The sequence below is a fragment of the Hyaloscypha bicolor genome, assembly GCF_002865645.1.
Source record: "Hyaloscypha bicolor E unplaced genomic scaffold K444scaffold_57, whole genome shotgun sequence".
NCBI classification, from domain to species: Eukaryota; Fungi; Ascomycota; class Leotiomycetes; order Helotiales; family Hyaloscyphaceae; genus Hyaloscypha; species Hyaloscypha bicolor.
The window spans coordinates 902,314-973,920 of record NW_020194559.1 but is presented as its reverse complement, the minus strand read 5'-3'; the positions used below and the strand labels follow the sequence as shown (position 1 = coordinate 973,920).

Genomic DNA, 71,607 nt, shown 5'->3' with positions numbered 1-71,607 from the left:
GTATACAAGCTTGAGCCTTGTTAAGTAACTATGGTTTATAGTTATAAGACATGGGCTAAAAGCATTAGGGCCGCTCGGCAGAGAATCCTATTCACTATAACGGAGTGGGATAGCCAGAATAATTACTAGAGCGGCTAGTTCATCTTCTGAGACCTCGATACATAGCTTGCCGTCATGAATCCATAGACTTTGGAAATTCCATTTCCATATGTCTTCTTAGTAATAATTGTTTCGGAGAGAAGTCTTGTCGTTATCGATAGCCGCAGAAATAATCTCTTTCACACTGTCTGTTGCATGCGAATCGACATGTTTCAGTAGTAGTAGCTCCTGTTTGTCCTTTACGAGTATCGGCCGCCTGAGACCAGGGTTTATGGGCGGTTAAGGACTATGCGTGCGTTTTGGCTTCCCATTCTCCTGATTAACCGCCTTAACGCGCTTCTTCTAATGCCAGGCGAAAATCCCCTTAGCATCTTCACTTATATCATCTCGCATGTCCTAAGGGTAATATAGAAGATGTCTATCTAGCCAAGGTATTCGGCTTCGAGCTACCACAATATAATTTGGGTATGTGATTGAGAACAAGCCAAAATATTAGTGCATATAGGACTTAAACTATGAATATCACGTTAGTTAAAGCCGTGAAACTCTAGAGACATCCAACAATAAGGGTATGTAGACTTCTTCCTCTTTTTGAATCTTTATAAGAGCTGAGGACATACACGACCAATATCTTTACCCTGCGTAAAACGAAGTTCTTGCCACAAAACTCTTTTAGCCCGTCTCCGAACAGCAGCATTCTGCTCTGGCGAACGTGGGATCTCGCTTGCTGCGGAGGACTGTCGAGGAAGCCCGGCCAAGAATCTGGCAAGCTCCAAAGGCCATATGGTGGTGGGGTGGAGGCAGATGTGCTGGACGTCTGAAAGGAAGTGGCACGAAATGTGAATCTGCTCCAGCATCAGGATTCAGGAATATGTTACGCAGGGTCTCTCATATCGCAGGGAATAATCCCCTCTATGACCCAGCCCGCACCCATTCCACACCGCTCTGCCCTGAGGATTCGCCAGTTCCCTGGAACAATTTGTCATTCCTCATTACCTTCACAACTGGCATTTTCATGAAAGTGGAGTTCTTTTGCAGCTTCTTCAAAGTTAGAAGGTGACATTGTGCTTCCAATCTCTCAACTACATCTTCGGGGTATTCGATTCTTCTCTTCGGATACATAGGGTCTCGAAAGGTGAGGTATGCATCTAAAACGACGATGGTCAATTCCTCGAGTGCGGGGAACATAGCCGGCTGCATATCTTCCGTCTCCTCCCTGTACTCCGAAGGCCCGCACGACTCCCAAAAATGCTCAATAGCCAACGCTCTCACATCCCCAATCGTCCACTGCCCCGTCAGCGTAACTGCGAGCTCAGACAATAGTCTCATGGTTCCACTCTCCAAGAAAAGCACATCACAGCCCGGCCTATACCAGATCCCCTGGCCACCGTTGACTTTCTCCGCAAACCGTTTCCCATTCTCAAATTGCCTTCGCGCGGGTGAGCCACTTGCCAAAATATTTCGGTAGCTTATTGTTCAACTTATCAAAGCCCCGCCTTCGCCTCACCGGGACCATCGGCTTTCCCATCTCAGCCTTACTTGCCAGAAACACTCTTGCTTTACTAAAAGTTTCTTTCTCCAGCTCAAAGAACGCTCTCCGCTAATCCCCACCATCACCACCCTCCCGATCATCCTAACACCCATCCGCTTCCCACTCCTTCTTGAAGCTTTCCACTGCTTGGCGCCAAAGTCCTAGCCCCTGCTCCTCCATTTCACCTGACGCGAAGCATTGCCGGTAGAGAGAGAGTGCAAGTTGGCGCGTGTGTTGTGTGATGTGCAGTAGGACTCTTCCAGATCTGGGTTTGGAGTTTCAAGGGGAGGAAGGGGAACTGGTGGAATTGTGAGGCCATGGTTGGGAGTTATGATTTTGAGTGGGAAGGGTTAGTGATGAACTTGGAGATAAGTTGAGATGAGAGTGCGGGTACGAAGGGATGAGGTTAGCGGTGAGTTGAGACGAGAGTGCGATGTTCACCCGCCCCCTTTCTGCCTGACGCCACTTTGTGCAACGTTGAGAACTCGACGAATCCAAAAGAGAATGTTGGAATGCGTGTCACAGTAGAGGATTCGAGATTCTGTCGACGGAACATTATATAGAGAGTGTTTGTCTACGTAAGGTAACGTTTGTGAATTTTTGGATTAACGTCTGAGGTATCCCTTCGTCCCGTCCCGCATCCGGTAGCGAGACCTCGCATACCGCGCAAGGCTGAGCAGGAAACCGTGTGGGGGCGGCCGCTCTCCTGAATGTGGTCTGTGCGTTTGCCGCCCGACGTCAGCTGCGCGACCCGACGACCACATCTACGACTGTTTGCGGCGATCAGATTTGATGGACACAATTGAATACTCGGGATGAAATTCAGTCTAACGACTTGACTTATGATCCTAAAGCTTGGATCGGTGCCGTATATTCGACCAACCTAGCCATATCCAATAACCTGCACCCTATGAATGGCATTTTCAGCGGATGTAGATATATGGGTGGCAGTCTGTTGCATAGGTAGCGTTCTCGTTCTCGACTGCTTGTTCATTTCTTCATTGCGGGGGGTCTTTCCTTGGTTTCTAGTCTGCTATATACCCTTCCGCGATGCGTTTTCTCGGTGCAGGGCTCGAATAAACCAGTCCCTGCTCTACCGCCTAGCCTGATACTTTTCTACCATCCTCGTCTGTAACAAGCCTCCCAATTCTTGCAAGCTGCCCGCCCTCGTAATCTCCAGCACATTCACCTCAACCCCGAGCCTCTTCCTAATCCAGTTCCTTAGCTCAATACTCACCAGGCTATCAATACCCACATCCGCCATCGGCGCGTGCACATCAAACTCATCCTCGGGCCTCAGCATAAAGCCAAACAGCGTACGGCCCACGTTCCGCGCAATTAAGGCCGTCGCCTCCTCCGAGCGCAAGACGGCCATATTGACAGCGGCGCCTTGCAGGAATCTTGTTAGCTCCTCGTCGGCCGGGTCCGCGCCCGCCTGTCCATGCGTCGTCGGCGCCGACGACCAGCCCGCGTCGGCCTCGAGGTTGCGGTAGACCAGTAGGCGGGGATCCTTGCGGAAGACGACGCGGTTGTTAGGTGACGCGATGGGCAGCGTGGAGCGCAAGCCAAAGCCAATCTGCGAGTGCTGTACAAAGCGCTTTTGCTCCTGCTGCTGCATGGGCCCGGGTCGCATGAGCATCAGCTCGGCGCACTCCAAAAAGTCGCTCTCCTGACTGACGTGAGAGGCGGCGGCCTGGAGCTTTTCGAGCGCCTCGGGGTTCTCGGCCACCCAACCGACGTCGCCCATAACGCCTATGTTGATGGTGGATGCGGGCAGGCCGAGCGAATGCCGGTACGAGACGAAGGCGTCGACGAAGGTGTTGGCAGCAGAGTAATTGGCCTGGCCCCATTGCCCAAACATGGCGCCGAATGAGCTGAAGAGGAAGAAGAAGTCAAGGTTTTCGGAAGAGAGCGCCTTGTGCAGATTCCATGCGCCTTTAACTTTGGGTTGGAAAGGAGCAGACCACTGGTCAAACGACATGTCCAAAAAGCTGTTGTCCTCTAGGACCATGGACGCATGGAGCACACCACATATCGGCATGCCCGCGGCCTTGACGGCCCGCACGACGTCGTCGTAGTTGGCGCAGTCGCCTGACACCCCGATGCTTGTGCAGCCAAGGCAGGCCAGTTCCTGGAAGAAAGCCTCGTGCTCGGGCTTTGCAGCCGAGCGGGACAAGAAGACAAAGTGACGAGCGCCCCGCTCGGCTAGCCAAGTACTGACGGACCGGCCGAGACCACCCAGACCTCCTGTCAGGAGGTACGTGGCATCACTGCGCGCACGGAACGGCTCATGTGCGGCCTCGGACGGCAGCTCAGCGTCGGCACTGGCAGGCATGGTGACGACCATCTTGCCGATGTGCTGCGCCTTTTGCATCAGCCTGATGGGCTCCGATACGTAAGCGGCATCAAAGGTCCGCATCGGCAGCAGGGGCTTGATGTGACCCTCTCGGGCAAACTCCATCATGCGATCCAAGAGCCTGTGACGTCGTGTTAGCCGCATATTTGACCAGCAGAGTGAGAGTGTCTCTCCCGTAACTCACCTAGCTATGACAACTGGCCGTTGGATCCTCATAGCACCCAAGTCAAAGCCGATAAAAGACCGGTTAGACTCGAATGGCTCCATGGCCAGCTTGGCCTGCCCGATAAAGTCACGCCGGCCGATCTCGACAAAGGTGCCACCTTCGGCGACACACTTCCATGACGCGTGCAGCAGCTCGCCCGACAGCGAATTGAGGACCACATCGGCGCCGCGTCCGTCCGTCATGGCCATCAGACCAGGCAGGAAACTTGTGTCGCGCGAGTTGAATATGTGATGACGCGGAATGTCGCAGTGCTCCATGAGATGCCGCACCTTGTCCTCGCTGCCGACCGTACAGTAGATATCGGCGCCCACCATCTTGCACAGCTGTATCGCAGCCAGGCCGACGCCGCCCGCGGCCGCGTGGATCAGGACCGACATGTCCTTGGTCAGCGATGCCGCGTCCAGTAAGCAATACGACGCCGTCGCAAAGACGAGAGGCATGGTCGCACCCTCTTCGAACGACATGTCATCGGGCATTCCGACACAGAGAAGCTGCGAGACATTGAGCGATGTAGCAAACGTGCCGCTCTCGCAAACGACGACGCGGTCTCCGATGCGATGCTTGGTGACGTTGGGTCCCACTGCCGTGACCACGCCACTGCAGTCGTAGCCCATGCCACGGGCGATTTTTTCGGGCTCGGCCACCAGGCCGATGGCGACCAGGACGTCCTTGAAGTTGAGCCCGACTGCGCGAACCTCTACACGCACCTCTTCGGGCCCAAGCTCCTCTTCGGGCAGTCGTTTCCAGTACAATGCGTCTAGCAAGCCTGGCCGCCAAGTGTCGAGCTTGAGGTACGTCTTTTGTTGCTCGCGTTCCGGAACAGAAATGGCCGTCTCGATGCTGCCGCTGGCGCTGCACGGCTGGGGCTTCTTGAGTTCGGCGTCTATGTCGAGATAGTGGTAGCGTCCCGTCAGAACGTGACCTGCCAAATACACCCATTCGGCCTCGCAGGTCGTATCCGTCTCCGTCTCGATGGCCCCCCTGTCCCGGCGCCGAAACTCGTCCAGCACACGCGCCACAGCCTGTGCATCGACCTCGAGGCCACCATGGCTGTCCATACCAGTGCCGCCGTCCTGTATGTGCCCTCCCATTTCAAGCGTGGCAAAGTCCACACCAAGCTCGAGACGCAGAACTCTAGCCACGCCCACAACGGGCGCGTAGCGAGGGTCGGTGCAGCCGGCCTGGCTCCCACCCGTCACCCAAAGAATGCCACACCGGCGCTCCTTGGCATGGGCAACAAAGCCTTGAAAGGCGCGGAGCCCTGCCTCGTTCAGGTCGTGAAAGAAGGGTTTGTCCACATCGAGCAGGGCGACAACATCCTCGTCCGGCCCAAGGTCAAGGTCCGCCGCAGCTTGTGCAAAATGGTGAACGTTGACGCGATAGCCGGCGCCCCGCAACTGGGCGGTGACGGCACGCACTTGCGGCTCAGACGTCTCGCTGACCTGAGCAGGGACCAGCAGCATGACTCTCGCTCGCTTCTGCTCCTTCGAAACAACATCTGTTGGCGCTGCGGGCGTCGTGACAATGTTGAGGCACAGTCGTCCGTCAAAGAAGACGGTCTGAGCCCCGCAAAACCCAGCACTCGTGAGCTCCCTGTCCCACCGCTGTGCATCCATGTACGGCTCTTCCGGACGGTCGTCGTCGGCGCCAAGCCACCATCCCGGCAACACGCCCATGATCATGTTGGGCCACTTGCTGACGGGAGACAGCTCTTGCAGGAACAGCCGCCCGCGAGGATGGACAAGCTTACGGACATTGCGCAGCGTGTCTTGGATACGCGGCGTGGCGTGAAGGACGTTGGTAGCAATGACAAGATCGTAACTCTCCAGGTCGGCCTCGAAGCCCTGCTCAGTCGGGTCCTGCGAAATGTCCAGTACGCGATACTCGATGCCCGGGGATTCGTGGAATCGCTCTTGGGCAGGCGGAAAGAAGCCCGGAGATATGTCGGTGTAGGTGTAGGAGAGATACATGCGTTCGCCGTATGCAGACTGCAGAGCTGGCAAGACTTTGGCCGTGGTGCCGCCCGTGCCGGCGCCAATCTCGAGCACTCGCAGGTTGGGCTTCTTGTGCGCAACCAGGTCGAGGAAGGCCGTCATGTCTGTCAGCTGCATACCGTCGTAGACGTCGTGCAGCAGCTTGCCGTCCATCAGGACACCAAGACCGTCGGTGGTGCCGCGCATGAGGGCTTCGCTGGCCTCGACAATTCTGCCAAGCGCCTCGGCGGCTGCGCGTGTTCCGCAGTCCATGAGCTGCGAGTACAGCATGTCCATCACCTCCTTCCGGCGGTCGCCGTCCTCGCGCAGAATGTGATTCTCTTCAACCCCAAACAGGCCATCGAGTTGCGTGCCGGCGGCGAACTTTGTCGTCCATGCCGAGAAGAGTGCCATGTGGTCCTGGGCCGGCTCAATGTTTCGCACACGCTCGGCCACTTCGATGGCGCACAGCGCAAGGTATCGGTCCAGCATCTCAAAGTCTTGGTCGGGCGGCAAATCTGGGGAGAACAGCCTGTCAACGTCGGCGAAGTTGATGTCCGGCTTCCACTCGAGCTGGACGGCACCGTGGCGGAATCTCGCGCCGCTGCTGCTTGGACCCTCGGCCTCAGTGTCGTTATTGTCCACCACGGTCAAGCGGAACCCTCTGGCTTGAACGACAACCTGTCCGTCAGAGACGGCTGTCATGTCGCCCGTGTAGGCATTCCTCCTACGCTCGGTAGCGCGCACGCGAATGGCCATGTCTTCGGTCGCAGGAGGCCGGCAGTAGAGCTCATCAATGTAGGTGGGCACAGCCATGTGGGCGAGATTCCTCGTCAGGCCGCCGCACAAGGCAAGAACGAGTGCCTGGGCCAGACAGTCCAGGGCGGCGGGATGGACGGGGTAGTACGACTCGGCGAGGCGAACGTCGTTGGTGATGGCCGCCACAAGCTCTGGCGCCGGCGGATGGGCTGTAGTGTTAGCGAGGCCTTGGAACCGGGGCCCGTAGTCCAAACCCGCAGCGCGGAACTTGCGGTACCAGCCTTTCTCAGAAACAACCCTCTGGAGCGGTCGCACGTCTGGCGGCGAACCTGGCTGGAACTCGGAGCCGGCACGAACCTGGCCAAAGGCGTGCTTGACCCACGCGCCAGCGCCAGCGCCACCATCGGGCGCTTTTCGGTGGCTGGAGATGCTGAAGTTGTACCACGCAGCGTCGAGCGAGTTTGTAAGCGCCACCCTGTCCAGCTGCGTGACGAGCTCGACTGCAGAGTCGTGTTTCAAGGCCAAGGCCACCTTGATATGCACACGTTGAACTGAGAAGTCGGGCGCGCCCGTCAGCTGCCGAATCGCCTCGCCCGCCATAGCCACGTAGCCAACACCCGGAAGGATGACGTCGCCGAAGACCTCGTGGTCTCCGATCCATGGCACGCTCTCCAGGCGTAGGACGTTCCGCCAGCTCGGGCTGTGGTCGGTGCTCTCGACGACGCGGGAGCCGAGAAGCTCATGATGGGGGAATTTTCGAAACCGGTAGTCCTTCGAGAGGCGACTCTCGGCCCACAACGGCTCCTCATAGTGCCACGGATACAGCGGAAGGTCGGTCAGAAACTCGCCCTTGTCAATGATGGCGGCGAGATTCAGTGGCACGTGGAGGCTCCACAACTCGCCCATGGCCTGGAGGAAAGCCCTGCTCGCGTCCTGGCCGCGCTTCATGACGTTGACGTAGTCGGCTTGCGAATTCGCTGATTGGAGAATCTGTCGGAGTGGGCCGGCGAGTGTCGAGTGCGGACCGACTTCGACGAACGTCTTGGGCGGCCGAGTAGACGACGAGAGGACGCTGGCGACGGCGGTAGAAAAGCGTACGCGGGAGATGAGATTGTCAATCCAATACTGGGGTCCAAGATCCTGGGCATTGCGGATAACTTTGCCTGTGACACTGGAATGGAAAGGGACTGAAGGCGCTTGCGGCGTGATGCCTCGGGCCTTGAGATCAGCCAGGTAGTGCGGTGCGGCGATGCCCATGTGGTGAGAATGATATGCGCGATCCACCTTCAGCTCGCGGACAAGAACATCCGGGTACGCCTCTTTGACTCGGCGCAAGACACTGTCGAGGACGTCCTTGTCTCCCGTGAGCGTGGTGCTTTCAGGGCTGTTCTCACACCCGACCAAAACACCCTTGGCAAGGTACGGCGTGACCTGCTCCGGCCCCAACCCAACCGCGGCCATGCCGCCCTGCACACCATCAACTGCAAGTGCCTTCTCCACCCACGGCATCGCCCGGCCTCGGTAGTAGGCCACGAGGATGGCCTCGCGGGCCGTCAACGCGCCGCTGGCGTACGCGCCGGCGATCTCGCCACTTGAATGGCCGACGACGGCGTCCGGCGTGAGGCCGCACTGTCGCAGCAGGTCCACCAGGGCAATCTGCAGTGCCGTGGTGCACGGCTGCGCGAACTCTGCCTGGGACAAACGGCTTGTCTTCTTCCCTCGCAAAAGCTCCTCCAGCAGCGACCAACTCGGTCCGTCGTCCTCGAGCGTGTGCAGGTGCCTGTCCAGGGCCTTGATGCTCTCCTCGAAGCTTGGGTAGACCTGGATGAGTTCCTTGCCCATTTGGGCCCATTGGGCGCCCTGGCCACTGAAAACAAAGACAAGCGTTTGCGGTTCGCGAGGAGGGGCAGTTCGCGTTGAAAACTTGGCAGTCCAGTCGTCCAACCCATCGGTTACGGCAAAGGCGCGATGGTCGAAGGCGTCCCGCTTCATGGCGAGGGAGTAGCTCACGTTGCCAAGCCGATTCGGGTGGGCGAGGTGATATGCCTGCTGGCTCTCAATCATCGCCTTGAGTGCATTGGGGTGCTTTGCCGAGAACAGGAGCAATGCGGGCTTCGAAGAGACCGTGGTCTTCTCGGACGCGGATTCCTCGGCCAGACCAGCTCCAAAAGAGGCCGCCGACCCAAGGAGAGCATGGGCATTGGATCCACCGACACCAAAGCTGTTTATGCCAACAACAAAGTCCCGGTCTTTGGGCCACGGCATAGGCTCAGTTGGCACCCTGAGCTTGCACGACTCGAATGGTACTTTCAAAACATTAGTCATTGTTTAACCCACGCAGGATTCTAATCATTCAGAACGTACTGTTGGGATTCGGGGTGTTGAAGTTGAGGTTGGCCGGGATCGTCTTGTTCTCGAGGGCAAGCGTCATTTTCACAAGGCTGGACAGCCCCGAGGCGCCTTCGCCATGTCCGAGGTTGGTTTTGACCTGCCGTGGATTATTCCATATCAGTACTCGGCGGGCACAGCCTGAAGAGGAAAAGGGCCCGGGGGACTCACCGATCCTATATAGATTCCATGCTCGCCAAAGACGTTTGCAACGGCCTGAACCTCAATAGGATCGCCGACAGGGGTGCCCGTTCCGTGACACTCCATCATGGCCGTCCTCGAAAAGTCGCTTATGCCAGCCAGCTCATGACAGCGGCGAATCAGGGCCTCATGAGCGGCCGCAACGGGCGCCGACAGCGTCGAGGACCTTCCCCCGGCGTTGAGGCAGGTAGACCGAATCACAGACCGGACTGGGTCGCCGTCGCGGAGGGCATCGCTCAGCTTCTTCAGATAGACAGCTGACACGGCCTCGCCCCGGGCATAGCCGTCGGCGGCAGCGTCAAAGGTGTGGCAGTAGCCGCTCGGCGACGAAACACCCAGCTCCTGCATTGTGGCTGTCATGCGCGGGGAAAGGATGAGATTGCAACATCCGACAATGGCGGCTTCGCACTCTCCGGCATTAATGGCAGTGCATGCATCGTGGAGAGCGATCATGGAGCTGGAACACGCACTGCGAATGACGGCACTGTATAGAAATTTGGTCAGTCCTCCGGTTTAGCGACTGATGACGCTTCCGCGTCCTGGAAACACGTCGGCAGTCACGTAATGATTGGATTTGTGCGTCCCTCTGCGAGGCTTGACGCCACCGCCGCCGGGCTTTTTCGTGTGAAAAATTCTAGAAAAGTCGGGAGTCATCATACCTGGGACCCATGAAGCCGAATTCATAGTGTATGCGGTTTGCCGCCATGTAGTCACCTGAGCCGGACTGCCGATGGCGACTGAAATTTTCGACATCGCGCTGGTCCAACTCCAACCAGTCCCCCTCGAAACTGCCGACAAAGACGCCGACCTTGCGGCCACGTAGGTCCGTCGACCTTTGCCCGGCCGTCTGCAACGCCTCGTACACGACCTCGAGCAGGAGTCGTTGCTGAGGGTCCATCGAAGCGCACTCGTCCTTTGTCGCCGACCAAAAAGACGTATCCATGTTGGCGAGGTCGACATGGTCGAGGAAATAGCCAAACTTGGAGCTGACGTGGCCGGACTTTCCAGGGCCATACCAGTTGTCGACGTCGTAACGCGTCGTTGGTACCTTGCATCGCCCATTCCGCTTGTTTTGGAGTAGGTCCCAGAAGGCCTGGGCATCGTTGACTGCGCCCGGGAGTCGCAGTCCCATGCCGCAAAGGGCGATGGGCTCAACCAGAGGCTTGGGAGCTCTGCCCTGACCATTGGTGGTGGCGGCGGACCCATGACCGTTCGTGTACTCCGATTGGCCGTTCGCGGTGGACCTGGACGTGGCGGGTGAGTGTCCGTTTGGCTGACTTGAAAATCCCATGGCGTTCATCAAAAGTATGCCGGCAAAGAAAACAATAATGGATCTTGTCCGTAATGATTAGATTTGTGCGTCCCTCTGCGAGGCGTGACGCTTGTTATGGCGGACCTAGTAAAGCTCAGTTATGGGATTCGCGACGGAATTGGTTGATTACCTAAGATTACCGCCAACCCGGTACCATTGTACTCGGCCGGGAATCCGACGCCGTTGTCCTCTCGGCCATTGATCGACGTGGGGGCCAATCTGCGCAGGAACGGCATTCGCCGGGTGAGAAGTCGGATTACCGAGAAAAATCGGGGTTCCTAGACATCTGACCTGCGCCGACAACCGAGCGCATATCGGCTTACCGGGAAATGAGGCGGCGTCGAAGGAGAGAACCGAATCTCCAAATCTACCCGTGTTGCAAATATTTGTGTAGAGTTGAGCAACCTCATGTAGAAAGCCAGTCTTGTCGAGAAAGGCCGGGTACTCGAACAACACAAGGGCCTGCAGCGCACACGGCATCAGGCATCAGCACAACAAGATGGCGATCATGAACGGCAACGGCACCCACGAGCCATGTGGGCAATCTGGACTCTGGATCACGGGGTTGGGTCACCAGTATCCAGCTTACCTTTGTGGGCCTGAACGTCTGGAGGAGTTGGCCACGCGCTTCTACGACGTCGAAAGACCTGGGTAAGACGCACTTGCCACCACACCTGAATGCTGGGTGAAAAAAAGAAAATGACTGACACCTCAGCGTCCTTGGTCAGGCTCAAGAAGTTGCTGCAGGTCAACCGAGCTTCCGGCATCGATCAGAGGCCGTGCATCCAGGACATGGGCTCGAGCTCAGCCTTTCTGCATCGTCCTGAAATGCCGTCCATTACTGATCTGAACGCCATCTGGCACAAGGCAGGCGTTGACCTGGCTGCGCAGGCCTGTCGCAAGGCGCTAAAGGAGTGGGGTGGTGCGCTGTCCGAAATCACTCATGTCGTCGCCTGCACCACGACTTGCTACGGGAACCCAGGCGTCGACTTGCTCGTGGCAGAAAGGCTTGGTCTCGGGCCCGAGGTGGAACGCGTACTCCTCGCGGGTGTGGGATGCGCGGGCGGTCTTGCCATCATGCGCGTTGCCGCTCAACTGGCCTGTGGCGCGACAGCACGCCAAAAACCAGCGCGGATCCTGGCGTTTGCTTGCGAGCTGTGCACCACCAACGCGAGGCAAGAACTAGCTGACGCTGAGGCCAGCACGAGCCCGGAGGATATCAGCATCGCCGCGGCTCTTTTCTCGGATGGTGCGGCGGCATTGGTGCTGAGCAATGAGGCTGGCCTTCTGCAAGACAGCGGACGAGGCCCTCTCTTTCAGCTCATCGATTGGGACAATTCAACCATCCCGAACACAATGGAGCACATGGGCTGGGACCTGTGTCCGACGGGCTATCGGATCGTCTTGACACGCGACGTAGCGACGAAGTCAGCCGGGGCGGTGGCACCCATGTTTTCGAAGCTGTTGCCTTCGTTCCGCGACAAGGCCGGGCTTCCACATGCGACGGCTGCTGACCTTGACTGGGCTTTGCATCCAGGGGGCAAGGCCATCATCAACGGGGTGCAGGAGTCAATGGGCCTGAGCGAGGCGCAGCTGTCTGCAACCAGACACATATACCGGACGCGCGGAAACTCGTCGAGCCCGACGGTCCTGATTGTTTTGGACACGCTGAGGAAGGCTGAAGGAGGCAAGGACGACATTGTCGCAGTGTCTTTTGGACCGGGCATGGCGATAGAAATGGCCTTTCTTCGACGATGCCACCCCGTTGATGACGATTCAGACTAGCCAATATGTCAGATACATGTACCTAGACCGTAGACGCCGGAATGTTAGCGAAAATCTTCCAAGGTTCTGGTATCAAGTGCTGTCACGTAGAAGTGGAGCAACCCTTACGGTTGTTGGAATTGAGGAATGATTGTCTTCCATTTTCTAGGAAGAATGGAGCTCTGCTTATATAGGCTGAGCGTTCCGATGCTTACGTAAAAGCACGTGCGATTCTAAGTCCCGTGCTCGCACAGCTCTTGCGGCTCTGCGACAAGTGCGTTACGTGACAGACTTGCAGACCGCAGTAGGCGTTGGGCGAGCTCGTCGGCGACCATCCCTGTCCATCCGTCATCGGGCTCGGCGAAAATAGCCTCGCAGAGGGACGCACAAATCTAATTGAGTTGGGCAGAAGTCAGGACTGATTGCCTTCAACGTCAAGCATAGTCCTTATTCGACAACGCTACCGTCCACGCCTTACGCCATCACGACTCTGCCACTGTCATATCCCATCTTCGAAGGCCCCCCCCTCCCTTCCTCGCTCTCGGCGGCGGACATCCTCACTGCCATTGAGACTTCTTAGGCCTGCACAGGATCATGGCTCCCACCATCCAAGTGCCAGTGGCGCGTACTTTCAACATCCTCGAGAATATTCTCAAAAAACGCACCGACGCTAATCGAATATTGAAGCAGAGGGAGAAGCAGATGCCGAGCGGGGAAGATTATGATCGCCTGTGACGCAAAATAGTAATTCTTTCTATTAACCCTCTTTAACCTTCATGCTGCATATCCATTTGCACCGCACCTCCATGCCCAGAAGATTAAGGACTCAGAGGTAAAGAAGAAACGAGGCATTCGAGATACTGTATATGCTTTAAATCATCTCCTGGAGAATTTATATATTAATGACTGGGACCTGATTACCGTATTATCTGGCGTATATGACCACCCCCTCGTTCAGGACCACCCCCAAATAAAAGACCATTTCCAGAGTAATTCCTCAAGCAATAGCTTAGTAATATAAGACCATGGTCTTATATTACTAAACTATTGCTTAATTGGCTAGTTTGAGGTAATTCAAGTAATCTTCTAGCAGATTTCTTAGCTAATTCTCAATGTATATAATTTGTGGCACGTAATATCAAGAGCAATTGGTGGTGCGGGTCGGAGTTTAGGAGGGAGAATGGGAGAGAGGAATAAAGGGGTGAGGAATTAGGGGTAAGCACAACACCATACACTAAGCGGTTTTTAGTGGGGTCGACGTATTACTAGACCCTCTTAGGCTTAGGACCATTCCCTGACGAATTATTTAGGTGTGGAACGGGTTATAAGACCATGGTCATATACACCAGATAATACGGTAGTTCTATTAAAAGCTGCTGGGTTCTAATTCGGCATCGGTACGAACCAAATATTGCGGTTTGTAAACACTAAGTAGTGCGCAGAAACCACATGGTGTGCAAAAACCAAGTGATGTGTAGAAACCAAGTAATGTGCAGAAACTAAGAGGTGTGCAAAATCAAAAAGTGTGTAAACACCAATTGGTGTTAGACACCAAATGTGCCAAGGCTTAAGCGAGTCCAGTAACGTAACGGACATGACTTTGAGGCTATCGTTAGAGAGGTTCCCAAAGAGTTCTAAATATAGAATAGCGGGGCTGTTAAGTTATATTTCTGGCTCGCCATTTGCGTGCCTTTATTTGTCTTCATTTTATTTGCTTGGGAGATCTTTATAGAATGTAGCTGTGAAGTTGCATACAAAAACAATAGGAGAGAAGCCGTTCCGCAGATTCAATAGCACAATTGTGGTGGGCAACCGCCTAGTAGAGTGCTGCTTGAAGTACCTTCAGAACTAGGTTTGTACTTTTATCAGGCCCACATCGCCACGCTCCAGATTCGCCGCCAGCCCATCAATAACCTGGCCTGTAAAACCCGCCAGGTCCCTATTCTCCTGGGTCGTGTTCCGATGCAAGACGCGATGGCTCATGCGCTTCAGAATGTCGACCTCCTCGGGCGTCATCCTCTGGAGCGTCTCGGGCGCCGCCCGCGCGGCACCCACGACCTTGTCCACCATGGCTTTCTCCTGCTCAGGCGTGACATCAAACGAGTTGAGAGTAAAGTCGACCGAGTGCACCGCTCGCTGCTGCACGTGCGCGTCCGTCTCGTGCGTGTCGGCGACCCCCTGAATGACAGGCTGGATAGCCTTGAAGGCGGCGTCGAAGCCGTCCTCTGCGTCGGTGGTGATGAGCTGTTCCTGCTTGAGGCGCAGCTGGCGCTGCACCGCCATGACGATGAGGAGCAGGCGGGTGTAGTTCTCGGCGACCTTTGTGCCGTGCCACTTAGCAGCGGCGCGCTCGTCGGCCTGGCCACGGCGCGACGCCTGCACCGACACGGCGGCCGCGAGACCGTTGGTCAAAGCCAGGTGCACGCCCGACGAGAAGTAGGGGTCGACAAAGGCGGCCGCATCGCCGACGATGCGGAAGTACGGGCCCGCGTAGGCCGACGCGCTATACGACCAGTCCGACGCCTGCCTCATGTCCGATACCATCTCGGCGTCCAACAGCATGTCGCTGATCTGCGGCGCCAGCTTGAGATACTCGCGGTAGAATTCTTGGCCGGACAGCCCGAGTTGCTTTTTCTTGGCCAAGAAGAGGTCCTGGCGCGCCACGATGCCGACCGACAAGGTGCCGTTGTGCAGGGGGATGGCCCAGACCCAGCCGCTCGCGTCATCGAGCGTCTCAAAGAAGGGCGAGTTCTCGTTGGGCTGGCCAGGATTGAAGCGCTTGGCGCCCTTCCAGTACGTCCAGTTGGCAAGGTTCTTGAGGCCCTCGTTGAAGCGGCGGTTCTTGAGGTACTTTGTGGACAGGATCCCGTTGCGCCCGCTGGCGTCGATGAGGTAGTCAAACTTGATGGTGCCCTTGGTCCCGTCGTCTTTGCACGACCAGTCGGCCGATACGGGCCGGCCCGGATTGGCCAGGTGCGCGGGCTCCGTCTCACCCTCACCCTCGACGGCTTCGAAACCGTCGTGCGGGTAGGGCTGAAAGTGGATTACGTCCACCTTGGTGCCGTCAAACGTTTTGGCTCCGTTGCGGGCGGCGTGGCGGAACAAGAGATCATCTGACTCGGAGCGGACTACGTTCCACGAGTGGCCGCCCGGGCCGAGCGCGTTCGCGAAGTTGGTGACTGTGGGTTGGTGTTTCCACCTTAGTAAGTCATTTTGTACTGCCTCTCCCTGTGGTAGCATAAAACAAGGCCAGCCGAAGCCGGGGGCAACTAACATGCTTCCCTCTTGTCCGTGATCTTGAATGTGGCCCCGTACTTCTTTTCAAAGCCGTGCCGGTCGAATTCGTCGTCGACATCAATGAGCCGCAAGAGGAACCGCATCGCTGCGAGCATGCTCTCTCCAACGTGATATCTTTTCAATTCCAAAAATTAGCTTTGCCCTTTTGTTTAAAGCACGTAATGATTAGAGGTACCTGGGGAACTTTTCGGCATCGAGAAGCACGACGTCGACGCCCTCGCGTGCGAGCACGCAGGCGGCGTAGGACCCGGCCGGTCCGGCGCCCACTACAAGAACAGAGGTTTGCGAGGGCAAGGACATAGTGATCGTAATGATGTGCAGGGACACAAATCTAATCTGGACGTTGCATGCTACATAGATTTGGTAAATATAAGCCAACGCATCAACGATAGAGATAGAACCCGTTGTCGGGCTCGTCCGTCGCCATCGACCCATCTCTCGGCCGTAAAGTCGGTGGCCGTTTCAAGGCCTCATGTTCCCGACTCGGATTTGCGACCGACTTGCGACCGAACGTGGCCATCTCGGATTTCCGAGCTGACTGCCATAATGATTAGTTCTGAAAGGGGCCGCCGAGTCGAAGGAGGCTGGCTACTGTGCCATGCTACTACTCAAAGTCGATTCTAGCAGTCCATGACTGACACAGATTGAATTCTAGCAATTCCTCAAGTTACTGGTGCACACCCAACCATCTAATCATTACAGAGAGGGCAAGACTCGTCAGCCATCGCCATGAACTCGACCTTGATCATCCTGCCCGTGGCCATCGCCTGGACTCTAGCCTACTTGGTCTATGTCCAGGTTGACCTGTATCGACGGCGACGCAGGAATGGCTGCCAGCCGGCTCCCCACGCCAGTCCTTGGGACCCTCTCCTGGGGCTTCGACACGCCACCGCGCTCCACAGGGCCATGCGCAGCCGTCGCAACCTGGAGCACTTCGACAACATGTTCAAACGTTTCGGCAACACGTTTGAGGTCGGCCTCCTGGGCAACCTGATGCACGTCACCTGCGAACCGGAGAACATCCAGGCCATACTGGCAACCAAATTTAGCGACTGGTGCGTCAGAAATCAGACTCTCCTCTCACGTAATGATTAATCGAGCTTCGCTGACCGTGGAACTCTGTCGACTTCAGGGACATGGGCCCACGGCGTCGCTGGGCGACCTTTGAATTCGTTGGCGTAGGCATCTTTAGCGCCGACGGGCAAGACTGGGTACACGCGCGGGCGGTGTCGCGGCCGCAGCTCACGCGGTCCTATTTCAGCGACACGTCGCCTTGGGAAAAGCACCTGCAGGTCTGGTTCGAAGTCATGCAGGACCAGGACCAGGTGCCTGCCGGCTCGGCTGTAGAGCTGCAGGAGTGGGTGCAGCGCTTCACGCTCGACGTGGGCACCGAGCTGCTGTCTGGGCGTCCGCTCGACGTGCTGCGTCCTCATGGTGCGCACGTGGGCCGCCGCTTTTTGTGGGCGCTTGACAGGGCCAACACCATGATTTCGGAGCGCCTGCGCGCGGGCAAGTTGTCGTTCCTTGTGCACGATACGAAGCTCCAGGAGGCGCGTCGAGTTCTTCATGAGCATGTCGACCCCATCGTGCTCGAGGCCATTGCGAGCCATAAGGAAGGCGGGGACATTGAGGCTGATGGGAAGTACACGATTCCTCGGGCGTTGGCGAGCGAAGGCATGCCTGCTGAGCAGATCCGTGATCATGTTCTAAACATGCGTAAGTTTTTCGATGCATGCGTCGCTAATCCAGGTATCTAGTCATGATGTGATGCTAATAGTTTATAACTCCAGTTTTGGCAGCGGTAGGCTCAGAAGCTGCCCTCATTAGCACCCTCTTCTTCTGCATCGCCAAATACCCTGTCGTGCAGGAACGGTTGCGGGTCGAGATATCCGAGACGCTCGGCGGACGCTTGCCCGCGTACGAAGACATCAAGAACTTGAAGTACCTCAACTGGGTCATCAAGGAGGTGCTCCGGCTGTACCCGCCCGTGCCGCAGAACCTGCGCGTGGCTAACAAGGACACGGTTCTTCCCGTGGGCGGCGGTCCGAACGGACGATCACCTGTCTTTATCCCCAAAGGCCGCGAGTGTTCTTTCTCGTCCTACTCGCTTCATCGACGACACGATCTATGGGGCGACGATGCCCTCGAGTTCAAGCCCGAGCGTTGGGAGAAGGAGAGGCCAACGTGGAATTACATTCCGTTTAGTGGCGGACCTCGGATCTGTCTCGGTCAGTACACATGTCTTCTATAACGCTCAGTGTATAACAAACACAACCGAGGGATGGACTGACCAGATTATGACGCCTAGGCCAGCAGCTTGCGCTCGTCGGGGCGGGATACGTCCTCGTTCGCTTCATGCAGCAGTACTCGGTGTTCAAAGGGCCGGATCCGCCCCAGGAGTGGACCGAGAAGCTCAATATCACCTGCTTCGTGAACCAAGGTGTGTGGGTGAAGCTGGGCTGAATGACCCAAGTACTGGCAAAGGTGCAGGAAAAGGTGAAGGTAAAGGTTGGAGGAGGCTCGGGAGGTCATCTCTGCAGTCTATTAGTCAGTCATTACATGAGCTAGTCCTTACAAAATCGAACCCGGTCCTTTACTTGTCACAAATTTAATCTCATCTTTTTCGCGGTCGCCCTCGGTTGATGGACCAGGCAACGACCTTTTCCCATGCATCACTTGAGTTCTTCTGCCTGCGCGATATAGAGTGTCCCGAAGCGATCCGAAGTCATCTCGGCTCATGGATGATGTGTTACCAAAAGAAACAGTCTTGACAGCAGTCTTGACATCACCACGCTCGCTCTCGCTTACCGCTCTTCGATGGTTACCCCCTGTCCGATGAGTCCGGGTCTCACCCGGATGTTAGTCCCGGTGCCTGGCTAATCGGGAATCCGGACGCGGCCCGACACTCTTCTCCGGAAAGACCTCCCCTCCGTTTGGAACGGTGAACCGTTTGCTCACCCGAATTTTGGTCGGAACTCAATACAAGTCAAGTTCGGTTCTGCACGGTATTGGATCGGTATGTTACTTTCTCGACCCAACTACTTCGCCACGACCGGGTGCTGCCGTCCGCCCATGGATTCGGGCCGAGTTCAGGGCTTGACGGCTTCGGATTTTAGGGACCACGCGGTTCACAGGTCACGACTCGAACAACTCACAACATTTGACTACGGTCCTGGCCGTCGATGTGAAGTTCTCTCAATTTCAGTCAGTCTTTGGTTCAACTTCCGAAGAAAAAGTAGCGTGATTGTCGATGTCCGACAAACGGGATCGAACCTCCCGCCTCTTGCACTAATCATATTGATGCTTCGGTATCAGTTGCTCGCCTGCAGACTGAGGCGCTGCAAGGTGCGGTTTTGTGTTACCTCAAGTCTCTCGGACAAACGGATCAAGTGATCTGGCGTCTGCGAGTATTCCCTACAGGGGTCATTAAATGTAAAACAAAGCCTGGGTAGGGCTTATTGATATAAGTCTGCCTTGGTAGGGCCTGCTAAGCTGCGAGTTTGAACTCACAGTAGTAAAAGCGTAGCTTAGAATATCGGGGCTGAAAAGACTTTATTCTCTTATAATATACTTGTAAACCACCCGAAATCACTCAATATCAAAGTCCTCATCTAACCTTTGTGCCTCTTCTTTATACAAGTCAACTAGAGCACTATGATGACCTGCCAATGCCTTATAAAGTTCAGCTATTACTGTCACGAATATAAAGATCAAGGCCTATAAAGGCGCAGCTGAACTAGTTCAATTACGACGATTCTAAACTAAGGAAGAAAGAAGAGATTTCTAAGGGAGGGTCTCTGACTAAAGACACGTAGAGTACGCTCGCTTAAGGTTCCTGGCGCGCTAAGGCCACGTAGTCACATGACGAGTCCAAGTGAATACCGTACGATCCGTGACACTATAGAGCTCTTCTGGGCGGCAGTCGAGATTCACGGTATTACGAGAGCAGTACTGGACCTGAAGCTTTAAAAGAAGATGTAAAACCTCTTGGGCTAACTAGTCACGTTCTCTAATTAGCCTATTTAGCAGGGTGAGTAATAAGCTAGTTAGTTAGTTATTATCTAAGGTATTTTGCTAGCTAATTAGCTTAGCTAATTTAGCTAATTAGTAGCTAATTAGTTAAAAATATTTTTTTAATAAAATTTATATTATTTCAGGTTTAGAGTAATAGTATTTCTAAATATTTCTATTTAAATTACTTCTTTTCTTTATTAGTTCTTTAACTATTTATAATATTATAAGCTTTTATTTAATAGTCTAGAATTCTTAAAAGAAGTTATTTTTATATAAAAAGAAAATACTTGCTTATATTTAGAGCTTATAATAAAAATACTAAAAAAATCATATATTATTTTAATAAAATAAAACTATTTAGACTTTTATATTTTCTAATATTTTATAATATTTAAAAAATTAGTTAAAGATTTATCTAAATATAAGAAAAGCTTATTTCTTAAATATATAGGCCTTTTAGGATATAATAAATTTAAAGATATTATTTGATTTAATATATTCTTTAAATAAGATATTTATTTTTTAGATTCCGGGAAATAATTAATATAATTTATTTTATTATTTTTTCTGTATTTTTTTCTTTAAAACTTATATATTTTAATTTTTATAATTAAATTAAAAATATATATTTCCCTAAATAATATCTAATATTATTTAAATTAAATAAATTTAAATCGAGTATATAAAATTATTAAAACTATTTATATAAAAGAATTATTAGTTTTCTTATATTAAGATATTATAATATTTTAAGCTAAAGTAATTAAGCTTTAAATATTAGAATATTTATTAAAATCTTTAGCTTTTACTTTTTATAAAATATTATATAATATCTTTTATATTTTATTTTTTTAAATTATAATTGCTTTTAAAGTCCTTAGTTAATTAGAAAAGCAATTTAAGCTAGTTTTTAATAATTTTAAAGCTTTTTATTTAGTAATAATAATATAATTCTTTTAAAAAATCTCTTAATTATTAAAATTATTAAAATTATTAAAATCTTTTAAATTATTAATATAGATATTTAGAGCCTCTTTTAATTTAAAAACTTGTCTAATTATTAAATATATTAAATATTATAATAAATACATATATATATATAATATAATATTAATTATAGAAAGCTAAAGGCTCAAATATATTTAATAAACTAAATAAATATAAGTTATATAAAACTAATATATAATATTAAATTCTAATATATTTTCTTATCTAGAATAAGCTTTTATTACTTATTTAAAATATTACTAATATTAAAATTACTTTATATAGCTTTTCTAGCTTTTTTTATTTTTATATTTTTATTTTAATAAAATTTTCTTTCTAATTTGTTTTATTTTATTTAAATAAATAAGTTTCTATAATAAAATTAAAAATATATTTTATATAATATTTCTTATAATTAAAGAATTCTAATAATCTAATTAAATATATTATATTTTCTCTTTTATAATTAATTATATATATAATTATTTATATAGTTATTTTTTTTAGAAGTTATATATATAATTATAAAATATAAAATATAAAATATAATTATATAATCTTATATTCTATAAATAACTTAATTAATAAACTAGATTTTTTTAAGTTTAATAAATTTAGGAATTATATATTAATATTATAATATTATAATTCCTATTTCTAAATAATAATAACTTTACTAACTAATATAACTAGTATTTCTATATTTATATAATAATACTATATATTATTAGTAAACTAATAATAATAATACTAATAATACTAATTTTCTTATATTTTAATTTTTAATTATTAAAAATATAATATATTTATAATTTTATTATTCGAATTTCTTTTTTAATTTCTAGTTTAAAATAATAAAATATCTTATTAATCTAAAATTCTATTATATTATAAATAATTAGTAAAATATTTATAACTTATATATTAATAATTTTAAAGATATATTTAAATCAGGAAAAAGTTATTTTATAAAATTTAATATTATTTATTATAATTTATTTAATAAATATATTTATAAATTTCTATTAATAAAATAATATTATATATTTATAGCTTTTATTAATTAGGTCTAAAGCTTATATCTTATTATTTTTATATTATATTCTTTATATATTTCTTTAATAATTAAGAAAATATTAAATAAAGAAATAATTTTTATTATTTTTAAAGGAATTATTATTATAATAGTTTAGAAAATTAATAAATATATATTTATAATATAATAATAAAAAGAATATATAAAACTTATTTTTTTTATTTATATTTATAAAAATATATTTGAATTATTAGATTTAAATAATTCTTTTTCTTTTATTAATATTTATAATAAAATATTTTTTTAAAAGCTATATAATTTATAATAATAAAATTAATATAATATTTAAAGGCTTAAAGTTTAAAGAATCTTATATATTAGAAAATAGTAAGCTATAAAATAAAATAGAAAAAATACTTTAACTTTTAGTATTATTTTACTTAAATAATTCCGGCTTAGCTTTATTTTATATCTATTTCTAATATCCTGTTTTTAGTACATTATACTTTTATACTAGCTATTATATTACTTTTCTCTTTAAAAAAAGTCTAAATATTCTTATTTAGGGAATTATTTAGCTATAATATAGAAAAGAAAAAAGAAGAAATAATAATTATTAATTCTATTTTATCTAATTTTTATAGCTTATTTATAATTAAAATATAATCTTAACTTTACTAAAATAACCTAATTCTTAGTATATTCCGGCTAGTTCTTAGTATTTATTACTTATATTATACTTATACTTATATTAATAATATAATCTAGAAATACTATATAGGCTATAGCTAATATTAGAACTATTATTATTAGGTAATCTTTAAATAGAAATAATAGATTAAATCTATTTATTAAGGCAGGCTTTAATATAATAGTTTACTTGCCTTTTTTCTTAATTAGAATAATAATATTTAGCTTAGTTATATTTCTTCTAAGCTATTTAATTAACTTTTGGGCTTTCTCGAGCTTAATATATATATTTTTAAATTAATTCTATATTTTAGAAACTTATATATTAAGGCCAAATAATATGAGAAATAAATAGATTAGATTAGATTAATAGCTATTAATCTAATCTATTTACGAAAAATATCTATTAATTATATTCTATTTATATATTAATTAGATTTATTATAAATATTTATAAATAATCTAATTAATATATATGTAATATATATATATAATAAGCTAGCCTAATTAAATAATATAACGGCGAGATTAATATAATAATTAAAAGCTTAAAGTTTAAAGAATCTTATATATTAGAAAATACTAAGCTATAAAACAAAATAGAAAGAATATTTTAATCTTTAGTATTATTCCGTCCAAGTAATTCCGGCTTAGCTTTATTTTATACCTATTTCCAATATCCTGTCCTTAGTAAATTATACTCTTATACTAGCTATTATATTATTTCTTTCCTAAAGAGAAGTCTAAATACTCTTATTTAGGGAATTATTTAGCTATAATATAGAAAAGAAAAAAGAGAAAATAATAGCCATTAATCCTATTTCGTCTAATTCTTATAGCTTATTTATAATTAAAGTACAGTTTTAATTTCGCTAGAATAACCTAGTTTCTAGTATATTCTAGCTAGTTCTTAGTATCCGTTACTTGTATTATATCTGTACTCATATTAATAATATAGTCTAGAAATACTATATAGGCTATAGCTAATATTAGAACTATTATTATTAGGTAGTCTTTAAATAGAAATAGTAAATCAAGTCTATTTATTAATATAGGCTTTAATATAATAGCTTGCTTGCCTTTTTTCTTAACTAGGATAGTAATATTTGGCTTAATTATACCGTTTCTAAGCTATTTAATTAACTTCTGGGCCTTCTCGAGCTTAATATATATATTCTCAAGTTATTCTTCTATAATAGAGATTTATTTATTAAGGGCAGCTACTTAAACTACTTTATTATTAAATCCCCGGGCCTTAAGCTATATAATCTTGGTCTTATAGAAGCTTCTAAAGGGTTTTCTGATTTCCTAAATAATATTATATACTAATTCATTAATGTCTATAGGGTATTACTTCTTTAACTCAATATTTAGGATTATTTTCTAGTTCTTAGTTTCAGACTAGTACTTTATATAATAACTAGTACTTAATACTATATATCTTCTGGTTATAATAGGCATTTTAATACTAGTTTGGCTACCTTTATTATAGTTAGAGTTTTCTTTATTACTAGAAGTCTTTTTATTCTTAGTCTTTTTATTATTGAAATCCTTATTATTATCTAATACCTTATATTTCTTAGATAAGCTAGCCTTACTCTTTTTAATCTTTTTAATATTTGGCTCTATAAGATTAATAAGGAAGCCCTTATTAGTACTATCTATTTCGCCTATTAAACTATTAGGCTTATTATTACTAGTAATTAAAACCTCTATTTTATTATTCTTAGAACTTTTTACTAAGATATTCTCTATAGTAATTTCAGGTATATTCTTAAGAGTAATACGGGCCATATTCTATATATTAACCTATTTTTAGATAAGGGAGTTATTATTTTCGTCTATAAAGGTAATTTGGCTAGTAGTTATATTAATAATAATAATAGCTACTAAACTTGAGATATTACTATTACTATTTAAGTTATCTAGGATCTAGTAAATAGCCTTATTTAGTCCGGCTATAGATAATATATTACCGGGATTTCTTATTTATTTCGTCTTTATTAATAGTTCTATTAAGGTAGTAGTAATAGTATAAATAGTTAAGGTTATAAAAATTAAAGTAGTTAAGAAGATTTCCCTCGATTTTTAATAATATTTCAAACTAATATAGGCAAGTATTTACCTTTAGCTTAGCTTTAAGAATTTACTTTTTTTATTTATTTATAATTTGCCTAGATAGTAAAGCATAATTTAGTATAGTAAAGAAAAGTATTTTGCCTAGATTTCTAGAAAAGAGAATAGATACTAATATAATAGAATAAAGGAAATATACTAGGGTTTAGATAAAACCCGGGAAATATCTAGGTTTTTCTTTTCTTTCTCTAGTTATAAAAGCCTTATTATTAAGGTTTATTATTATCTAGATAGTCTTTATTAAACTCGTCTTCTTTAGTATACTAAATTTATTTATTTAGCTAGATAGGAGGTCTTATTTTGCTAGGGTTTTACTTATAGAATTTATATAATTTAAGTACTAAGTTCTTAAAGTTTAATATAAGATATTATTTATTATCTATATCCTATTTCTTTTATTTAACTTTATAGTAAAGCTTATTATAAAATACCTTAGAAGAAAGAATCTTTTTAATTTCCTATTTGAGTTTACTATTAACTTTAATAGAACTAGGCTTTTTATTAGTTTGGCCGGGTAATAGGTTAGTAAGATTCTTATAAAGTCTATTTATATAGAAAATTAGTCAAATCCTATATAATAGAGAAAGGTCTAATTAATATAAATAACTAATTATTTTATTAATCTTGAATAGTCTAGTAAGGAAATAGTCTAATTTATTAGATAGACGGTCTGTTTTTTATATCTTTTTAATTATATAGACTATATTTCCTGGACCGAAATCTAGTTCTTATTATTTCTTATTAGCTTACTTGGCTTAATATTCCTGAGTTATTACTATATATTCTCGGGTATAATTAATAGTAGTATTAATTCTTTTAGCTTACTATTATACTTTTTCCTAATTGAGTTTCTTTCTTAGTATTTTAAACTCTATTATTAGTAATATCTAGTTAAAGCTTAGCCTGGATTCGTATCTATAATTAAATATTAAAGGAAATAAGCCGGTTAATTTATATAGGCAGGCGGTATCTATAGTATTAAATACCGGAAGTAAATTTACTTAATTATTCTAGAAGTAATTAATAAAAAAGCAAAGTCAGATATTAATAATCTAGTTAATAATTTCTGTTTATTTATTAGTTTAGATATATTTTATATTCGAGAGCTTTAGCTTAATTCTAGTTAATCTTAATAGTTTATTTATAAAGTCTAAAATGAACTAGAGTCCTCGGTTACTTATAATAGTAAGGAGAGAACCTCGGAATTACTAGATATAGTAGTAAAACAGGCCGGTAGTAGTTCTAGCTATAGTATTCTTAGTTATTAGTAGGCTTATATATTATTTAGATAATCTATTAACTATAATAAATATATTATTATATTTCTTATTTAGAAAGCTAGAGATATAGAAGTCTATAGACAAATCGTCTTATATTCTTAAAAGAACTAGTAATAGATATAATAGGCCTAGTATTTTATTTCTTGGCTTATATAACCTTTAATATTCGTAATAGTTTACTATAAAGTAATTAATATTTATAGAAAAAGTAGGCTACTAGTAAAGTTTTTAAATTAGGATTTTTATCTTATTTTAATCGGAATATATAATAGTTATTATATTATGGATTTATTATAGGAGCCTAGTTTATAGATTATTATATCTATCTAGTATAATAAGTCTTTTATTATAAAGTATATAATTATTTAATATTTCCTATAGATTCGTATTTTTCCAGGCTTTCTTATATTTATTCTTTAGGGCTAGATCTATTTAATTAGTTTATAGGATTTTAATTATAACTAATAGTTTATTTATTTCTTTTATTTTAGTAAAAGCCTAAGCTATATCTTTTATTTTAGTAAAAGCGAGAATTAGGTCTAATAAGATAACTTATCTAGTTCTTTTAGCCTTTTTAGCCTATTTCTGAGTTAGTATAAGCTCGTTCTTTCGAAATAAGATATTAGTAATAGTATTATTTTTACCTGGCTAATAGATAATCTAGTAATAGAATTATAATAGAAAACCCATTTATTAGATTTATTATTTATTTAAAAGCCTTTTAGTACCGAAATACTCGAGAGCTTTATAGTTAGTAATAATTAGAAAATTAGGTAAGCTAATTAGTTCTGCCTACTATTTCTGAAGTTCTTAGATAATAATAAGAAGTTTCTTATTATAAATTTTATAGTAGCTTTTAGTTCCTTAAAAAGCTTTAGAATAGAACGAGACTAGGTACTATTATTCGTTCTCTAGGCTCTTTTAAGAGAATATACCCGTAGTAGCTAGATCTAAATAGTCGGTTTCCAGGCGGGTTTCCCTATTATATTTGAAATAGAGAAGTATAGGGGCAGAGAGAAGTAGATTCTTAAGCTAATTAAAGGCATCTAGCTAGATTTTATTAAGTATAAACTTTAGTAAAGTATCCCTTTTAGTTAGATAGTTTAGGGGGCAAGAGATATATCTATAGGCTTAAATAAACCTATAGTAGAAATTATAGAAGCCCAAAAACGACTATATTTCTCTTTTTATTATAGGTTAATACTAGTTTCGGATAATAAAGGTTTTAATAGGATCTATTTATATATCCTAATTCGAAATAACAAATCCTAAAAATATTATCTTAGAGACTTCAAATTCGTATTTACGGATATTAACTTATAATCTAGTATCCTAAAGCTTCTATAGGATTATTCTAATATACTATTAATACTTCTTCTTATTCTTGGAAAAGATTAGTATATTATTAATATAGGCTAAGTAAAAGTTATCTAAATAATCTATTAGAATAGTATTAATATATTACTAGAAGGTTATTAGACTATTATAAAGTCCAAATAGTAGAACTACTAGTTTAAAGAATCTATATCTTATCCTAAAAGCTACCTATATTATAAAAACTAGTTCTATATAAATTCGATTAAAAGTATATTAAATATCTAATTTAGTAAATACTAATAATTTAGCTAATTAGTTAAGAGTTTTGGTAATAAGTAATAGGGAATAGTAATTCTTTTTTATTATAGTATTTAGTTATTAATAATTAATATAAAATTATAGGCTATTATCTTTTTTTTTAATAAATAAAACTAGTAATAAGAAAAGGAATTCGGATAGCTTAATAAAATTCTTTTTTAGGTTCTTAACGAGATACTCTCTTATTTTTTCGAGTTTACTAGAGCTTATTTTATAGAGGTAGGCTATCTTTATTAAGGGATCTAGTCTATTAAAATAGAGCTTATAGTTAAAGAATTAAGATTAGAGAAGCTTATTTACTACTTTCTTAAAAAATGCCCTAGCTATATTATATAGCTATATAGGAAGAAATATATAGAGCTTTTAAAGTTCTTTAGGATTAAAAGATAATATATTACCGAAAGTATTAGATTTATTTATATTCAGGAAATATATTAGGTTACTAGTTTGAGTATAGTATCCGGCAGACTATAGTATTAGTTATCTAATTATTACGGGTAGTAGTAGATATCTCTTTAGTTTATAATCCTGTTTCTTAAGTATATAGTTAATCTCGTTAATAGTAACTAATCTAACCAAGTTACCGGAGTTTTTAGTACTTAATTAAAAGACAGCTATTCTAATAAAATAATAGGAATAATCTAGTAGCTCGACTATTTTAAGAGTATTAAGGTCTAGCTTTTCCTTTCTTATTTAGTATTTGGCTTTTCTTATAAGAAGGTCTTATAAAGAAATAAGAAGTATATTTTTTTACTTTTCGGGTCTAATTTTAATAGTTCTTTTTAGAATTCTAGTTAGAATATTTTTAGAATAATTATTTTTTTAATATTTCTTATTAAAATATCAGATTTTCTAAGTAAGGTCTGGCTAATTTATCTTATAGTTCTCTAGCTAATAAAGTTAATTCCATTAATAGTTCGGTAGAATATTATACTTTACTAGCTATTTCTTTTTTAGGATTATATTATAAGAGCCGAGATTAGTAATAAGTAGGTATTATTAAGTTTAAGAATACTAATTAATAGCTAAATCTATAATAGCTAGATATTAAATAGCTTTACTAGATTATTTATTAAAACCTTATAAGGAAATAGGGGTTTTAAGTTTATATAAAAGTATTTATAGTACTTTTATTAAGAAGCAAATATATTTTTAGTTAATTAAAATATATATATTTACTTTAGTATTTACTAAATACTAGAAAATTATAGTTTTGCCTTTTTAATATATTTAATAATTAATAAGGAACTAGTTCTTACTAATTAGCTAAATGAGATCTATAAATATTTAGTAAAGTTCTTATTCTAGGAAATCTATTTCTATATCTAGAGCTAGACTTTTCCCGACTTATTAATATTATATTTCTTATTAAATAGTAAATAAAAGCCAGTATTTTTATTATTTACTCCTAAATTATTAGCTCTCTCTAAATAATTCTCTTTAATAGATATGACCTTATTAAAATCAGGATAAGTACTTTTTATATATCTAGGCTTTCTATAACTATAATAATAAAAACCCTCTGGCTAGTCTAGTCTCTTCTCAAATTCTTAGTAAACTACTTCCTTTAGTTATAAGAATACCGGCTACTAAGGTTAATTTATTAGATATAGGGTTACTATAGCTCCTTGAATTCCGGTAGGCTTTCTAGTCCGAGATAGTATTTAATAGCAAGTAGTTTCTATTAGTTATTTCTTTTAGGATTATTAATTTTTAATTAAAAAAAGCCTATTTTCTTATTTTATATACTACTTAGTAAGGTTCCTGAAAGTATTAAACTTCTTATTACCCAAGTTCTTAAGTAGCTTGAGATTTATTTTATCTATTAAATTATTATATTAGTTATCTAGTAACTTCCCTAATTTTATTATTAAGTAAGTAAACTTTACTCAAAATACTAGAAATAGCTTATTTCTTTATCTCAGATACTAGTATACCTCTTTTGCTTTCTAGTACTTTATCTCTTTACTTTTACTATAAGCTTACTAGAGAATCTTAAAGATCTATTTAATAATTAAGATTTATCTAACTAATTCAGGTTCTAGTTAATTATAAATAAAGTTACGGGTGTCTCCGGTAACTAGTTATACTATATAAGTAATTTTTAATAATTTATTATTAAATTTAGAAGAGTTCTATATTAGTTTATTTCTTATATTAAATATCTAATTATTAATCTAGTAATTATTCTTATTTTTAAATAGGGCAGGATTCTTAATTCTAATAAGCTATAATTAATTATTATAGACTAAAAACGGGAAAGAGCCTTAATATTAGCCCCTAAATAGTTCTCCTAATAGAAATCTATAGTATTCCTAAATATTTACTTATTTAGATCTCTATTTTATTACTTTTTCTTATACTAGTCTTTTCCTTATATAAAGTTAACTAGTAATTACTTCTAGCTTATTAACTTTCTTAGTAAGTTAGTTAATATATAAGTAGAATTTCTAGTAATATTCTGCTTATTTATTAGTAGTAAAACGGTATTTATTAATAAGGTTATCTTATATAAATAATCTCTACTAGGCCTTATCTGTTTTCGGAATATTTATACTAATTTTGAGTTTTAAGTTAGCTAGCTATTCCTTAATATCTTCTTCCGGAATAATATTATAATAGCTTTTCTAGTAATATAAGTTTATAATATTAAAATCCGGCTCTTCTATTTTATTATACTAGAGCCTCTTATCTAATATATCTATAGTAGTAATACTTGGTCCCGGGCTATCTATAGTAGCTTTAGAAGAAATATTAATTATAAAAATAAATACTAAGTAAGTTCTTCTTATTTAATATTAATAAACTATAACTAATTATTATCTTATCTAGTTTTAAGTTAGTAGACTAAAACCGACTATTATCTTTTCTTGTTTTAAATTAGTAAACTATTACTAATTCTTCCTATATTAGGGGAAGAGGCTAGTTCTTTTACTCTTATTAGTATTAAGGGAATATTATCTACTCTAGTTAAGAGTTAGGCTCTGAGATTAACCGGATTATAGAGAATAATATCTTTCTTCTTTTATATTAGTAGAGAACCGACTACTAGAAGGGGAATATTATCTGCTCTAGTTAAGGATTAGGCTCCGAGATTAACTAGGTTATAGAGAATATTATACTTCTAGTTAAGCTCTCTAGTTTTTTATAGTTTAAGGAAGTTATTAAATATTAAAAGCAGTATTTTATTTTTGCTTTCTAAGAATAAATACGGGTTCTTTACTAATAGTATTATATTGCCTCTATAGGCCGAGTTAAGTAAGCTTAGTATTATATAATAGCGGGATTAATATAATAGTTAAAGGCTTAAAGTTTAAAGAATCTCATATATTAGAAAATACTAAGCTATAGAATAAAGTAGAGAGAATACTTTAACTTTTAGTATTATTTTATTCAAGTAATTTTGGCTTAGTTTTATTTTATATCTGTTTCTAATATCCTGTTCTTAGTAAATTATACTCTTATACTAGCTATTATAAATAGTACTTTGGGTACTCTTGCCCTAGCTATCTAATTAGAGGATAGTAAGGCTTAATAAGCGAGCTAAAGCTTAATAATACTTCTAGAATTATATTAACTTAAATACTTATTATTAATAGTAATTCTATTAGTAAATATTATAAATTAAGTAACTAGAATATTTGAAATAAGGAGATTCTTTCTAATTAGAAGAACTATTAAAAAGCTCTTAGAATATTAAAACTTACTATAAGAATATATAATTTTCCTTTATTTTTTAATTCTTATTTTATTTTACTTATATATAAAAACTCAACTATTATTTCTACTAATATACTTTCTATTATAAATATACTTTTTTATATTCTATATATTCGAAAATATCTTAATAATTCTCGATTAACCTTAACTTAGCTTAAAATTACCCTGATTTTAAGTTAAAGCCATTTAATAAATAGCCTTCTTTTTTTAAAGAAAACTATTTAGAGAAGATATTAGATCCTATATAAGAGAATTCCGAAGATATATATATATATACTATAAAGTACTTAGTTCGAGGGTATTTATAAGTTAATTTATTAATATATAATAAACTTTTAACTAACTAATATAATAGTAAAAAATAGAAAAATTAATAAATATATATATTTATAAGTAATTATTATATTTACTTTCGAAGCTCTTATAAGTTTATAAACCTTAAGGCTCTTAAAAAGAGAGAGAATAATAGTAAGTCCCCTAATATTAATTAAAAAGCTATATTTACTAATATATTTAATAAATAAAAGTAAAGCTTTAAGTTAAGTCTTTTAACTAATTATAAATAGTCTTTTTAATAAGTAATCGGATTAAAAAGAAGAAAGCTTTATTATTAATTACTTTAAGAGATTATTATTAAACTTTATTATTAATAATAATATCTCTTTTCGAGTAATTATTACTCCGAGTTTTAAATTATTTTTAAATTATTTAAATTAGTAAGTCTTTATTATATTTCTCTTTATATTATATATACTAATACTTAATAGTTAAATGCCTCTTTTATATTAATAAATACTTATAAATGAGCTTAATTTAAGCTATATTAAAATGAGTTTAAATATTAGAAAAGAATTATAAGAGAATATTAAATCTCAAGGAATCTTTTTTATTACTTTAGATACTTAGATAGCTATAAATTAAAAGGCCTTTCTTGGAATTACTTTATAAGTATATATATTCTTATAATAATTAAGGAAAACTTATACTAATATATTATTAGATATTTTATAAATAAGGATTTTAAATTAAAATCTTATTTATTAGCTATTATTATATAGTACTAGTCACGTGGTGCCACTATATGTGACTTAGTATATAGCTAGTACTTTTAGCCTAATATATAGCCTTTAGCTCAATTTAAGCTCTTTATTACTACTATAATATTACCTTATTATAATAGCTATAAAAAACTTAAATAATATATACTTTGGTATTTATATACTTTCTATCTTATTAGATGTTTTAAAATAATATAATATTAAACATAATATTATTAGATAAGTAATATAAATCTTATTTAATTTAAATAATTACTAATATATATTATAGTATTACTCGAAATAATACTAGCTCGAATAATACCTTATTAAAGGCTTTTATAAAGTATTATAATAAGAAAGATATTAAGTTTTAAGGAAATATTTCTTATATAGCTTATATATTAAATCTAGTAGTTTAAAAGCTCTTATTAAGAATAATTATAATATTTCTTATTTTACTAATTTATACGAGTAAGAAATAGAAGAACTTAAAGATAAAAAAGAAGAAGAAGTAGAATAAGTAATAAGTAAGTTCTCTATTTAATTTATAAGAGATTTATTAATAAATTATAGATTTATTAATTTAGAAAAAGATTAGAAAAACTATTATAGATCTTAAATATAACTAGGAAAACCAATGGCTATTAGAAGCTCAGATTAAAGCTTTTAATATAAAAAATACTCGATTTCCTTAACTTAGTAAGTAATTAATTACTTCTTTAATTATTAATTAATACTAATTACTTATAGATTAAAAAACATAATAGTTTTTAACTTATTATATATTAAAGAACTTTTTATATATATATAAAGCTATTAAAGTAGTAATTAATAGCTCTAATTTAAAGGCTTTTAAAAATAAAAGTCTAATTTTAACTAATATTAAAATTACTTATTTAAATAATATTTTAAATATTTATTAAAGCTATAACTAAGTTATAAGCCGAAAACTATTCTATTATATATTATATTATATCTGAAATATATAAAATATATAATAGATTAGAGACTTTTAAAAAGGAATTTAAAGTAAGTATTTTCTTAACTTATTCTTATATTATTAATAATATTATACTAATTTTTAATAGAATAAAGCCTTTACTAATACTATTAATAAGAATATAGCTAAGCTTAGAAAATATTATCCTAAAACAGGTATTTTAGATAATAAAAGTAAAGCTTTATATCTAGCTCTTATTTTTAATCCTCGAATTAAATAAGAAGAATTAACTAGTATTAGCTTATCTACTAGTATATCTTCGGATATATATAATAGACTAAAGAAAAATTATAATATATAAGTAACTCTTCTTATTATTTTTTAGTAAATTAATTACTAATTTTTTAATTTAAATATAAATATAATTATAATTTATCTCAAGCTATATTTAATTCCTCGGATATTAGTATGGCCGATTCCGACTTTAATAACTTGGATATATATATTACTAATTCGTTCTCTAAGATATAAGACGAATTAGTAACTTATTTACAAAAAAAGAAAGAGAATAAAAAAGTAAGTAAAATTTACTTAAATTATATTAAATAATTACCCGATATTCTCTTTATATTTTTTAATGAATTAGTACTAATATATATATATAGACTAAGCCCTTAGATTACTAGAAGTCTAATATTACTAGATTCCCTATTTTAGCTTTAATAGCTAGGAAATATCTGGAAATCCTAGTTTCCTTAGCTACTAGTAAGAGATTCTTCTCTCAAGGTACTCTTATTATATCTAAATTATATAATAGACTAAATAAGAGTACTTTTGAGATAATATCTTACTTAAAAAGCTAGGGGTTATTTAAAGACGAATTAGAAGAAATTAAAAAGGAAGAGGAAAAAGAAAAAAAGCGAGATTCTAAAGAAGATAATTAGTTTATTATTATAGAAAATTAGTATTTGGGTAGCCTTATATAAGTACTAGCTTAGTTTATATAAGGCTACTTAATATATACCTTAATTATTTTTTATTAATTAGATATATATTATTTTACTTAAGTTATATAACTTTTATATAATTATTTATAAATAATTATTCTAATCTAATCAGATTATATAAGTATTATATTAATTATATTCTATTTAAGCTATTTATGAATATTTATGAATTAATTAATTAATCTAAATAATTTTTTCTTATATTAAAGCCAAATACTTAAGCTATTTTATTATTAAATCCCCGGGCCTTAAACTTTATAATTCTAGTCTTATAGGAATTTCTAAAGGGTTTTCTAATTTTTTAAATAATATTATATACTAATTTATTAATATTTATAGAGTATTACTTTTTTATCTTAGCCTTTAGAATTATTTACTAGCTTTTAGTTTTAGACTAATATTTTATATAATAACTACTATTTAGTATTATATATCTCTTAGTTATAATAGGTGTCTTAATACTAGTTTGGCTATTTTTATTATAGTTAAAGTCTTCTTTATTACTAGAATTCTCTTTATCTCTAGTTTTTTTATTATTAGAATTCTTACTATTATCTAATAACTTATATTTCTTAAATATACTAGCTTTATTTTTATTAATTTTTTTGGCGGCTGGCTTAATAAGATTAATAAGAAAGCCCTTATTAATACTATTTATTCTACTTATTAGGCTATTAGACTTATTATTACTAATAACTAAAGCTTTTATTTTATTATTCTTAGAATATTTTACTAAAATATTCTCTATAGTAATTTTAAGTATATTCTTAAGAATAATATAAATTATATTTTATATATTAATTTATTTATAAATAAGAAAGTTACTATTTTTATTTATAAAAATAATTTAGCTAATAATTATATTAATAATAGTTATAGCTACTAAACTTAAAATACTACTACTATTATTTAAGCTATTTAAGATCTAGTAAATAGCTTTATTTAGTCTGGCTATAAATAATATTTTATTTAGATTTCTAGAAAAAAGAATAAGTATTAATATAATAGAATAAAAGAAATATATTAGGATTTAGATAAAACCCGGGAAATATTTAGGTTTTTCTTCTTTTTCTCTAGTTATAGAAGTTTTATTATCAAGGTTTATTATTATCTAGATAATCTTTATTAAACTTATTTTCTTTAATATATTAAATTTATTTATTTAGCTAGATAAAAGGTTTTATTTTACCGGAATTCTATTTATAAAATTTATATAGTTTAAATACTAAGTTCTTAAAATTTAATATAAGATACTATTTATTATTTATATCTTATTTCTTTTATTTAATCCTATAATAAAGCTTATTATAAAATACCTTAGAAAAAAGAATTTTTTTGACTTCCTATTTAAGTTTATTATTAACTTTAGTAAAACTAGATTCTTTATTAGTTTGGCCGGATAATAGATTAGTAGAATTCTTATAAAGCCTATTTATATAAAAGATTAGCTAAATCCTATATAATAGGAAAAGATCTAATTAATATAAATAGCTAATTATTTTATTAATTTTAAATAGTCTAATAAGGAAATAATCTAATTTATTAAATAAATAATTCGTTTTTTATATCTTTTTAATTATATAAATTATATTTTTTAAACTAAAGTCTAGTTCTTACTATTTCTTATTAGTTTATTTAGCTTAATATTTCTGAGCTATTATTATATATTCTCGGATATAATTAATAATAGTATTAATTCTTTTAGTTTATTATTATACTTTTTCTTAATTAAATTTCTTTCTTAATATTTTAAATTCTATTATTAGTAGTATCTAATTAAAGTTTAGCCTAAATTTATATCTATAATTAACTATTAAGGGAAATAAGCTAGTTAATTTATATAGGCAAATAGTACCTATAATATTAAATACTAGAAATAAATTTATCTAATTATTCTAGAAGTAATTAATAAAGAAATAAAGTCGGATATTAATAATCTAGTTAATAATTTCTATTTATTTATTAGTTTAGATATATTCTATAATTAAGAGCTTTAGCTTAGTTTTAGTTAATCTTAATAGTTTATTTATAAAGTCGGAAATAAATTAGAGTTTTTAATTATTTATAATAATAAAAAAAGAACCTCGGAATTACTAGATATAATAATAGAATAGGTTAGTAATAGTTCTAGCTATAATATTCTTAATTATTAATAGGCTTATATATTATTATATTTCTTATTTATAAAACCAGAAATATAGAAGTCTATAAATAAATTATTTTATATTCTCAGGGGAACTAATAATAGATATAATAGGTCTAGTATTTTATTTCTTGGCTTATAAGACCTTTAATATTTATAAGAATTTATTATAAAATAGTTAATATTTATAAAAAAAAATAGACTACTAGTAAAGTTTCTAAACTAGGATTTTTGTTTTATTTTAACCGGGATATATAATAGTTATTATATTATAGATTTATTATAGGAGCCTAGTTTATAAATTATTATATTTATCTAATATAATAAGTCTTTTATTATAAAATATATAGCTATTTAATATTTCCTATAAATTCGTATTTTTTCGGGCTTTCTTATATTTGTTTTCTAGAACTAGGTTTATCTAATTAGCTTATAGGATTTTGACTATAGTAAATAGCTCGTTTATTTCTTTTATTTTAGTAGAAGTATAAATTATATCTTTTATTTTAGTAAAAGCAAAAACTAGGTCTAATAGAATAACTTATCTAGTTCTTTTAGTTTCTTTAATCTATTTCTGAATTAGTATAAGCTTATTCTTTTAAAATAAGATATTAGTAATAATATTATCTTTATTTGGCTAATAAGTAATCTAGTAATAGAATTATAATAGGAAATCTATTTATTAAATTTATTATTTATTTAAAAGCCTCTTAGTACCAAAATACTCGAGAGCTTTATAATTAGTAATAATTAGAAAATTAGATAAGCTAATTAGTTCTATTTACTATTTCCGGAATTCTTAAATAATAATAAGAAATTCTTTATTATAAATTTTATAGTAGCTTTTGGCTTCTTAAAAAGCTTTAGAATAGAATAAGACCGGGTATTATTATTTATTTTCTAGGCTTTTTTAAAAGAATATACTTATAGTAGCTAGGTTTAAATAATTAGTTTCTAGGTAGATTTCTCTATTATATTTAAAATAGAGGAGTATAAAAGTAGAAAGAAGCAAATCTTTAAGCTAATTAAAAATATCTAGCTAGGTTTTATTAAATATAAACTTTAGTAAAGTATTTTTTTTAGTTAGATAATTTAGAAAGCAGGAAATATATTTATAGGCTTAAATAAACCTATAATAGAAGTTATAGAATCTCAAAAATAACTATACTTTTCTTTTTATTATAGATTAGTACTAGTTTTAAATAATAGAGGTTTTAGTAAGGTCTATTTATATATTTTAATTTAAAATAATAAATCTTAAAAATATTATTTTAGAAACTTTAAATTTATATTTATAGATATTAATTTATAATCTAATATTCTAGAGCTTCTATAAAATTATTTTAATATATTATTAATATTTATTTTTATTTTTAGAGAAAATAAATATATTATTAATATAGGTTAAGTAAAAGTTATTTAAATAATTTATTAGAATAATATTAATATATTACTAGAAGATTACTAGATTATTATAGAGTCTAAATAATAGAACTACTAGTTTAAAGAATTCATATTTTATTTTAAAAGCTATTTATATTATAAAAGCTAGTTTTATATTAATTTAGTTAAAAATATATTAAATATCTAATTTAGTAAATACTAATAATTTAACTAATTAGTTAAGTATCTTAATAATAAGTAATAAGAAATAATAGTTCTTTTTTATTATAGTATTTAGCTATTAATAATTAATATAAAATTATAGGTTACTATTTTTCTTTTTAATAAATAAGACTAGTAATAAGAAAAGGAATTCAAATAGTTTAATAAAATCCTTTTTTAGGTTCTTAATAAGATATTCTTTTATTTTTTCGAGTTTATTAAAGCTTATTTTATAGAAATAGGCTATCTTTATTAAGGGATCTAGTTTATTAAAACGAAGCTTATAGTTAAAGAATTAAGATTAGTAAAGCTTATTTATTACTTTTTTAGAAAATATTCTAGCTATATTATATAGTTATATAAAGAGAAATATTTAGAGCTCTTAAAGTTCTTTAGAATTAAAAGATAATATATTACTAAGAATATTAGATTTATTTATATCTAGAAAATATATTAAGTTACTAGTTTAAATATAATATCTAGTAAATTATAATATTAGTTATCTAATTACTATAAGTAATAATAAATATCTTTTTGGTTTATAATTCTATTTCTCAAATATATAATTAATCTCATTAATAGTAATTAATCTAACTAAATTACTAAAATATTTAGTACTTAATTAGAAAGTAGCTACTTTAATAAAATAATAGAGATAGTCTAGTAGCTCGCTTATTTCGAGAGTATTAAGATCTAGTTCTTTTTTTCTTATCTAATATTTGGCTTTCTTATAAAAAGATCTTATAAAGAAATAAGAAATATATTCTTTTATTTCTCGGGTAGTTTCTTTTAGGATCCTAGTTAAAGTATTTTCGAAGTAATTATTTTTTTAATATTTCTTATTAAAATATTAGATTTTCTAAATAAGATCTAGCTAATTTGCCTTATAGTTCTTTAGCTAATAGAATTAATTTCATTAATAGTTTAATAAGATATTATACTTTATTAGCTATTTTCTTTTTATAATTATATTATAAGAGCCGAGATTAGTAATAAATAAATATTATTAAGTTTAGAAATACTAATTAATAGCTAAATCTATAATAGCTAGATATTAAATAGCTTTATTAGATTATTTATTAAAATCTTATAAGGAAACAGGGATTTTGAGTTTATATAAAAGTATTTATAATACTTTTATTAAAAAATAAATATATTTTTAGTTAACTAAAATATATATATTTATTCTAGTATTTATTAAATACTAGAAAATTATAGTTTTGCCTTTCTAATTTATTCTATAATTAATAAGGAACTAGTTTCTACTAATTAGCTAAATAAGATCTATAAGTCCTTAGTAAAGTTCTTATTTTAAAAGAGCTATTTCTATATCTAGAACTAGACTTTTCCCGACTTATTAATATTATATTTCTTATTAGATAATAAGTAAGAGTTAGTATTCTTATTATTTATCTCTGAATTATTAGCTCTTTCTAAATAATTCTCTTTAATAAATATAATCTTATTAAAGTCAGAATAAATACTTTTTATATATCTAGGCTTTTTATAATTATAATAATAAAGACTTTTTAGCCGGTCTAATTTCTTTTTAAATTCTTAGTAAACTACTTCTTTTAGCTATAAGAATACCGGCTACTAAGATTAATTTATTAAATATAAAGTTATTATAATTCCTTAAATTCTAGTAGGCTTTCTAGTTTAAAGTAATATTTAATAATAAATAGTTTCTATTAGTTATTTCTTCTAGAATTACCTATTCTTAATTAAGAGAAATCTATTTTCTTATTCTATATACTACTTAATAAGATTCCTAGATATATTAAACTTCTTATTACTTAAGCTTTTAAATAGTTTGAGATTTATTTTATTTATTAAATTATTATATTAATTATCTAATAATTTTCCTAGTTTTATTATTAAATAAATAAACTTTATCTAGAATACCGGAAATAGCTTATTTCTTTACTTTAGGTATTAGTATATTTCTTTTACTTTCTAATATTTTATCTCTTTATTTTTGCTATAAACTTATTAGAGAATCTTAAAGATTTATTTAATAATTAAGATCTATTTAACTAATCTAGATTCCAGTTAATTATAAATAAAGTTATAGATATTTCTAGTAACTAGTTATATTATATAAATAATTTTTAATAGTTTATTATTAAATTTAGAAGAGTTTTATATTAGTTTATTTCTTATATTAAATATCTAGTTATTAATTTAGTAATTATTCTTACTTATAAATAGGACAGGATCTTTAATTCTAATAAGCTATAGTTAATTACTATAAACTAAAAACAAAAAGAAGCCTTAATATTAGTTCCTAAATAGTTCTTCTAATAGGAATCTATAGTATTCCTAAATATTTACTTATTTAAATCTCTATTTTATTATTTCTTTTTATACTAGTTTTTTTCTTATATAAAGTTAACTAATAATTTCCTTTAGTTTATTAATTTTCTTAATAAATTAGTTAATATATAAATGGAATTTCTAGTAGTATTCTGCTTATTTATTAGCTATAAAATAGTATTTATTAATAAGATTATCTTATATAAATAGTCTTTACTAGGCCTTATTTATTTTTAGAATACTTATACTAATTTTAAGTTCCAAGTTAGCTAGCTATTCCTTAATATTTTCTTCCAAAATAGTATTATAATAGCTTTTTTAGTAATATAGGTTTATAATATTAAAGTTCGGCTTTTCTATTTTATTATATTAGGGCTTCTTATTTAATATATTTATAATAGTAATACTTGGCTCTAGGCTATTTATAGTAGCTTTAGAAAAAGTATTAGCTATAAAAGTAAGTACTAAGTAAGTTCTTCTTATTTAATATTAGTAAACTATAACTAATTATTATCTTATCTAATTTTAAGTTAATAAACTAAAACTGACTATTATCTTTTCTTATTTTAAATTAGTAAACTAATACTAATTTTTCTTATATTAGGAAAGAAGGCTAGTTCTTTTATTCTTATTAGTATTAAGGAAATATTATTTAATTTAGTTAAGAATTAGATTCCGAGATTAATTAGATTATAGAGAATAATATCTTTCTTCTTTTATATTAGTAAAGAACTAATTACTATAAAGGAAATATTATTTATTCTAGTTAAGGGTCAGGCTCCGAAATTAACTAGATTATAGAAGATATTATATTCCTAGTTAAGCTCTCTAGTTCTTTATAATTTAAGGAAATTATTAAATATTAAAAGTAATATTCTATTTTTGCTTTCTAAGAATAAATATAGGTTCTTTACTAGTAGTATTATATTACTTTTATAGGCCGAGTTAAATAAGCTTAGTATTATATAATAGCGGAATTAATATAATAGTTAAAGGCTTAAAGTTTAAAGAATCTCATATATTAGAAAATACTAAGCTATAAAATAAAATAAAAAGAATACCTTAATTTTTAGTATTATTTTATCTAAATAATTCCGGCTTAGCTTTATTTTATACCTATTTCTAATATCTTGTCTTTAATAAATTATACTTTTATACTAGCTATTATATAATTATAATTAGGTAATTATTATATAAAAAGTAATTAGAATATCTATTTTTAAAAAAGAGCTTATAAGAATTATAGTTTTAATTATAAATTAGTATTAATTAATTATATTAATCTTATATATTTTTCTATTATTTAAATAAAGATATTTAAAATATTTAATAATAATTTAGAAAAACTAATTAATAAATTATAAAAAGCTTAACTAAAAAAATAAATATAGAATTCATTTTAATAATAATTAAAGAATTAAATATAAAATATATAAAATAATAAAAAGGTTTTTAATTTATTATATAATTAATTTATTATATTTTCTTAAAAATACTTATTTTAGTATTTTTTTAAAAAACTTTAAAATTATAATATTAACAAAACTTAATTAATTAGCTATTTATAAACTAATATATTTTTAGTTAACTAATTAGCTAGCTAGCTTATTATTTATTTTATTATTTAATATTTTAGATATATAAAATAAAATAGAAATATAATTATTAATATATAAAAAAATTTAAGCTTAAATCTTAATATAAAAAATAAAGAACTTTTTAATTTTAGAAATATATTTTCTAATATAAAATAATTATAAATAATATAATAAATAATTAAATATTAATATTTACTATTTAGTTTATAATAATAATAAAGAAAAACTAATTTAATAAATTCTAATTCTAAACTAGAAAATATAGCTAGCTTTTATAATTAATATTATAAATAATTCTAGAACTTATTAAAAAAACTTTAAAAGAAAAACATATATATATATATATATAAAATATTAGTTTTTCTAAATAATTATAAATAATAGAAATAAGAATAAATAAAATAAACTTGAAATTTATTAATAAATACTATAAACTAATTTATATTTATATTTAAACTAAAAAAAGAATATATTTAGTATTTAATATAATTTATATTTATAGCTAATATTATAAGCTTATTATTCTAGTTAATTTTATATATTTATAAATTATAGAAAATACTATAAAATATATTATTTAAAGATTTATAAATTAAAAAAATTAAATAATAAGTTATAATATAAGAATTATTCTAAATCCTATTTTAGATAAATCTTTTTATTAGAGTATTATTATAATGGCTAGTATAAGGATATAATTTACTAAGAATAAGATATTAGAAACAGGTATAAAATAAAGCTAAGCCGGAATTATTTAAATGAAATAATACTAAAGGTTAAAGTATTCTCTCTACTTTATTTTATAGTTTAGTATTTTCTAATATATAAAATTCTTTAAACTTTGAGCCTTTAACTATTATATTAATCCCGCCGTTATAATTATTATTAAAGAAAATAAAAAAATAATCTAGAAAATATTAATAAAAGTTATATTATTATATATTAATTATATTAAAAATTATAAAAACAAGAAATAATTTAAATAAGAAAAAGTAAACTAAAACCTATAAATTATTACTTTTATATTTCTAGAATAAGCGAGTTCTAAATAAAATGAACTTCTAATATATAATTTGAAATAATATAATATTATTTATTAATAATAGTTCTATAAGATTTTTAAAATATAAAAATCTAGAAATATAGAATTCTAATAAAAACCTGGTTTTCTAATATATAATTAGATTAAAAATAAAAAACTTCTAATAAGAATATTAATTAAACCTATTATTTATAAACTAAATTAAATATTAGATATATTTAAATAAAATAACTTTCTATATTCGAGAGTTATTATAATTAGTATAGTTTATAGAATATAATATAAGAAATATTAAAATAAAAATTCTATTTTTTTTAGTTATTTTATTAATAAATATAAATTGAATAAATAATATTAGGAATCCGGGAAATAAAAGAAATTATTTAGAAATCTTTTCTAATATTAAAGCTATTTTAGTAATATTAATATTAAAATTCGAAATTATAAACTAAAAAAATAAAGAAAATATATTAATTATAATAGGTTTATTATTAATTATAAAAAGAAAAAAAGATATAAAATTAATATTATTTAATAAGGCATTAATTTAGTTAAGAAAAATAATAATATATTTATAATTAGAATAATTAGTCTTTAAATACTAAAGCTAAATAATAATATATTTTTTTCTAATTTAAAAAATAATTTAAAATTAAAGTTAATATATAGAATTAGTTTCTAGAATTTAGTTTAATAATTATAATAATATAATATCTAATTTAAATAATAGATTCGAAAATATATTAATAATCTTAATATTATTTTATATAAAACTAATATAATAGCTAAAGTAATAATACTAATAATTATAATATTAATATATTAGTATCTAAATATAGAATTAAGTAATAACTATTTCTTTTAATTATATAAGATTAGATAAATAGACTAAAATATTTCCCGAATTTATATTATTATTTTTTAATATAAGAAATAAAGCTTTTTTATTTTTATTTTATAAAAAGTATTATAATTATATTATATATATACTAATTATATAATATTTATTATAGTTTTTATATAATAAAATAGCTAATAAGATTCTAATTTTATTATTATATCTTTTAACTTATTTATTTATATAAATAAAGCTATTTATTATATATATTTACTCTAGTTTAAATAATTATAATAGAAAATAGAAATAATAAATCTTATTTTTTAGTTCTATTTTAAACTAATATATCTTATAATATATATAGTATTATATATATATATATATATTTACTAATTAGAAGAAAAGAAATCCGAAAAGAAAAAAGCTTATTTAAAAAACATATAAGAATTTAAAAAAGCTAATTCTTTAATAATTATAATAGTAATAATAATAATTATTATTATTATAGTTATATATTTTAATAGCCTCTAAGCTAGAGCTTTTTTATAATATAGAAAATATATAAAATATATTTTATTATTTAAAATAATATAGAAAGCTTTTTAATATAATTAGAATAATATTTAATATTTATTTTAAATAGAAAGAAATAGTTTTTAGATATATATTAAAGATTAAAAATTATAATAAATTAAAATATAGTTATAAATAAAGCTTATATAAAATAAAATATTTATATAATTTTAGTTTTCAAAATTATATAAATATAAAAAATCTTTAGTAATTTGCTTATATATAAAAGAAGCTTTAAATTTAAAAAAAAGCTATACTTTTAATTATATTATTATTATTATTATTTTATATATTTTTTATAATAGCAAATTCCTTATATAAAATTATTTGAATTCTTTTTACTATTTTATTTCTATTTTATTAGCTATAATTATATTTAAATAATACTAATATATAATTCTTATTCTTTTTCTAATCTCTAAATCTATAATTACTTTTTAGGCCTTTAAAATAGCTATATGAAATTGCCTTAACTATTAATATATTTCAGGATTTATTTTTTATAAGATATTATTTAGGCGATTTTAAATGTTTTTAATTAAAAAAAGATCTAGAGAAAATAATAGCTAGGAGATTATTATAATTCTCTAGCTTATAAGAAAAGTAAATATAGTTATAATATTATATTTTACTTCTTTATTTTATTAATAAGAGAGTTCTAAATAGTTAAAAAGGTCATTAAAAAATACTAGAATAATATATTTGTAATATATTTTTATTATAATTATTTCTTATTTTTTCCCTTAAAATAAACCTTTCTATTTCTTATATTTCTTACTTATATAGTCCCAGAATATTTATCTAATTCTTTTCTGCTATTTATACTAGATATAATTAGGGTAGAAAAGCTTAGAAGGCCCGATTTTTCTTATATACTATTGCCTTTTATAATATCCAGGTGTGACGGCGGGATTAATGCAATGGTCAAAGGCTCAAAGTTTAAAGAATCTCATGTATTGGAAAATACTAAGCTATGGAACAAAGTAGGGAGGATGCCTCGACCTTTAGTATTATTCCGCCCAAGCAATTCCGGCTTAGCTTCGTTTTGTGCCTGTTTCCGATATCCTGTCCTTGGCAGATCATGCCCTTACGCCAGCCGTCACACCAGGCTATATCCAGCTCTCGTTATTTTAGTAGATCTTATCCCACTACTCGTCGGTCTAGAAGAAGTATTTTTATACCTAGGTAATCCTAAGTACCTGGTTTGCTAAAGAGATCGGGGGCCTCCTTTGTCTTATACCTCGTATATATCCCTCCTTCTTGAATGCCGTATGAATAGTATACTTTCTATAGTTCTAGCCGAGCCATTTCGGTAGCTCCTTCCTTGGAATATCGCATAAGAGGGAATTAAAGGTAGCCTAGTTAATAAGGTGCTTTTGTTAAGGAGTATTGAGAAGTGAGTGGCGTTTATACCATTGTTTTTGAGGAACTATAGAGCGTAATCGACTTGCCGGCGAGAGAGCCTAGGGTTCTGGAGGAGAATATCACTTATTGTCTAGCCGGCTGTGTAGTAAAGGGTCTGGATCTTAAGATGATTATCTCTGCTTGTTGGATCATTGTTTGGTGTCTTTGGTATTGGGATAAAAATTGATAATTCCATTACTGAGTAAGGAATAGAAAGAGAGAGCCTTTATAGCAGCGTGGGAAATAGGAGACTTACTATAATCAGGTATTAAATTAGCTATCTAATTAGGTGGGACCACCCTGTAATTCTAGCTGCTTCGCCGAGGGAAGGCCCCCGGAGGCCTGTAAACAGGTGCTTTTAGACGTAATCAGGTGCCAATTAACGTTTAAAATCCCTTGTAGGGAATACCCGTTCGTCAATATCGGGCCCGCTTCACGCGTTTCGTATCTCCCCGCGAGCGCAAACGAAATGCATCGCGCGTTTGTCCTTTCCGTTTGAACGGGAAAGCAAAAGTTCTGTGCATAATGTCTCTACTGCGTGTATAAATCCGGTGTCGAAATCTCAAATCTCTTCCTCAAGATCTTTCACCATATATACCCTTCTCGAGCTTTTCTCCACAAATTGCACCATTAGCGTTACCTACGGCACTCCATCATGCCTCTAGCCGCCATGCACACCCCGACCACGCCTCCCAAGGTTATCTACCTCGTCCTCCGCAAAGACTTCGAGCACCACACGGACCGCAAGGGCGCCTACTTCACCCCCGATGCCGCTAACGAGGCCGCGGAGAAACATACCGAGCAGTAGCGCGACAGAGCCATGCGAAACTCTTGGCCGGGTAACCGGATGGAAGTAGAAGGTCGAATTGGCGAATTTCACTTCGTCACGTGTCGGGTCAGGGAGGACCGCCCCATGCGCGACCGATTCAACTGCTACGTCAAATCGATGTCGGTCCATTGGCCCTTGTATGCGGCTAGCAGATCTCCATACTGCCGCACGTAGTCTTTCTCTTGGGGACTGAGGCTGCTAGTACTACCTACGTGGGGTTTTAAAGTTTAACTGACACCTGATTACTTCAATTAGTGCCTGATTACAGGGTTTCCACCGGCAAACCAGCTAGAATTACAGGGTGGTCCCACCAATTAGAACAGCTGCCGAAACAGCTAATTACGGCGAGTCTCCTGTTTCTCACGCCATTATAAGACTACTCTCCTCTGTCCTCTCTCTCTCCCCCCAAGCTTCTCATCAATGGAATCATCCATCTTTATTCCTATACCAAAAACATACTCAAACCCGTCGACCAGAGATGATCATCTCCGCATACAAACTCTCTACTATACTACTGGCTGGACTGTCGCTGATATTCTCCTCCAGAACCCAAAGCTCACTCGTAAGCAGATTGATTACGCCTTACGGTATCGCCCAACACCTCAAAAGAAACGATATGGCCGTTATCCACTCCTCTCTATTCCTCAACGCAAGTACCTTATTTAGCTGGGCTACCTTCAACTCCCTCTTATACGATATTCCAAGGAAGGAGCTACCGAAATGGCTCGGCTAGAACTGTAGGGAATACGCTATTCGTACGGCCTTCAAGAAGGAGGGTTATTGCCGGGATATAAGAAGACGAACACCCCCAATCTCTCCTAAGAATCAAAGGCTCCGGCTTGAGTGGGTATAAGAGCACCTCTCCTGGACAGACGATCAGTGGGACGAGATCTGCTAGAGTAATGAGACTTGGGTACAGCCAGGCTATTATAAGAGATAATGGTATACAAGGAAGATTGGTTTATCTAAGCTCTTCCACCCAGACCATATATAGTACAAGTAGCAGAGACTAATTGGCTGGATGTTCTGGGGCTGTATAAGTGGGAAATATGGGAAAGGGAGAGGCTTGTTCTGGGAGAAGGAGTAGGGGACAATTACTACGAAATCGTACTGCGAGCATACTGTACCAGCGATTATCAATTACCTCTTTAACTACCCAGGCCTATCCTTCCAATAAGACGGTGGTTCAGGGCATAAGGCAGCGGAGATACTTGCTCTCTTAGAAAGCTGGAATGTAAAGCTAATTTTCTGGCCACCGTTCTCTCCAGATCTATCTCCAATTGAGGATATATGGGACCGTCTCAAGGATCTCCTACAAGAGATAGACCCTGCGGTGTACCGTAATAAAATAAGGCTCCGGGCAGCTGTTTTGAGAGTATGGGAGACGGTCACAGATGCAGAGGTAAGAGAGAGGATAAGGACGATGCACCAGCGCTGTCTGGATGTGATTGCAGCTGGTGGAATGGAGAAAAAGTAGTAAAATAGCTCTGAATAGCTTCAATTACAGTGATTTGCCCCTGTGGACTGAGAGTGAGGTGTGGATAAAGCGGCAATGGTTGCGTAATATAGCCTATATTGATCCCTGTAACAGGTACTCGCATCGCTGCCTGGTCCCTCCGCAATGACACCCCCCGCCTGTTGCCCAGCCAGGTCTACCAGATCCGACCCGTTCCACACGAGCTCCTCCAGCTTGTCGGTCCGAGTGCGGTAATAGGCAAGCAGGCAGCGCTTGTTTCTGCGCATAGAGAGATGGTTCACCAGCAGCGTACATGCCGTGGCTTGTTCTGCAGCGGGATCGAACGAGCCACCGAAGGGCTCTAGCATTCTCGAGACGTCTTTGTCCAGATCTCGAACCTCCCGCGAGACGGCACGTACCATCTCGGTCTGATACGCCGGCAGATGCGTCAAGTTCTGTGTCCTCTTTGCATGTTGGACCTATGACAAACCAGTTTCGTGCCTGTGTCCCCATACATGGTGTTAAAAAAAACTCTACCTCGCTCAACCACGTGGAACGGCAGGTTTGCGACTACGGTGAATTGACGCTCTTCGTGGTGTTTATAAAGCGATGAATCGATGGTTTGGCGTTGGGCTGTTGGACGCGTCGAACCGTGCCTACCCTTTGTGGGTTTGGGCGTGGCTGATTGGGCGATTCCTAACCTCCCTACCCATCGGGAAGCATATAACAAACTACCGACCTGATAGGTAGAGGGGGAGGTAGCTACATGTTGGCGGCTGACAGCTATATGGTACTACCATAATACCAAAAAATTTGCTACATCGCATAGCACTAGAGTATACAAACGGCAGAGTCGTCTTTTCATGCTGATTTCTTTTTTTATCTATGCCAGAGGCAAGGTCAAGTGCCTGTCCAAGGGCGGGCCCATAGTTATTAGAGCGGTCTACGCGCTCTCAGGCCTCATTCGCATTTCTAGCATAAAAGCATGAACTCATCATCAAAGCCCCTCCCCAGGAGCTTAAAGCTTCTGCATGGCATCGACATCCGTCGACTGGACGTAGTCCTCGAACTCCTGGATCTCCTCCTCGAGCTCGGACAAGCTGATCTTCTCGTCCTCGATGACGAGGTTGATCTGCAGCTTCTTGATACCGAAACCAATGGGCACCAACTTGGAAGTACCCCACACCAGACCATCCTTCTCGATGCCGCGCACGGCGGCCTCCAGGGCAGCCATGTCGGTCTCGTCGTCTGGGGAGTCATTGTTAGCGAGAAAATTCAACCAAAATGCATGTCGAGCCTCAACGTACCCCAGGGCTTGACGTCCAATATGACTACAGACTTCGCGGCGACCTTGGGCTTGGCCTCCTTCTTCTTGCGGTACTCAGCCAGACGCTCCTCGCGGACGCGGGCGGCCTCAGCATCCTCCTCCTCGTCGCTGCCGAACAGGTCGACATCGTCGTCGTCCTCCTCAGCAGCCGGGGCCTTGGCAGGGTTCAGAGTGGCAGCGACGACGTCAGGACCGTAGACGGTGTAAGGCTTAGCCGCATCACCGGGAAGCGTTGCGAAGTCGTCATCGTAGCTAGCGATGTGCTTGTACCAACGCGCAGCGTGCGGGTACTTGGCAGCCTCAGGGGCAGCGCTCAGGGCCTTGAAGACGGCCACATCGGCCTGGGACGGCGAGAAGCTATCGACGCGATGAGTCAGTGGGAGGCCGAAGCAAAGCGCAAGGAAAAGGGTTCAGAAATGCAACAAAGTGCTTGTTGAGTCGTCATCTGCAGGTCTTGAGGCTGCTAGGAAACACGGACCAATTTGTATCATTATGTTGTTGAGCTTGGGGATTGGGGAGAAAGACAGAAAGCAGACTGGAACATACCCGACGATGTAGGAGCGAGTGGTCAACCAGCTGTTGAGAACTGCGTCCGGTTAGGCGGTGCTCCGCAAATGCATCACATACCACTACATACCGGCAAGACCAGCGTCCGAGAGTAGATCAGTGAAGCCCATTGTGAAGGTATTGAACTCTCCTCAGACTGCAGTTTACCAAAGTCCTTTGTCTCTCAAATGAGGACGGAAACCCGAGCCATCCATGGTGATTCGTGGATCGGTCATCCGAGACCCGACATGGATCTAATGGAAACGAAAGAAAGCAAACTGCCGATTGCAATAAGACACCCCTGTCTTGGACTAATAATAGCCTAATATCACCCACTAATTCACGTCCATGTAATGATTAGGTTTGGCACGCACCTCGGAGCAGTGGAATCCCGAGATGCGACCTGGCCCGTGGGGTACATAAATTTATGTGTCCCCCACGGGCCTGGCTGAGGAATCCGTAAAGGCTGCACGTCTCTCGCAATGACCCAACACCGACAATACAGATACCATCCGGACAAAGGACCAAACATGGGTGAGCCTGAGGGTCCAACGCCCGTGGCTCCGGCTCCGGCTCCGGCTCTGGCCAAGAAGCCAAAGCTTGGGGTCCAATTCTGGCTAGCCTTTTGGAGCCTGGCCATTATAAACCTCACGGCCGCGCTGGACAGCGCGACGCTTGCACTGGCCCTCCCGGTACGTGCTTCCGCCTTGTTGCGCTGCTCCAAGTAACGAGATGACGAGAACTCTTAACAAAACACGTACAGACCATCACTCAAGACATTGGCGGCGGCGACATCGAGGCCTTTTGGGCCGGGACCTCGTACCTGCTGGCCAACACGGGCACTCTGCTGCTCTGGTGCTCCCTCAGCGACGCCTTGGGCCGCCGGCCCTGCCTGTTCGCCTGCACCGCCTTTCTCGCGGCCGGCTCCATCGTCTGCGCCCGGGCGAGGACGTACTCTGTCCTGATCGCGGGCCGAACCGTCCAGGGTGTTGGTGGAGGTGGCATTCTTGGCCTCACCTATGTGGTCATCACCGATTTGGTGCCGCTCCGGGCCCGACCGAAGTTTGTGGCCATGCTGAACGCCCTGACGGCGCTGGGGAGCGTGACTGGGCCGATTCTTGGCGGGGCGTGTGCGGTGACGGGGAACTGGCCGTGGATCTTCTGGCTGAACTTGCCGATTTGTGTCGTCAGTGCTGTCGGGCTGGCTTTCTTCCTCCGGCTGCAGGGCCAGCAGGCGAGGATGGTCGACCAGCTGCGCGAGCTGGACTGGCTTGGTTCGGCCCTGTTCATCGCGGTTTTTACCACCTTTCTTGTCCCCGTGACGTGGGGCGGCCTGCAGTTCCCCTGGGGCAGCTGGCAAACGCTGGTGCCGCTGCTGCTGGGTGCGGCCGGCCTGGTCTGCGTGGCGCTACACCAGCGATACCTCGCGCCACGACCTTTTGTCCCGCGCCAGATCTTTGCCAACAGCAGATCCGTGGCCATCCTCCTCTTCGGCAGCTTCAGCAACGGTCTCATTCTCTTCAGCATCGTCTACTACGTGCCCGAGTACTTCCTGGGCGTAAAGGGCTACTCCTCCCTCGTCGCCGGCGCGGCCACCCTTCCCACCACCCTGGCCGCCATACCCTGCGCCGTCGGCACGGGCATTGGCATGGCGAAGACGGGCCGGTACCGCTGGGCCCTGCGATCCGGCTGGGCCGTCGCGGTTATTGGCCTAGGGGTACTAATAGTACAAGACATTAATACCCCCGTTGCCGGCTGGGTCTTTATTAACCTCGCCTCGGCCGTCGGGACCGGCATGCTCCTGCCAGCCATCAGCATTGCCCTGCAGGCGTCGGTGCCGCAGGACCACGTGGCCATGTCGACCACGCTGGTACTCTTCTTTCGCTCCTTTGGCAAGACCGTCGGTGTGGCCATGGGCAACCCCATCCTCGACAACGTGCTGCGGACGCAGCTGGGCCAATCTGATCATCACGTGCCCTCGGCGTATCTGGGGCTCAGCGCCGTCGAGGTGGTCGAGCTGCTCAACACGGAGGCGGCGCGGGCGGCGCTGAGCCCGGCGCTGGTCGACACCTTGAGGAGCGCGCTTGTCACGGGATTCCGGGCCCTGTTTGGCGCGCTTGCAGGTCTTGCGGCTGTGAACTTTGTGCTGCAGATACCGATGCACGAGTTTTCGCTCAATCAGGACCATGTGACGAAGCAGGGCTGGATGAGGCCGGAGGAACGTACAGGGAGGGACGAGGCTGACACCGTGACCCTCGTAGAGGGACGCACAAATCTAAACTGACTACCTTAACGCAGCCCTCCGGGTAGTCATCTGTAAAGAATTTGGTCTTGTTTTGGCTGAAAAAACAGGTGTCATTCTGTCGAGGTCAAAGGGTGGTAGTAGGCGTGACAATTAGGCAGAGCGCAACACTTTTGATTTTTATTTTACCTTAGGTTCATGGTGAAATTGAAACACATTCCTGACCTGCATGAGCAAAACACAGCATGTCCCTCAGTCCCGAAATACTCTCCACCACCGCCTCCTGCTTCGCCACCAGCCCCCGCGTCAAGGCCCGCAGTCCAAATTCATCCTTCGTATTCCCTTCCCAATCATCCACCGCCCCGGACGCATCGTTGATGTGATCAGGCAGTGATCTTTCCGTGAGCTGAATCACCTCGTCGATCAACCCCTCTGTCGTGCTCAGCGCCATGGCAATGGAGTGCATCTGCAGCGGCCTAAGACGGTCGTCGTCCCACTCATCAAGCAGCAGTGACCCGAGCCGGACAGCCGGGAAGACAAACGCGCACAGCGCGTTCTTGTTGGTTACCTGGGCGAGCATAGCCTGCAGCCGGGCCAGGAGGTCGTGGAGCAGTGAGGCCAGACGGAGGACGGTGCTGAGGAGGAAGAGGGCGGTAGGCATGTCGCGCTCGCAAGTCTGGTGGGGGCGGAGGAGGGAGCGGAGGGCGAGTCCGAGACGCAGGGCGGCTTCGACGGGACCTTCAGAGATGGGGGCGGACGCCGTGTCGCTGCTGATGCTGGTCCTCCTGCTGCGCTCGCCGGTGGCGGTGGGTGGGCGGCCGTATGAGTGTCTTGTCGGCGCCGCAAGGAACTGGCGGATGCATTCCAACATGCCGTCTTGCTGTGAGAGCATTTGTGCGTGGAGGCCTGTAAGGGCCTGCATGTACGAGGCTGAGGATAGTCTGGACAATTCCGGACGGGAGTCATCACGTGATTCCCGTCTCTCGCTGCCGCCACCCCCCCCTATTGCGCGCCTTGTTTCGGCTGCTGGATGCCGATGAGGCTGTGACGCTGTCCGGAAGCGGTTCCGAGAGGCTAAGGCTCATAGCGTTGCTGGACGCGCTCAGCTGGCTTGGAGTGGGGGCTAGAGACACGTGTAGCGAGTCGGGATCAAAGTCGCTGACAAGCGGGGTCCATAACAAATCGGAAAGGTCATCCCCGCCAGGGGCCATGGATCCCGCAATAAGGTCCAGGAGCGCGTAGGATGGGTCGGCGTCAATGCCATGCCTTTGCTCATACAGCTCGTGGCCCGGTTCAGTAGGCATGTTGCTGGACACTGCGGGCAGGCTGTCCTCTTCAACCTCTTTTTGTGTCGTTGATATCCCGCTCGGCCCTCGCGTCTGCTGCTGGCCGATACGTCCGCGGCGAGAGGGCCGCGGATGGCAGTCAGAATATGCTGCGCGGGTGCAACGCCGGCACCGCACCTGGCCGGGCGCCCTCTGACAGCGGACCTTGGAGGCATGGCATCTGTAGCAAGCCGGCAGTTGGTCTTGGACGTCTAGGCTGTTGCCGTGATTCATGTTGTGCTTCTTAGCCGAGGTGATGGTTGTGTTTATGTAGTTCTGAAGTCCAAACGATATCTAGTAGATGTCACCTTATAAGACGTGCTACAACCTTGTATAACGACCCTGGCCGTCAATATGTCAGACCTTAACCACTAGGGCACAGTGCTAACCACTAGGGCACAGTGCTAACCACTACGGCACAGTACTAACCACTACGGCACAGTACTAACCACTACGGCATAGTACTAACCACTACGGCACAGTACTAACCACTACGGCACAGTACTAACCACTACGGCATAGTACTAACCACTACGGCACAGTACTAACCACTACGGCATAGTACTAACCACTACGGCATAGTAAACTGAAGGATCATGCAGCCTGATCCTGAATAATTCTGACCGTCAAATAGCAGTCGCCACGCCGCGTGTAACAAGACAGGATAGGCTTACCAAATATATAACAAATATGGTGGTTAGAGTTAGTACTTCTCATACATTACTAGCTCGGATTCCCGATCGGATTCCCGACTTCAGGTATACTTGGGATTCAAGTGCCTTGACAGGGATAACGAGACTCGAGCATGTTTATCGGAACATTGATGGGACGATATAGGGGATCTAACATTAGGTACACCTTTTGCGTATCTATCAACACTTTAAAGGCAGACAGACGACAAGCCCTCGGTTAGGTATATCAGAGACGATCAACCAACTTGTCCTCACCACAACGCCATCAATACAGACTCACGGAATTACCAAGTTAGAACCTGCTCATCACCATGCCCGGGCCAATATCATCCTCCGCCCTATCACCCGACCAACTCGATGCTCTCGCAGCGGAGCTCACCCAAGCAGCCACACGCCTCCGCCAAAAGAACAATAGCAACGGCACAAAGAAGGAGAACCTGGGCACCGCCTCAATCGTGGCAAACGCAGGTATCGCGGCACTGCGCAGCCTAATGACGCCCAAGGACCGCTTCTTGGACCTGATGCTTATTCCCGCGGCCATGGGCGTCCTGCGCGTCTTCCTCCACTGGGGCGCGCTCGAACGCATCCCGCGCGACTGCGTCACGCCGATCTCGTACGCCAAGCTCGCCGAGCAGTTGGGGGCTGAGGTCGGGCTTCTTAGTGAGTATATATATTGGACTGGGGATGTGTCTGGGCTCGAAGTTGACTTGCGCATCGCAGGACGCCTCGCGTGGACGCTCGTCGCGGCGGGCTTCCTCAAACAGGTTGGGACCGATCAGGTAGTCAACACGCCCAACTCGGTGGTCCTGATCGATAACCCGACGCTGAAGGGGGTTTTGGACGTGGTTTCCCAGTGAGCCCCCTTTCCTCTTCACCCTCTTGCTCTTCCCAAGCTCATCCACCTCCCCAGCCAAGTCTCGGCGGCAATGGTCTTCCCCAAATACTTCGAGCGCTACGGCCGGATCGAACCGACCCAGCAGCGCGGCAGCCCGTGGACATTTTCGCGGGGGCAGCCCGATAAGACCATCTGGGAGATCATGCAGGAGGATCCGGACGAGGTGGAAGGGTTCGCAAAGTCCATGCGCGTCAGTTCAAGATTCTATCCAATGCCGGGACCATACGATTTCTCCTGGATCGTTGACCACCCCATCGAGGACAAGAGTCGACCACTGCTCGTCGATGTCGGCGGCAGCGATGGCGAAGTTTTGCTGTCGATCTTGCGGAACACGCCCAGTTTACCGCCCGAGCGGTGTGTGCTCCAGGATTTGCCGCACGTGCTGGCCATGACGCGGCAGGAGGAGGAGATCAAGGCGTTGAAGAAGGTGCCGATCGACTTTTTCAAGGAGGAGCCGGTGAAAGGTGAGTTCTCCGGGATTTTGACAGACGTGAAACCGAGACTCACACTCTCTCCAGGAGCCCTTGTCTACCATATCCGCCGTACCTTGCACGATTACGCCGACGCCGACGCGCTCAACATACTGCGGCTGATCGCCAAGGCCATGGCGCCTGATAGCCGACTGTTGATCGTCGAGTTGATCATGACTAACCCGCCGACGCCCTTTGCGGCCGCCGTGGACTTGTTTATGTGTATCACTGCGGGAAAGGAGCGCACCATTGAGATGTTTGAGCGCTTGACTGCTGATGCCGGGCTGCGTATCACGCGCGTTGTTCCTGGGAAGACCAGCGAGATGGGAGTTCTAGAGTGTATGAAGGTATGAGTGAATAGCACATTGTTCAGAAACCGAACTGGATACATGAAGAGGATGGTTAGGTTCATGCCTAATGTGTATGGGGTATGGCCCGTGCGAGCCCCACGAGCACGTGACTTAGAATCGCACGTGCTTTTACGTAAGTATCGGAGCACTCAGCCTATGTAAGCAGAGCTCCATTCTTCCTAGAAAATGCAAGACAATCATTCTTCCTGAAGAAAGACAGTCCCAAAACACGCTAAAATCGCGGCTCGCTTAATCCAGCCAATGAGAGAAAATCACGTATAACCCGAGTAATATCAAAATATTAACTCACTATATATAACTCTATAAATTATAACTATAATAATACTATGATTTATAAACCAAAAGAGCCATTTAAAACTATTAAAATGCCGTAGTACTTTATATTTCTCTCCGAATTAGTTATATAAGGCTAGAACTAGCTTGTTCTATAATATTAGAATAATATATAAAACTAAAATATCTTTTCTTTATTTTTAATTTTCTTTAAAAATTACGAGAATCTAATTTTATATCTCTTTATAATAATAGAATTAATATTTAGAAAACTTAATAGAATAGTTAAATACCTAATATAATGCCTTTATTTACTAATTCTAATTCTATTAAGTATTTATAATAAACTAAATCTTTTTTATTTCTTTCTTTTTATTTCTTTTAATTCCTAAATAAGAAACTAATATAATATATAAGATAAATATATTCCTAAAAAGAAATAATAGTATTATCTAGTATTTAGATACTATAAAATATTATTTATATTACAAAAATAGTACTTTTATTAATATAAGTTCCTTAAATTTAACTTTAATATTTCTCGAAATTTTTAAGAATTTCTTATTAATATATTATATTTTAGGTTTCTTAATTATTCTTTTATAAAAATTATCTTTATTATAGCTATTATTATAAAGAGGCCTTTTTAAAAGCCTATTTTAATTACTATAAATAGTTAGGCCCTAATTCTATTACTAATATATTAAATACTTTATTTAAAAATATTTGTAATATAATTCTTTTCTTTTTATAAGATTAATTTAATATAATAGCTAATATAAGAGTATAATCTATTAAGGATAGGATATTAGAAACAGGTATAAAATAAAACTAAGCCGGAACTACTTGAGTAAAATAATACTAAAGATTAAGGTATTCTTTCTATTTTATTTTATAGCTTAGTATTTTCTAATATATAAGATTCTTTAAACTTTAAGCCTTTATTTATTATATTAATTCTATTATTATATAATACTAAGCTTATTTGATTTGGCCTATAGAGGTAATATAATACTACTAGTAAAGAACTTATATTTATTCTTAAAAAGCAAAAATAGAATACTACTTTTAATATTTAATAACCTCCTTAAATTATAAAGAACTAGAGAGCTTAACTAGAAATATAATATCTTTTATAATCTAGTTAATCTTAGAGCCAGACTCTTAACTAGAATAAATAATATTTCTTTTCTAGTAATTAGTTCTTTATTAATATAAAAGAAAAAAGATATTATTCTCTATAACTCAATTAATCTCAAAGTCTAATTCTTAATTAGAATAAATAATATTTCCTTAATCCTAATAAAAATAAAAGAACTAACTCCTTTCTCTAATATAAAAAGAATTAGTAATAGTTTACTAATTTAAAACAAAAAATAATAATAATTAATTTTAGTTTATTAATTTAAAACTAGATAAGATAATAATTAATTATAGTTTACTAATATTAAATAAAAAGAACTTATTTAATATTTACTTTTATAGCTAATATCTCTTTTAAAGCTACTATAAATAGCCCGGAACTAAATACTATTATTATAGATATATTAGATAAGAGAACCTAGTATAATAAAATAAAAAAGCCAAACTTTAATATTATAAACCTATATTATTAGAAAAGCTATTATAATACTATTCTAAAAGAAAATATTAAAAAATAGCTAGCTAACTTAAAACTTAAAATTAATACAAATATTCTAAAAACAGATAAGGCCTAATAAAGACTATTTATATAAGATAATCTTATTAATAAATACTACCTTATAGCTAATAAATAAGCGGAATATTACTAGAAATTTTATTTATATATTAATTAACTTATTAAGAAAGTTAATAAGCTAGAAGTAATTACTAATCGATTTTATATAAAAGAAAAACTAGTATAAAAAGAAGTAATAAAATAGAAATTCAAGTAAATAAATATCTAGAAATACTATAAATCTTTATTAGAAGAACTATTTAGGAACTAATACTAAGGCTTTTTTCTACTTTTAGTCTATAGTAATTAATTATAGCTTATTAGAATTAAGAATTCTATTCTATTTATAAATAAGAATAATTACTAGATTAATAATTAGATATTTAATATAAGAAATAAACTAATATAGAACTCTTCTAAATTCGATAATAAATTACTAAAAACTATTTATATAATATAACTAATTACTAGAGATATTCTTAATTTTATTTATAATTAACTAGAACCTGAATTAGTTAAATAAATTTCAATTATTAAATAAATCTTTAAGATTCTCTAATAAACTTATAATAAAAATAAAGAGATAGAATACCAGAAAGTAAAAGAGATATACTAGTATTTAAGATAAAGAAATAAGCTATTTCTAATATTCTAGATAGAATTTATTTATTTAATAATAAAACTAGAGAAATTATTAGATAATTAATATAATAATTTAATAAATAAAACAAATCTCGAATTATTTAAGAGCTTAGATAATAAGAAGTTTAATATATCTAGGAACTTTATTAAATAGTATATAGAATAAAAAAAATAGGCTTCTTTTAATTAAGAATTAGTAATTTCAGGAAAAATAACTAATAGAAACCATTTATTATTAAATATTACTCTAGACTAGAAAGCCTACTAGAATCCAAAAAGCTATAATAATCCTATATTTAATAGATTAACTTTAGTAGCCGGTATTTTTATAATTAAAAAAGATAATTTACTAAGAATTTAAAAAGAGATTAGACTAGCTAGAGAGCTTTTATTATTATAGCTATAAAAAGTATTTATTCTAACTTTAGTAAGGTTATATTTATTAAAAAGAATTATTTAGAAAGAATTAATAATTTAAGAATAAATAATAAAAATACTAATTTCTATTTATTATTTAATAAGAAATATAATATTAATAAATCGGGAAAAGTCTAGCTCTAGATATAGAAATAGCTCTTTTAAAATAAGAATTATATTAAGGGCCTATAAATCTTATTTAGCTAATTAATAGAAACTAATTTTTTATTAATTATAAAATAAGCTAGAAAAATAAAACTATAATTTTCTAATATTTAATAAATACCGGAATAAATATATATATTCTAATTAATTAAAAATATATTTACTTCTTAATAAAAGTATTATAAATACTTTTATATAAACTTAAAATCCTCGTTCTCTTATAAGGTTTTAATAAATAATCTAGTAAAGCTATTTAATATCTAGTTATTATAGATCTAGCTATTAATTAGTATTTCTAAACTTAATAATATTTATTTATTACTAATCTTAGCTCTTATAATATAATTCTAGAAAGAAAAAAGCTAGTAAAATATAATATCCTATTAGACTATTAATAGAATTAATTCTATTAGCCAAAGAACTATAAAGCAAATTAGCTAGATCTTATTTAGAAAATCCGATATTTTAATAAGAAATATTAAAAAAATAACTATTTTGAAAATACTTTAACTAGAATTCTAAAAAGAACTAGTAAAACTAGATTTAAAAAGTAAAAAAATATACTTCTTATTTTTCTATAAAATCCTTTTATAAGAAAAGCCGAATACTAAATAAAAAAGAAAGAACTAGATTTTAATATTTTTAAAACAGATAAGCTATTAAACTATTCCGGCTATTTTATTAAAATAGCTATTTTCTAATTAAATACTAAAGATTCTAGTAATTTAATTAGATTAGTTATTATTAATAAGATTAATTATATATTTAAGAAATGGAATTATAAACTAAAGAAATATTTACTATTATCTATAATAATTAGATAACTAATACTATAGCCTATTAAATATTATATTTAAACTAGTAATCTAATATATTTCTTAAATATAAATAAATCTAATACTTTTAGTAATATATTATTTTTTAGTTCTAAAAAACTTTAAAAGCTCTAGATATTTTTTTCTATATAATTATATAATATAGCTAGAGTATTTTTCAAGAAAGTAGTAAATAAGCTTTTTTAATTTTAATTCTTTAATTATAAGCTTCGTTTTAATAAATTAGATCTTTTAATAAAAATAGTCTATTTCTATAAGATAAGTTCTAATAAACTCGAAAAAATAAGAAAGTATTTTATTAAAAACCTAAAAAAGAATTTTATTAAATTATTCGAATTTTTCTTTTTATTACTAGTTTTATTTATTAAACAGAAAAATAATAGCCTATAATTTTATATTAATTATTAATAGCTAAATACTATAATAAAAAAACCCTATTATTTCTTATTATTTATTATTAAAATACTTAATTAAATAGCCGAATTATTAGTATTTATTAAATTAGATATTTAATATACTTTTAATCGAATTTATATAAAACTAGCTTCTATAATATAAATAGCTTTTAAAATAAGATATAGATCTTTTAAACTAGTAGTTCTATTATTTGAATTCTATAATAATCTAGTAATCTTTTAGTAATATATTAATATTATTTTAATAAATTATTTAGATAACTTTTATTTAGTCTATATTAATAATATATTTATTTTTTCTAAAAATAAAAAGAAATATTAATAATATATTAGAACGGTTTTATAAAAGTTTTAAAATACCGGATTATAGATTAATATTTATAAATATAAATTTAAAATTATTAAAATAATATTCTTAGAATTTATTATTTCGAATTAAGATATATAAATAGATTTTATTAAAACTTTTATTATCTGAAACTAATACCGACCTATAATAAAAAGAAAGATATAGTTATTTTTAGGCTTTTATAATTTCTATTATAAGTTTATTTAAGCCTATAAATATATCTTTTATTTCCTATATTATTTAATTAAAAAAAAATACTTTACTAAAGTTATATTTAATAAAACCTAGCTAGATGTCTTTAATTAGCTTAAAGATTTACTTCTTTCTATTTTTATATTTTCTATTTTAAATATAATAAGAAAACTCGTCTAAAAACTAATTATTTAAATCTAGCTATTATAGATATACTTTCTTAAAAAAGCCCAGAGAATAAATAATAGTACTTGGTTTTATTTTATTCTAAAGCTTTTTAAGAAGCTAAAAGCTACTATAAAATTTATAATAAGGAACTTCTTATTATTATTTAAGAACTCCGGAAATAGTAAATAGAACTAATTAGTTTATCTAATTTTCTAATTATTACTAATTATAAAGCTCTCTAATATTTTAATTTTAAAAGACTCTTAAATAAATAATAAATCTAATAAATAGATTTCCTATTATAATTTTATTATTAGATTATTTATTAATTAGATAAAAATATTATTATTACTAATATCTTATTTCAAAAAAATAAACTTATACTAATTCAAAAATAAATTAAAAAAGCTAAAAGAGCTAAATAAGTTATTTTATTAGACCTAATTCTTACTTTTACTAAAATAAAAGATATAATTTATATTTTTACTAAAATAAAAGAAATAAATAAGCTATTTATTATAATTAAAGTTCTATAAATTAATTAGATAGACCTAGCTCTAGAAAATAAATATAGGAAAATATTATAAATATAGTATTTAGGGCTTAGAAAGTAAGATAAAAGGTTTTTTTTATAAAGATAATTTAAAGCTAAGAAAAAGAAAACTAAAATATAAGAGACTATAAAAGAATATATATATCTTATAATATACTAGTTCTAAAGAAGCTTAGTTTTTTAAATATCTCTAGTATATTTCAAGTATATTTCTTTAGTAAAATAGCTATATTATATATATCTAGAAGATATCTAATATCTAGTAAGATATTTCAGATACTAGATATCTGGGAATTATAATATTATTTTTCTTTTTATAATAAGCTCGTTTCCGAGCTTTATAAAAGCTATTAATCTATTTAATTTTATATTATACTTTTTCCTAAAATAAAACCAGTATTTTAAATATAAATATTATATATAAAAGGCTAGTACTTTTATTATATAACTTAGAAGAGTTTATTATTATTTTTATATAGTTCTAAATAAGTATTATTTTTTATATAGTTTAGCTAGTATTATAGGTTTTATAAAAGTTCTAGTATATTAATATTATTATTATAGAAACTTTATAAAACCAGGGAGCTATTATTTAGTACTAAAGCTAGATATTATACTGGATCTTTATTCTAACTAATTTATTAAATTCTATATTTTAGCTTATTTTATACTAGCTTAATTATAATAACCTGTTTAATATTATACTTTTATTTATTATTCTCTAGTATTAATAAAGGCAGTTCCGGGTTTACTTAACTTAATAAAGAATTCTAGGGATCTTTTTATAGCTTTTTTATATAGAAAACTAGATATATTTTTATAATTTCCGGTAGTTTTAGAAGAAATAAATAGCTATATTATTTTAGAATCTTAAATAAGTTCTTTATTTAGTTCCCTAGCTTCTGGCTCAAATAATTGAATTTCTAGTACTTTATAGTACTTTATATTTTATTTCAGACTTTGAAATTAATTAGATAATAGTACTTATTAGCTTATATTATATATTATTTCTATATTTATTTTATATGGCTTTAGGTAAGTTATTATAATTCGTATAATTAATTTGCTAATACTTTAGCTTTATTTCTATTTAGCTTCTTTTTAGGTAAATTAGCTTTAATAAGAAAGTTCTAGTTTAAAGAAATATAAGGCTTATAGTTTTTTTTAATTATAAATAGAAACTAGCTAATAGTTTTATACTAAAAAAAAGCTTATTAATAATTAATTATAGTAATTTATTTATTCTAGTTATTCTAGTAATAATTAATATATAAATATAATCTTTAATTAAAATACTAATTAATAATTTCTATTTATTTATTTATTTAGAAGTAATTAGCTATTAAAAGCTTAAGCTTTATACTAATTCTCGTATAAAATTCGCTCTAAAAATCAGATATAAATTAGAGTTCCTAATCTAATATAATTATTTCTGGAATATTTATTTAATATATTATATAAAATAAGAATAAAAATACTAGCTATTTAGCTATAATTATATCTTATACGGGAATTATAATTAGGTATTTAAATAAGTAATTCACGAATATAATAATTATATTATAGCCCGATTTATTTTCTAAATAGCTCTTAAAGTCTATAATAATATATTACTAGAAGTAATTAGAAACTAGAAGGAAATAAAATAAATTAGGCTTTTTATTTCTAGATATATATAATTTCTTATAAATATAATAATTACTATAGTATTAATTAATATTCTTGCTTATAAATAGCTAGTAATATTATTTCTTTAATAGCTAATAAAGCTTTATATATCTAGAATATCTAGAAAAGAATTTATTATATATTTTATAAATTAGGATAGTTTATAAAAGTAGTCCGGGAGTTATTTTATTCTTTATAATATAAAGTTTTCTATAATATAAAAAAGGGCCGTTTTATAATATCTAGATATTATTTTTGGCTTAAGCTATTATATATAGCTTTTTTAGATCTAGTAATATATAATTATTTTATAGGATCTTATTTATAAGTTATAAACTATTATATTTAGCGGGAGCTTCTAATAGTACTTCTATAAAAGCTATTATAATAGAGTTTATTAGTAAAGCTTTTAAGAAAATATCTTTTTTTAGAGGAATCATATTTCTAATAAAAGTATTTTCTTCTGGGAAGTTTTAAGTATATATTTGGTTTTTAGAACTAAATTTCGGATTAAGTAAGCTAACTTTATATAGTATTACTATAAGCTATAAGTTATAAATAATTTCCGAATTAATCTTACTTTTAGGAAAAAGTATTTAGATTTATAGCTTTTTTTTAATCTAGCTCTAAATATTTATTTTATTCTATTTTTATAATAAAGTATTTATTTATTTATTTAATTTTCTAGAATAATATATAAGCTTAAAATAATAATAAAATAAAAGCTTAGCCTATCTAACTTATTAAAAAGAGAGCTTTTTAGTAGCTATAAAGTATTTTAAAATATAGTAATTAGAATAGATCTTAAAAGAAATATCCTAAAGGCCCTTTAGCTTAGCTTTCTATTTCTCTAATACTTGTATTATAATAAGTATTTCCTTATTATATATATTATAATTAAGCTTTACTAGAAATATAATTTTGGAAAAATAAGTTATAAGATATTAAAGGCCTATTTCTGGGTCTTATTAAAAGAATAGGCTAGTAATTACTTTTTTAGATATATTTATTTCTATTATTATAAGCAGATCTGAATTATAATATTATAGAACTAGAATAGAAATTATAGCTTTTTTTAGGCAAATAAAAGCCTCTTAATATTACTCGAATTATTTAAAGAAAATATTCTTTTTTATAAATAAAATCAGAAGTCTAGTAATTCGTTTGTACTTTTTAATAAAGTATTTATAAAAGTTATAAAAGCCGAAAAAGAATTATATATTCTTAACTATTTTTAGGAATTATTAGTTATATATTACTTTAATTTTATTAGAATTTATTTTAATACTAGATATAGAAATAATAAAGTTCAAATACTTTATATATATAATTTTAAATTCCGATTTCTTAATATTTATTTAGAAGCTAGTAAGATATAAATAATTTAATACTTTTTATATATACTATTTATACTTTATTAAATCTTCTAAATAAATGAGAATATTATTAAGGTATATTATATAAAAGTTATCTAGATATTTAAAGAATATATTATTTATATAATATTAATATATAGCCGGACTATTTATAAGGCCTTCCTAGGAAACATTATATTTATATATTTTATAGTAGGTATAAAATATTATTAGTTTCTAAAAGTCGGGATCTATAGCTATATAATAAAAAGCTTAGTAAATATCTAATTTAATATAAATCTTAGCTTTAGATAATTAATTTAAAGTCTTATTAATAAATAAAAAGAAATATTAATTCTTCTAAATAATATTATTTAGATAATAGAAATTAATATAGAAATATAAATCTCTATTTACTTGCTTTATAAAAAGAACTAGTAAAGTAAAAGAAGTCTAACTAGCTTTAATAAAGCTTTTAGCTAGATTATTTTCTAAGAAATACTTAATTTCTAGAAGCTTTTAAATAAACTATTACTAAAGAAATTAATATCTAATACTCTCGGTTTTCTTTAGGCCTTTAATCTAAATCTTATAATTATATAATTTATAAAAAGAAAAAATATTAGATTTCTTTTTAAAGAAAACAAAAATATATTTCTTAAATTCCGGGAATATTATTCTCTATAACTATTAAAGCTCTATTTTTCCCGGTTATTAATTCTCTGGGCCAGGAATAGCTTCTTTTTTTAAGCTTTAAGCTTCTTATTAATCTTATAAATAGAGATTTAACTAATAATATTATTTACTTTCTTAGTTATATAATTAAATACTATAAAGATAAGAATAGCTAGATCTAATATTTACTTTTTATTAAGGATTTCTTCTTATTTTTTTTAGCTTTTATTTGGGTATTATATCTTAATTAGGCTATAGAAGCTTCTTTTTTATAGTTTTATATAATTTTCTCTAATTAGTTTAAAAAAAGAAAGATTATTTAAGAATAAAAGATTTCCAGAAATAGCTTATAATAAAATCTTATTAATTAGTATCTTTTTAATACTTCTTATTAAGTTATTTCTCTAGCTATTATTATAAAATACTAATAATATAACTAAATTATATAGATTTAGGCTTATTTTTTATATATATTTTTTTTTTAGCTATATAAGCTTATATTTTCTATAATTAACTAGAATATTAATATATATTACTTATTTTTTATTAAAAATAATATTATAATTTCTAAGATTTAGAATAATTATAAGTATATTAATACTTTATTTATTAATTAGAAATAAAACTTCTATATATTTCTTAATAAACTTAGCTAGCTTTTTATTAAAACCATATATAATATAAGATAAAAAAAGAGATTATAGTTCTATTTCTAAGAATTACTTTATAAATTAAGTAAGCTTTATATTAATAAAAATATAACTATTAGCTCTAGTATTAATAAGAGAAAAAGATTTAAATCCTAATTTATTTATACTAATAATATAGGATATTATAAGAGTAATTTCTTTTATTAGATAAGTTAAGTTAATTTTTACTAAATCTATATTATAAGCCCCTAAAATAAAGACTTTTTTTAAAGATACTCATTTTCCGGTTCTATATTAGAATTAGAACTTGAATTCTCTAAATACTTTATTTGAATAATATATTCTAATAAAATAGGAACTAAGTCTAGTATTACGAGTATAAGATCTAGGGCCTAGAAAGTATAATTAGACTATTTCTATTTTAATAATTTAAAGCTAAAAAGAGAAAAGAATCTCGAAGAAGCCTCGGATCTAAATAATTATAAGCTATATATGGGCCTATATACTAGCTTAAGCTCGGGGTTACGTATAATAATCAGGTAACTACAAATGCCTTATTTAGATACTAGATATCTCTCTTAGATACCAGATGCCTCTCTAGCTCTAGTCTAACCCCTACTAGTACTATATATTATAATAACTATAATATTACTTTCTTTCTCAAAATAAGCTCGTTCCCGAGCTTTAAAAGTCTCTATTAAATTTCCAAGTTATAAGTTATATATTAAAAGCTAGGGCCTTTTATATATAACTTTAAAGAATTTCCGTTTATATTATATAATTCCGGTAATATATTATTCTTGGTATAGCCTAACTAATAAAAGAGATTCTGAAATAGTTCTAGCTATTTGGGGTTCTTATTATAGAAGCTCTAAAGAGCTAGAATATTATTATTTAATAAGAAAGCAAGATATTACTCTGGATCTGAGTTCTATTCTTTTTATTAGACTTAGTACTTTAGCTTTTTATAAAGCAGTTTTACTACTTATATCTCTTGAATTTTATATTCCGTTTCCCTGTTTTATAATTCTAATAATAAAGGCTCCGGATTTACTTATTCGGAAAGGGAATTACCTGGGTTTTTATATAGCTTCTTTATATAAAATACTAGATATATTCTTATTAATTCCGGAAGCTTAAGCCTAAAAAAATATTCTATTTATTCCAGGATTTCATATAGTTCTTCTATTTAGTAAGCTAGCTTATAGCTCGGATAATTATTTTTCTAGTATTTAGTAATAATTTATATCTTATTTCTTATTTTAAAGTCTACTAGTTAGTAGTACTTATTAGTTTAAGTAATATAATATTCTTATACTTATATTATGTTTTCCTATATCTTTTACTATAATTTATAAAGCTATATTACTAGGGCCTTTACTTCCTGTCTATTTAATTCTTTTTTTAGAATATCTAATTATATTTAGGTTTCCTAGTTAAATAATATCTATAATTTATAGCCTTTTTTTATAAGAAATAGGAATTAGCTTATAGTCTCATAAACTAGAGCTACTTACTAGTAATTAATTATTATTACTTATTTATTCTAATTATTCTAGTAATAATTCATATAGAGATATAGCTATTAGTTAAAATACTAGTTAATAATCTCTATCTAATTATTAGTTTAGGAATAATTAATAGTTAATAACTTGAGCTTTATATTAATATATTTATAGAACTCGCTCTAGAAATCTGATATAAACTAAGGGCCTTAATTAGATATTATAGTTTCCGGAATACTAACTTAGTAAACTATATAAGTAAGAAATAAAAATACTAATTCTTTAGCTATTATTATATTTCGGACAGGAATTATAATAGGGTAAGAGTATTACTCGTTATATACCTAAGCGAACATGTAACTACCCCTTACTAAAACCCATACTTTACTACTTCTTTTACTATAAACTACTATTTTTCTTTTTTAATTATTATATAATAATAGAAGACTCAGATCCAGAAATCTCAAATATCCTCTCTCCGTCCGTTCTTAAGAGTTACTAACTCAATAAGAACTAGAGAACTTCCGTTTATACTATTATTCGCTTACTTTACTAGTAAAAGAAAAGCTATAGCCAAATTACGGAGGTTATAAGTCTTATTAGAGAGAGAGAATTTGGGTTATATATCGGCCGGATAAGAAGTATTACCCAGATTATATATAATCTTTATATAGAAATAATAAAGTAAATATAATAATTTGGGAAATAATTAACTAAAATTAAAAGTTCTTATTTATTTTCTTAATAAAAAAGCCAGGGAAAAAGGGGATTTATAATATAGCCTACTTAAACTAAGTCCTTAATCCTGTTATTTTTTCTTAGTTTGATTTCCTAATAATAAAATAAAAGAAGAAGTTTTTATTTATAAATAATAAAATAAAGATTTATAAGAATATAATAAAGCTATCTCGAAAGTTATATAAATTATATAGGTTTAATTAGCCTCTCTCTTCTCCTAATTTAAATCTAATTAAGAAGGTCTAGTAATAAATAAAAAATAAGAATATAAAGTTAGAAACTATTTCTACTTTAATTAAGGATATAAAAGAGGTTTTATAAAAGCTATAAAGTAAAGTTAATTTAATAGAATAGTAATATTTAATAGAGAGGCTTATTTATAAGCTAGAAGATATAATTAATAGTAAGAGTATAGCTACTATATAATAAAGCCTTAATAAATTTAGTACTTTAATTATTTTGGGAATTATATTAAAATATAGGCTAAAAAATCGCGATTTTGGTAGGGTTAATAGGGTAAATCACGTGTATAACAAGTAATGCCGCATGCTCTTACTTGCCTAGATAATTAATAAAAATTACTACTATATTATATTTATTTCTATTCTCTAGACATTTCTTAAAATTTACTAATATATATTACTAGAAATAATTAGGAACTAGTAATAAATACAAGAGCCCTGGCTTTTTATTTCTAGAAATATAGGATTATTAATAAATATAATAATTATTTCTATACTAATTAATATTTATATCTTGGCCTAGCTAGTAATAGCGGGCCTAAAGAAGCTATTAAAGCTTAGCTTATCCTGAGTATTCTATTAGGAGCTATATATATACCTCCTAAATAAGAATAGTATATAAGGGTATCTCGGATATTATTATATTATTAGATATAAATAGTTTACTATATTATAAGAAGAGGCCGTCTTATAGTATTCAAGTGCCTTCTTTCTTATTTCTTGCCTTATTCCGTAGCTTTTCTAGCTCTAGTAACTCTTGGTTCTCGCTTAATAGCTTATTTACTAGCTAGATACTATTATACTAGGTTTCTTCTTAAGCTAGGCTTACTAAGGCCTTAATTAGAACTAACTAGAGATCTCGTATAATATTATTATTAATCTTTTATTATAAGAAGAGAATTTGGGTCTAATAGGCTACTATTACCTTATTCTAGATAATTATATTCTTATACTTCCTACTTAGGGCATTTTATTATTTATTTGACTTGCCTGCCTAATATATAAGCTTAAAATAATAATAGAAAAGGTATTTTGCTTAGTAAGCTTATTTTACTAAAAGCTTCTTTATAGTTATAAAATACTCGAAAGCTCGGTAATCTAAATAAATTATAAAGAGTACCTTTTATAAGCCTTCTAGTTCTGCTTATTGTTTAATTAAAAAGAAAATAATAATAAGTATCTCTTTATTATAAATATTATAGTTTAGCTTTACTAATTATATAATCTTAGAGAAAAATACTACCAGATACCAGAGTTTTATTTAGAAGTCTTATTATAAAAAAATACTAGCTATAACTCTATTTGATATATTTGTTTTAATTATAATAGAAAAATTCGGGTTATAATAATATAGAATTAGTATCGAGAATATGGCTTATTTTAGCTTAATAAAACCTTCTTAATACTAATCTATTTATTTAAACGGAACTCTCTTATATAATAGAGCTATTAGGAACTTTATTATATAACTATATTCTATAATAAAATACTAACAAAAGTTATAAAAACCCAGAAAGCCTTATATTTCTTTAATTATCTTTAGTAATTACTAGTTCTTAATAATTACTATCTTATCTAAATCTACTTTAATACCTCTAGTAAAGATAATAAAGCCTAGATATTTTATATAAATAATCTTAAACTCTAATTTCTTAATATTTATTTAAAGGCTAGTATCCTATAATTACTAAAAAACCTTTTATATATAATCTTTATATTTTAGGGAATTATCCGAGTTCATTAGGATATTATTTAAGTAAGCTATATAAAAAATATTAAGGTAATTAAAGAGAATATTATTTATATATCTCTAATATATAATAGGGCTATTAATTAGGCCTTCCTAAAGAACTTTATATTTATAGGCCTTATATCTTATATAAAATATTATAAGTTTTTCTAATTCTGAGCTTATTTAGATCTAATAAAATACTTATTAAATATCTAGCTTTATATAAACCTTGGTTTAAGCTAGCTATATAAGAGTCTCATAAATAAGGAAAAGAGAATAATAATTCTTTTATATTAAATTATTTAGCTTATAATAATTAATATAGAATTAGAGAGCTTTATTAGCCTTCTTTATAAAAAGAATTAGGGATATAAAAAGAAACTAGCTTGGCTTAATAAAGCCTTATTAAAGGTTCTTTTTAAAGAAATACTTAATCTCCTATAGCTTATAGATTAACTATTAATAAAGCAGGAAATACTTTAGGCTCTCTAGGCCTTTGGAATTATTAATTTAAATCTTGTAATTATATAATTAATACGGGAATAAGATATTTAATACTTCTTTTAAGAAAATATCTATAAAATTCTTGAATTTCTTTAGTAAGACTCTTACTAGTTACTATAGCTCTATTTCTCCTGGCTATTATTTGCCCGGAATAAACTTGTTCTCTTATTATAATTCTAGCTCTTTATTAATCTCGAAAAATAATATTATAAAGAAAAGATTCTCCTTTTTTTATAGATTTATTTAAAAAGCGGCTGGCGAGATACTTATAATATTAATTATAGGCCTCGACTAGCTCTTATAGCTTTTTTTTAGATAGTATAGTTTTAATATTCCTATCTCTAGCTTAGGAGAGACTTCTGTATTCCCTAAGGCTACTTGTATTTCTCTATAGTATTAAGCTTAATTCTTTTACTATATATGGCTTTCTAAGCCCGGGTTAAAAAAAGAATAAGAGAGTTTCCTTTTTATAAGCTAAGATCTCTAGGACTTATCTATAGCTATAGCTTTATTTCTTCTATTTATATTTTCTTAATACTAGTTACTTTTCCCAGGTTTCAAGTTCTTATATATAATAATTAGGATCTTGTCCTAACTCTTCTTTCTAGGCTAATTATTTAGCTAGATTAATCTTCTATTCTTATAATTAATTAGGATACTAGTACTTATAAACTACTATTATCCCAAAATTATATTATATTTACCTAGCCCTATAACTAGTATAGGTACTAGAATCTTTTATTTATTAATTAAGAGTATAAGCTT

At 34.5% G+C, this 71,607-nt stretch overlaps 9 protein-coding genes across 9 annotated transcripts; 4 read left to right on the top strand and 5 right to left on the bottom strand.

Moving 5' to 3' along the window:
• Window positions 1-2,558: 2,558 nt before the first annotated feature.
• Window positions 2,559-11,137, bottom strand: K444DRAFT_385136 (uncharacterized protein). The gene is made up of 6 exons (XM_024872374.1): window positions 10,976-11,137; window positions 10,193-10,929; window positions 9,504-10,017; window positions 9,309-9,432; window positions 4,171-9,250; window positions 2,559-4,107 (listed from the first exon to the last, which is right to left on the bottom strand). Exons 2-6 carry the CDS (start codon window positions 10,831-10,833, stop codon window positions 2,724-2,726), a joined length of 7,743 nt encoding a protein of 2,580 aa, XP_024737916.1. The 5' UTR covers window positions 10,834-10,929; window positions 10,976-11,137; the 3' UTR covers window positions 2,559-2,723.
• K444DRAFT_612283 (thiolase-like protein) lies at window positions 11,124-12,693 on the top strand. The gene has a single exon (XM_024880097.1). The coding sequence runs from the start codon at window positions 11,545-11,547 to the stop codon at window positions 12,628-12,630; it is 1,086 nt and encodes a 361-aa protein (XP_024737915.1). The 5' UTR covers window positions 11,124-11,544; the 3' UTR covers window positions 12,631-12,693.
• A 1,764-nt stretch (window positions 12,694-14,457) lies between these two features.
• K444DRAFT_629025 (FAD/NAD(P)-binding domain-containing protein) lies at window positions 14,458-16,206 on the bottom strand (the record flags this gene model as incomplete). Its single annotated transcript, XM_024882998.1, has 3 exons — window positions 14,458-15,788; window positions 15,884-16,020; window positions 16,082-16,206. The coding sequence occupies 3 exons, from the start codon at window positions 16,204-16,206 to the stop codon at window positions 14,458-14,460; spliced, it is 1,593 nt and encodes a 530-aa protein (XP_024737914.1).
• Window positions 16,207-16,554: 348 nt separating this feature from the next.
• K444DRAFT_652482 (cytochrome P450) lies at window positions 16,555-18,533 on the top strand. The gene is made up of 4 exons (XM_024885799.1): window positions 16,555-16,961; window positions 17,039-17,622; window positions 17,697-18,134; window positions 18,215-18,533. Exons 1-4 carry the CDS (start codon window positions 16,636-16,638, stop codon window positions 18,367-18,369), a joined length of 1,503 nt encoding a protein of 500 aa, XP_024737913.1. The 5' UTR covers window positions 16,555-16,635; the 3' UTR covers window positions 18,370-18,533.
• A 28,310-nt stretch (window positions 18,534-46,843) lies between these two features.
• K444DRAFT_588481 (uncharacterized protein) lies at window positions 46,844-49,022 on the bottom strand (the record flags this gene model as incomplete). Its single annotated transcript, XM_024878060.1, is given in 3 exon segments — window positions 46,844-46,947; window positions 48,335-48,674; window positions 48,686-49,022. The coding sequence occupies 3 exon segments, from the start codon at window positions 48,710-48,712 to the stop codon at window positions 46,844-46,846; spliced, it is 471 nt and encodes a 156-aa protein (XP_024737912.1). The 5' UTR covers window positions 48,713-49,022.
• Window positions 49,023-49,040: 18 nt separating this feature from the next.
• K444DRAFT_612275 (uncharacterized protein) lies at window positions 49,041-50,336 on the bottom strand. Its single transcript, XM_024880096.1, has 4 exons — window positions 50,160-50,336; window positions 50,069-50,108; window positions 49,503-49,879; window positions 49,041-49,443 (listed from the first exon to the last, which is right to left on the bottom strand). The coding sequence occupies exons 1-4, from the start codon at window positions 50,197-50,199 to the stop codon at window positions 49,214-49,216; spliced, it is 687 nt and encodes a 228-aa protein (XP_024737911.1). The 5' UTR covers window positions 50,200-50,336; the 3' UTR covers window positions 49,041-49,213.
• Window positions 50,337-50,637: 301 nt separating this feature from the next.
• K444DRAFT_497222 (MFS general substrate transporter) lies at window positions 50,638-52,268 on the top strand (the record flags this gene model as incomplete). The annotated part of the gene is made up of 2 exons (XM_024873299.1): window positions 50,638-50,760; window positions 50,832-52,268. Coding segments are annotated over 2 exons (1,560 nt in total), but the record flags the coding sequence as incomplete, so codon positions are not given.
• Window positions 52,269-52,506: 238 nt separating this feature from the next.
• K444DRAFT_629020 (uncharacterized protein) lies at window positions 52,507-53,869 on the bottom strand (the record flags this gene model as incomplete). Its single annotated transcript, XM_024882997.1, has 2 exons — window positions 52,507-53,226; window positions 53,474-53,869. The coding sequence occupies 2 exons, from the start codon at window positions 53,867-53,869 to the stop codon at window positions 52,507-52,509; spliced, it is 1,116 nt and encodes a 371-aa protein (XP_024737909.1).
• Window positions 53,870-54,443: 574 nt separating this feature from the next.
• Window positions 54,444-56,055, top strand: K444DRAFT_612271 (S-adenosyl-L-methionine-dependent methyltransferase). Its single transcript, XM_024880095.1, has 3 exons — window positions 54,444-54,987; window positions 55,048-55,180; window positions 55,238-56,055. The coding sequence occupies exons 1-3, from the start codon at window positions 54,639-54,641 to the stop codon at window positions 56,043-56,045; spliced, it is 1,290 nt and encodes a 429-aa protein (XP_024737908.1). The 5' UTR covers window positions 54,444-54,638; the 3' UTR covers window positions 56,046-56,055.
• The last annotated feature ends 15,552 nt before the right edge of the window (window positions 56,056-71,607 follow it).

Coding starts and splice junctions, on each gene's coding strand:
- K444DRAFT_612275 (XM_024880096.1), bottom strand. CDS start 50,199: ATGGGCTTCACTGATCTACTCTCGGACGCTGGTCTTGCCG. Junction 50,109..50,159: donor CTCGGACGCTGGTCTTGCCG/GTATGTAGTGGT, acceptor AACCGGACGCAG/TTCTCAACAGCTGGTTGACC. Junction 49,880..50,068: donor ACTCGCTCCTACATCGTCGG/GTATGTTCCAGT, acceptor TCGCGTCGATAG/CTTCTCGCCGTCCCAGGCCG.
- K444DRAFT_612271 (XM_024880095.1), top strand. CDS start 54,639: ATGCCCGGGCCAATATCATCCTCCGCCCTATCACCCGACCAACTCGAT. Junction 54,988..55,047: donor GGCTGAGGTCGGGCTTCTTA/GTGAGTATATAT, acceptor TGCGCATCGCAG/GACGCCTCGCGTGGACGCTC. Junction 55,181..55,237: donor GTTTTGGACGTGGTTTCCCA/GTGAGCCCCCTT, acceptor CCACCTCCCCAG/CCAAGTCTCGGCGGCAATGG.
- K444DRAFT_652482 (XM_024885799.1), top strand. CDS start 16,636: ATGAACTCGACCTTGATCATCCTGCCCGTGGCCATCGCCTGGACTCTA. Junction 16,962..17,038: donor GCAACCAAATTTAGCGACTG/GTGCGTCAGAAA, acceptor TGTCGACTTCAG/GGACATGGGCCCACGGCGTC. Junction 17,623..17,696: donor TGATCATGTTCTAAACATGC/GTAAGTTTTTCG, acceptor TTATAACTCCAG/TTTTGGCAGCGGTAGGCTCA.
- K444DRAFT_612283 (XM_024880097.1), top strand. CDS start 11,545: ATGACTGACACCTCAGCGTCCTTGGTCAGGCTCAAGAAGTTGCTGCAG.
- K444DRAFT_385136 (XM_024872374.1), bottom strand. CDS start 10,833: ATGAACGCCATGGGATTTTCAAGTCAGCCAAACGGACACTCACCCGCC. Junction 9,251..9,308: donor CAACACCCCGAATCCCAACA/GTACGTTCTGAA, acceptor ATGTTTTGAAAG/TACCATTCGAGTCGTGCAAG. Junction 4,108..4,170: donor CGGCCAGTTGTCATAGCTAG/GTGAGTTACGGG, acceptor ACGACGTCACAG/GCTCTTGGATCGCATGATGG.